Here is a 72,089-nt window from a genome sequence, read left to right as displayed (position 1 = left end):
ATAAAACACAAATAAATGTTATCAAATTATATTCTTCAGAGTTTTCATATTTTTTCATGTTTGATTTCTTCATAAATAGTTAATTTTAGCTTTTACGAATTATTTTAATCCAGAAATAACTACATATATATTTGTGACTTGTAATTTAGACAAAAAAATCGATAGACGTAAAAATTCCGAATGCACCGTAACAATTAAACGTTTATCGAGTATTTTATTCTTTGCAAATTACGTTGTTTTTTTTTAGACTGAACCATCAAAATGTTTTTGCGTGCTTCGATTTTACATTTATGAGAGTGTATTTGCTCGTTTAAATCGTTGAAATTGGATGCTGAAGCGCTGTCAAATTTTCGCAAATCACCCCGTATAATCGCACGAATAAGGTTAATTATCGACTCGGGGGAGTGCAACAACTCGTGCGACACTCGTGGTCAGCAATTAACGGGCCGAGTGTTTACAATCTAACGCTTAGCGACGGCAAGTGGCAATCAAGCCAGCCAATTAATCGGCGGTCAGGCCCGACCGACGTTCTGCTGCTTAAATTCTTTAATTTGCGACAATTATGTGAAACCGGGTAATTAAGCCCGCACGCAGTACGTCTTTACGATGCTGAAGGTGTCCCTACGGCGAAATATATCGGATACGTTCTCCCGCAATGTGCCGCAAGCGTGAGGATATCGCGATTGCGAGATACCGCGCCGGGCTGAACGCCTTTTAATTGATGGGAGGAAGGGGACTTAATTCGACGTGGACCAAACGATCGCGATGTAAACGGCCCGTTTACCTGTCCACCCTTCTTTTTGATAATAACGACATTAACAGGCCTGAAGAGATACGTATAAATGCCGTTTCATGAGATGTTGCTTCGTATAATATTTATTTAATATTAGGGGAATCACGTCTCTAAATATGCAAATTCTCGCGTTAATTCACTGTGGCGGGTATTTTCGAGCAGCCGTTTTATGACTTGCTCTTTTCTATAATGTTGATGACATTAACGAATATGATATATATGAAAGATATTTTTATGCTTTTTTGAATCTTATTGTTAACTGCGTGCTTTAATTCGGGAACGCATTTTTCGACTAAAGGAATATACAGATCTTTGGGTTTCACTAAAATTTTTGTTATTAGTTTTATTCTTTTATAGAATTTTATTAGTTTAAAACTAAAAAAAATAAGGTTATGCAACATAAAATTATTCCAAATCATTATTATTTAAAAATTAAGAAAAAAATTCTAAAATCTCTCACCAAGGCCCCATAAATTCTCATCTGTTAAGTGTTAAAGGATCAAATTTAAGTCAATTCTTTAAATAATATTTTGTTATGTTTAACTTCCAAGTTAAAGTATATTATTTTAATACAAAATGCATGATTTAAAAAACCACACGTAATCAATCCATTCTCGTGGTTGATTTGTTGCTTAGTTTAAAAGTAAACAGCAATCATATTAATGTACCTATATTTGTAAATAGTAAATATGAATCAAATTTAATACATTTTTTGGGTTAAATTGTTTAAATTAGTTTGTTTTAATTGAATCAATGACATGTTGAGTTGCAGCAGTGCAGACGATTTATAAGAAATAATTAAAAATAAGTTAAATTATAGGTTTAGTAGATATCACGAATTTAACAGTGCAGTTAATGATATTCGGGTTAACAAGATTCGAAATAACTTTTTTCTTTGTACTGTTTTATTCTTGGCTAGTCTTAAAACCTGAGTTTTAACTGTCTACAAACTATTCCTTTAATTTTCTATAATGATAGAGAGAGCTTCAACAGACCTGTCTTAGCGAATATATTCTTATAACACACATATACGTTTATTAAGCATGAATAAGACGGCAATAGCTGCGATAAATTATTCCTTAGCGATAGCGCGTTATAGTATCACTTTCGAGATCGTTTCTGTATAGGCCGGGTCGGCCCGCAGTTATATAGGTTTTTAATCTACACCGTGTCTCGAGCAAGTCATCAGCCGATCGCATTAACCTTCGAGAGCGGAGGAGTCAAACATTACCAGGCTAAGAACACGTTCTTATCCTCATTGTTCCAACGCCGAGGCTCCGTGCTCGGAGCAACGGGGCAAGAGTAATTGAACATCAGATTCAACTGGCAAGTGTACGTCATTAATTGGTCGTTTTTGATCCGGCCTCCTATTATTATGGTTACGGCCATCGTAGATCACGTGCGAAGGGGATACGGTATCGGTGTGTAGCGCGCGCGAAGGAATACGTGCACCGCAAATTACGGAGTGCTCTTGCGAGAAAGTTTATCAACTTAGATTAAACCCCTCTCAATCCTGAAATCCGGGATTCAAGATTCCACGGCTTTACATTCCGTTTCGCGATCCCACTTCGTAAGTTCGTGAAATTCGTATTGACGACTCACTAGACGCTAAACGCTGTTAAGTTTTAATCTTGAACAGTCGTTAACTGTTTCTTGTACATGCAAGGGCAATTTCATCTTTTGGACTTTATTCTTTTTCTACTCTTGAGAAAAGAATTAATCATGTTCTTATTACAATTCTATGTATAAAAATTTAATATTGTGCATTTACGCTATAATTACATCTATAAGATCTTTGAAAGTAAATCGTCTAATATTTTAGATCTTAAACTCATTGGATTGAAAAATCAGTTTTTTATATTATGTGATAAGATATTATATTTAAGATATTATCACACTGAAATCCTACATTGAGAGAAAAAAATGTTGCACACACAATTACCATAATTTAATTATAATTTATACCTAATAATTTTCGAAGTCAACTATATATTTAATATAGAATTATAAATATAATTATTATTACTAATATTACAGCAGTAATAAATATAAAAATGGAGCTTTTCTAATCTGTAATTATAATTATTTTGATATGTAATTATAATCACACAAATGCCAAACACTTCTCTCAGTGTAGATTTTAGATTATGAATTCTTAAGAATTATCCGCGCACCTAACGTCCAGAAAAGGATTAAAAAACGGGACTAACAATTAAAAAAAAAAAATTATGCGTTACAGGAGAGAGAAAGAGAATGAACAAAGTGTCGCTCGAGACAGCCGGATGCACGCTGCTCGTCTGGGCAATTAATAATTAATAGCCCACGGCGTCGAGGGGTGGGGACGGGTGGGACATTCCTTTAATTAATCGAGGCTACGTGGCCGCGCGCGAACGCTAATTACAATTTATAATTAAGCAGCTTAACTTCGCGAGGACCCGAACGGCGGCTGGACCCGGCTATACGTGTGCAATTAATATGATTAATCGTTCCGCGAATTGTCGGGGCCCGGGCCCCCGACACCGGCTCTCTCGCCTCGGCACACACAGCATTCGCATTTAAAATCGCCCGTTGCGATCTTCAGCTTCCCTCGACATTGCCACGATATCAGCTTTTTAAACGTCGCAGAAAAAATCAAGGCGAGTAGCCTACGAGAGACACTGTCGAAAAAGAACGTTTTCAAAGATTTTGTTTTGAGTAGAGATTAATTAGATTTCTAAACTAATTGTAAGTTCGGCAACCTTTGATTGCGCTAAGTTCTTCGTAAAGCTTCTCTCAATTATAAACTTTTGCAATTGTCGAATTTTAAGAACCTTAAATCTTTTCGTTATTTTATTAACCTGTTTTTAGCGATGTGTGAGTTCTCGCTTTTTCCGATATGATACATATTTCATTAAAGTAAATAAAGTTATTTAAAATGGTAATTTCATTATCATTAAGAAAAAAAACTTAATAACAAATGCTACCAAATGTATTTTGTTTAGCATAAATACAATATTTAGCAAGTATGTCTGCCTTGAGTATACGAGATAGATGCAATGGAGATAGTAAATATATCTATCATAATTAAAAATCACACAGGATAGAATAACAGACAGCATTATGAAATTCTTCTCCCATAAATTGAGTTAAAAAATTAAAGTTAATGAGAGATTTCGGCAGAAGTTCTTAATTTTGTTTTTACTTCTCGAAACATACATGCGCAAAAATTAGATATGTACCTATTAATATTTAGTGATACCTGAAATATTATCAGAAACATCGAAACTTGTGAATTATATGTGCACGTTGGCCAATCGTTTCAACGATTAGAGCTTGGTCATCAAGAAGATTAACGAGAAATTCTGGTATATTTAACAGAGAGGAAAGAATTAATCATGCACATCTGGTAATTCCTACAAGAATTTTGATTTGTTCATTTTCAACAGACATATTGATTGAATCTATCTGATTTCTAATTAATGCAAGAGATTTTTTTTCGGTGTAGGCTTGATTATTATTACCAATCTTTTTTCTCTCTCACACTTTTTATTTTGCGAACCTATGAGCAGGCCAATAATTGCACGGACGTTACGTCACGATTGCTTTCGCAGCGGGTTCTTCCTTGATTTAACATCGCATTCTTCGAGGGCCGCGAATGCCTAATTTTTTGGTCGGGATATATATATATATATATATATATGGGCGTCTCTGATTTAGGAAACTTTCTCCTCCACTTGTGCAACGAGGTGAAGTACCGACGCGCGTTTTATGACGCGGACTGGCGCGCGAGAGATTTACGATGTTTCCAGATACTTTATTATTTACTTTGAGAGATTCATTTACAGATTGCATTGAGACATTTTCTACGACACGAATTCCTTCCGGCATAACATATCATGTTGCGCGCGTGTTTGTCCATGACGTTGTTGGTATTTTATGCCACGATCGTGAGTAATTCTAGTCATGGAATAGATAAACGTGACTTTAGATTGTTGTTAACTATTGATACTTGCAAACGGCAATTAAATTTTCCAGAAGCATATAGGCACATGGAATTGCTAACGTCATTGATAAAGCCGTGCAATGAGTAATATTATTCGAATATGAAAATGATATTTTGCCAAGATATGCATAGAAAGACATCTTATACGCTGCGAAGAATATATTGCCGGTAACCGCAACAGGAGAAACATCAATTACAGCAATCTGATATATGAAAATATCTCTGATCTCCGTGCCGGTTAATTAATCGCGGCGGTCGAATGATAGTATTAATTTCTTATAACACCACGCTTATACTTCACCAAATTACTTGCGATGCGCAAAAAAGCATCTTTATGTACGATCGTATTATACCTTCAATTATCAACCTGCAATCCACATCCGGTTACGTCCGCACGGTCATGAAGCCGTCACGAATCTCGTTTCAACAGATAAAACAACATTATTTCACGAAGAACATAAACTTCTGCACCAATAAACGCAAGCTTGCGCGATACATTATCATACTTTAAGAAACACAGAACCGTGAGGCATTAAGGATGTCTGAAACGTTATCGTAAATCGCAACCGGTATGTCGTTTTTCTATTTCATTGTACTGCAAAATCGCTGATCCAAGCTCGACGAGCTAAGTATCAAACGATGAATCTCTACGAAGTATCGTGGAAAATAAGAAGGGACATTAGTGTGTAAATGAGGGGTTATACGTGGGATAGAGTGAGGGGGAGGAGATCGGCGAAAAACAACCTTCGCTCGATATTAATAAGAAATCGTTCGTTTCTGCTGTCTAATGAAGGTACGTAGAGCAGAGATTGCGCGTGTGCGTGCGTACGTGCTCACGAAATAACGCACACATACACGAGGTACACGCAGCCACAATGGTCGGACAGGGGTGAGTCTATAACGGCGGAGGAAGAGGGTCCGAGGCTGATTGTGTTTCTTCGAATCAATATCATTAATGTAATACAGCAGAGTGTGCTTGATGAAGGCGCGACTACGCCGTTCGGAAAAATCCACCGCACTTCTCTAATCGGAGCTGCCATCGATCGGGCGCATAGTAGAGATCCGCGTTCCGCTTCCGGTGTTTCGCTTCTGCCACAGGTTTTCTGTATTCTCGAGTTCTCGAGAATTCTCGATAACAGCCGGCAAAAGACGTGGGCGACTTACACGAAGCGAAAATATTATTTGATGAAGAGGAAAGCGTTAAGTTGTCTTCGTTGTATTTTTATACATACTTTCGACGAACTTTCCATTTCGTCGTGCAAGCTTTCCATTTTGAAAAGAATTTAAGAATATTGATTTTTTTTTGTGCCGTAATTTTAATGTATCGAACACATTAAATTTAATTACAGTTATTATCCACTTTTAGCTCATGTTTGGTTATTTTTATTATTAAAATTTATATTGTACTTTCAATAAAACGAGCAGATTATAATTTATTTTGCTTTTTAATTTTTGTTTCATCTTTATTTAAACATATTCTAGTACATTTAACAAAAATATAACTCATACGTATATTTCTTCTCCGGATTGTTTTTTATAAATTAAAACTTTTGACATTAGAACTACAGTTGCACCATTTTGTATTCATTTCAAAGTTCTTTCTTTTTTAGTTAATTTGTATTTGTACGTGGAGCTTGACCTTTCATAAATAATGATCATAATTTATTATAAGCAATTTCACTTTTATAGTGACAATCCTTCTTCGATTTACCTTGAATCGAGATTAGGTTAATTATGTAACGGGATTCTGTTATTAATGCAAATTTTCTAATTTTGATTCAAATTAAGATAAATTGAGTAATCCTATTTAACAAATGTCTCTTACTTTCCTATTCAAACGAATACGTTGTCGTAAGAGTGGAAAATCTATATTGCGTAGTGAAGGTACTTTTTGATCTTATAATATTTCACGGTATAATGTATTATAATTTATTCATAACAGGCATATATTGTTTTAGGTGTACCAATTATTAATTATAGATCTCTACGATTACTACTTACAATAATTACGTTCTATCGTTTTTAGTTCGGTTGCAACACCTTGTAAATGAATCGGCTTTGTGATTAAGCCGTGACTCAGTATTCATAATCGTATTCCGTGTCGAATGCTTGACACACCGATAAGCCGGTTGTCAATGGCCGACAAAAAAGTTCGATTTTAGATAACTACGCGCTTTGTTCATCACGGTCGTGATTAGAGTGCAGATTAGAATCGAGCGTATGCTAGCGGCGGTTTAATGTTGATACTCATAACGTATGTAAAACACGACGGCACGATGACAGCCACGTTGTCAATGACCTCTCTCTTTCTCTCTCTCTCTCTGTGCAAAAGTCTTTCAAGTGCTATTGTGCTTAAAAGAAATGAATTTGCTCAAGGAAAACGCAGTTAAATATGCTTCTAACTTCTTTTCATAATGACACTTATTCTAGCAATAATATTTACGTTGAGCAGCTAGTAAGTTTTTAAATTGTTTCGCGATTTTTTAACGTCATATTTCATTTACTATAATAAAGTCATCAGAAAATATATAAATTTGATTGTTTTGAATCATTAAAATTTTGGAATATTAATCTTAAAATGTAATTTTAATATAATAACTTTATTGTATAGAAATAAAAATATGTTCTTTCTTCACGTTTTTTTTATTTTTTTACGATTAGTTAAAAAATGATAATTTTTGTTTGTGTCATTGTTATAACAAATGAAAGTGATATATAGAACAGAAAAATTATGATATAAAAGGAAGAAAAACACTCGTATTATTAATAGATCAAATAATATATAGCTTATTTTTTGATAATGTAAAATATGTAGAAATTTAGATTTGATACATGTAGTATTGTGTATACATGATATTGATTACCTTTTATTAGATAAATGATGATACAGATGTCGCGTTTTCATTTATGGCTTCGTTCACCCCCGCTCGTGATTAGAGTGCAAATACATATTAGCGCGGTCACTCGTATCTTGTGTTCTCGTCACGCTTTATCGTGACGGAGGCGCGAGGACGTTTCTTAGGTATGTAATTCATGAAAAGAATATTCAATGGAAATGCTCGGGCATTGGCAATGGATATGTCCGACGTGCACCACATTGCAATTTACGGCGATCTAATCGCGGCTAAAGTTCAGGGTCGTGCAGCCTCGGGTGGACTCTCATATAGCGTTTGAATCATGCGTTGATCAATATCAAAAGAAAGTAAATTTTTATCTCTGACCCTCGCATCTTCTGGCCGCATCTTCAGTTTATCATTGCCTCTGCAAAGATTATTTTCATAATACAATGTGCTATTTTCTGAGTAATCGAATATAGAGTTTAATATTTGCTATTTTCTGAGTAATCGAATATAGAGTTTAATATTTTTCGGATTGTATTTTGAGACAACCTTTTCTCTGGGTGTATTGAGATCTATTTTTTAAACTCAATCTTATTAGTCCTACGAGTTAAATACTTTTTGCCACGACCAGAATCAATCACTAACTCCCACACTCGAATAGTTATAATAGGTGCTTTCCATTTGGTAACGCAAGTTGACACATGTGTTGTTCTATTTTTGTTGCTCACTGAATACCAGCAAAGACAGAATAATGCTTGTGTCGATTTTTTTTAAATATATTAACTTTTTATTGATAATATAAATTGACACAAAAAATTCAGTTTTTTCTATTTTTACTTTTGTTCCTTTAATTTTTTTTATGATCTTTTTTTCTTGCCCTACTAACTTAACTATATTAAGCTACACTGAAAGAAAAGATTACACTGAAGAATAGGCTGCTACAGCAAATTAGATAGTAAAATATGGCATAGCATTTTTAATTGGTTGCAACGACCAATTTTTGGTTGCTGCAGCCAATTAAAAATGCTATGCCATATTTAACCATCTAATTTGGTGCAGCAACCAATCTTTTCTTTCAGTGTAGTAGCTTAATATAGCCATGCTACGTTTTTTTAATGAAATGGCACAGAGTGCAAAATTTTTATTGGTAGTACAAATTGGTACAAAATGAGTACTAAAAAATTGAATCGGTTTGATTTGATTTTGTTTATTTGTTGGTTTGCATATGTTATTTACTCGTATACTACCGCAGTGTTTGTATACATCATCGATGTATTAAATTGTGAAAAACATAATCCGATGTTATTTGGACCTTAGCAGGTCCACAAAGCTCATCGGATTACTTACAAAATCAATTCACGCGTCTGACTCGATTTTTATTTTCAATCAAGCGTCCGTATCTCATATCCTCGTATCTCGTATTCCATTCTAGAGCGACCGTCGCGATAGATTCCGCTAGGTATACATAGCACGCGGGCACAGTTTGTACGCTCTTCAGAATCGGCCGATCGATATCTCACGCGTCTTTGAAAAAAAACGGAGCAAAAGATAGAAAGAAGTATATTATCAAGAGAATATTTGCAAGGGGACGTTACAGCGTGTTTAAGATCCTTTTAAAAACTTGTATTTAAACAACTGTCAGTGAATCGTGAATTCATCATACGAAATAATTTAGAATTTTTTATCTTAATTTTAATGACAGGTTCATTAATGACGTTTATATCCATTTTTCCTTAAGTAACATTATCTCAAAGGAACATTTTTATTTTTATCACGATTTTTAAATATTTTTTAGACAACAGATGCGTGCTATTTAACTTCTACGCAATATTATATATTAACCTCTGTGAAGCTGGCCCCACTTTTTTTCTTTTTTCAAAAATTGAAAAAAAAAGTAGGGGTCTGTTTGCCCCCCCCCCCCCCAAGAGTTCTAGAGTTCTCTATCAATTTTAGAAATAGTTCCGTCGATTAAAGGGGTGAAAACACCATTTGAAATGGGTACTGGGCCATCAGTACTGGGCCAGTAATAGCGACTAGTACTGAGCCAGTGCTGGGCCAATATTGGGCTAGTAACGGCCCAGTACTAGTCGCTAGTATGACGAGTTCAGTATCGACTTGTCATCTGATGTTTGTGTTGTCTAAGCCTAAAGATTTTTTCACTAAAAAATAATTCCAAGCTATCCAGAAAGTTTACCATGCAGCGCGAGCTCTGCTACTTTATAATTTACGTTTCAATTTTTGGGAAAAAGCCTTTCCAGATGAATGATATAATCAACAAATGGAAGCAAAAATGTAGAAGCAAAAGTAGAGCTAAAGTGATCTCTAGTTAACACAACCATGTTCAATAGGTCAAGTTTATTGAGAAGGATTTTTTAACTTTTCTCCGCGATATATTAATTTCCGCCGTTGAAGCTGTTGGCGCTACAGTGAAATTTTCCAGGGGATTATTAGCAGAGAACTCGCGCTGCATCGACCGTGCGTAGAACGTCGCGGGTGCGACCTTCGTGATATCCCTGTCTCCTTTCTACGAGGGACAGTGTGGCACCTTCAACCAGGTCGGTGTGAGTTAATTAGAAGCCACTGTGTATATGTACGTCGCTCCTGTCCTCTTTCACCCTTATCGTTCACCTTTTTCAGCGAGGTAGTCCTCGGCCGAGCATAGCACGAGAACGAAGGAACCCTCGTAAGAGCTTCGCCCTGGTGGGGGTGTCGCGGTAATATCCAGTACGTGCTACAGGTCGACCGCTTATTAAAAACATCGAGCCTCGACTAAGCGCGTCCCTTTCTACCCTTAGGGCACGAACACAATACGCGAGCTCACGAACGATCGCGAACGCGCCCGCGTACGGACACAATCACGTATGACACACGTATGCAGCACACATACACACACACACGCACGCACACATACACACACACACGCACGCACACGCGGCAAGTGTGCTGTACCCGAAAGAATGTTGCCGCTACTTGCCCTTGCACATGGGCTAAACGCGTAGCTTATTACGTCCCTGGCAGCCGGGGATTATTAACTTTCGCAATTTTACGCACGGGCCTCCGATATTGTAGACCCGCAATCCTTGTCTATTTAAATTTGCACGATCCTCCCGCCCGACGTTGCACGGAGCGGTTTCTTTGCGGAATTGTTGCGTCCTGGTGCAATCTCATAGCCGGGGCTAATATAGGTATGTACGACGCCTCACGTGACTCGCATTGGTGGTATTTACCAGAAGCTATGAGAGTAGAGTTAATCCGCGAGTTATAACTTTTATATTTAATCAAGCTTTACACATTGACAATGTTATTTCAGAAGTTGTATCTATATTTCGTTATTTCAATTTTTAAATCTAAACTTAAAGAAATTATTTAATTTATATTTATTGCGTGTTATTTAATTATAGCTTTAAGACTTTTAATCTACATAAATTAATTTATAGCATTATTAATTATAACGTTAAATTTTTTATTTAAAATGAAATCTAATTTTAATTAAGTCGGAATCGAAAATAATGAACAAATTCTGCTTGAAAAATGTATGCTGTTTCAGGAATATATTGCATAGTATTTATATCTTCTTAGGATATAAATATTCAACCTGTTATAGATATCAGATCCCTGTAATTTTTAATCGAACAAGCTATAAATCAACCAGTCTGATATTTATGCATCTATCGATACGGGTTGAGGGAGAGAGGGAGGAACGCGATAAATCGCTATAATGATCGCCGGGTAGAGCTTGATGTGTCGCGCAGTTACCCTTCTATTGCGGTAAATACCTGTACTGCAGGAAATTGTTGCAGTGTAGCATGTCACGGTTGCAGGTGCAATTACTGCTATCTGCGTTTGTAATCGTACGTACGCCACACCGGCGCGGCGCTTTTCACAGAACAATAGAAACGCGGCCGCGGGACTTATTTATCACGCACCACGCTGTAAATTTGCGCCTACTGAGATCAATTTGTTCGACGAAACGAACCTCTAACCGATTGCCTCCCTCGCATCCATTTCGCAGATTACTTTTGCCCCTTTCTTCGTCTGCAACGACGTTTCTGCCTAGCGCAAACAATCGGCTTCCCGGTATTACGTGGTAGACGCAAAATTACAGCCTGTAATTGTGCCATTCGAGTTGATAATTGTCCGGCTTCGTACCGACTTCAGCACTAACAACAGAGAGGCTCGATAGTTATAGTCGAGTAATGTTCTCTCGAAATACATAGTTTATATTTGTAATAAAATATACATTTGTCAGTTAATATATGGTAAAATTCGTGTAAAACTCGATATAATCAAGATACGAGTATTGATAATAACTCATTGTTTTGTAGACAGATAAAACATTTTCCGTTGTCCCTCAAGACTTCATACTCTAATAAAAACTTACAATAGTAGAAATTTACGTTGAACTGCATTTTATTGACAGCATTTACAGAAATTGTCGACTCGCGTCGAGATCATTTATTAGTAAAACAATATTTGTTGGACATCTGGATAATGATTATTAACGATTTTCTACGAAGATTTCGAGTTTTTGGAATGCGTTAGCGTTGAGTTACCACAGATCAAAACTTGATAAAACCTTGTTCATCTGTTTATCTAAATCTTTTGTCTAGAGACTTCTCATATTAGCTTTCGACTATTTATATGAAATAAACTTGGAATTCAAACAAAATATTCGAACATATTTCATGTATATAGATATAAGTTCGAGCTTAAAAAATGATCGGTCTAAAATGTCAATTCGTTGTGTCGGAAGTTCGGATTCGGAAAAATATAGAAGAAAATATAGAAATAATATGGTTATGAAAAAGTAAAAATTGTTTTCTCTTTAGAATTAAGAGCGTAATAGCGTAAGAAAATATAGAAATAATATGGTTATGAAAAAGTAAAAATTGTTTTCTCTTTAGAATTAAGAGTGTAATAGCACTGATACATACCAATAAAATGCACTGATACATACCAATAAAATTTTTGCATAAAGCTATAGGATTTGCTTTGAAAAATAAAAATCTTGTTGAATTTTGGGAAGTTACAAGTTTGGCGACTCACGTTTTTCCATCGTAACAACACTTTCTATAATGTGTGTTTCCGCGCAAGATTGGTAGAGTTAACGAGTAGTCATAAGGACCGAAGTATAATTGCGTATAACGGGAGTAATCGTACGCCATAGTCGACTGCAACGAGCTTCACGGAATGGAACGAAGAAGCATAGACGAATCATCGCTAGTGGAAGAGAAGGAGAGACGTAGGCCGAGGCGGAGTGCGTCTCATAGGGGAATGAAACGGAATTAAGGAGAGAAATAGTACGACGGGAGAAACTGCCCCCGTCACGGGGGTTCGCCTCGACGATGGTTGTACACACACAGCTACGCGACACGTGGAGGAAAAGCCATGGTACACGCGTTGATGACCGAGAGTCGTCCCTAATTGCGCCTGATGACACCGTGTCCTCGGGGGTGGAACCGCAGAGCACCCTCCAGACTTCCTTCCCTGGTTGTCGCGACGCTGACCCAACGACGAACCCTCCGACCACGACACGACCAGGGAAAAGTCTGTTCGGCCGGGACATGTGTCGTGTTCAAGCATCCGGAAAAGCACACCGGGTTATCTAGGATCCGGACCAAAATACACGGCACACACCGGAGTTTCTCGCGCTTCTCTTTCGCTCATCTTCCTTTTTTTTTTTCCTTTTTATCGATGAGTTTGCAAAGGTGATGATCTCGTCGCCTTTATCTGGAAAAGCTCCTACGCCGTGGCTGATGAAATTAAGTCTTTTTTACAAGAATCTTTTATTATTAGGCATTTATCTTGCCGGTATTTATTAATATTAAAATTTATTAATTTGAACTTACATTACATTATATTCATACGATACGAAAACTGACGATTTATGAATAAATACGATATTATTTAAATGTAATACTAAGACTTGGCGACGTTAGGTTACTAAGTACAGAGTCTCTAATAAAAGATTCCGTTTGACGAACGCGTGCTGTACCTAATGACTGGCAGGTATCATTATTCTCTTCCAAGAGAAATATTATTGAAAAGGAATATTCAAGTTCCTAACGCTACTAACTTTGAACAAAACCAAGTGAAAGACTTATGATATAATGGAAAATAATTGTAATCGAGGATATTTGTCACGAATAAAGGGACAAGATTTTTATTTAAACATATGCTACATCTTTGTGAATTTTACTTTGATCGCGTTTTCTCTGAAACTTATTACTTCACAGAATACACAAAGCATCTGCTGTTTTCCCTTCATTTTTATATACGAAGAAAATAAATGTTAAACTTGATTGTTACTTATCGATAGCATTCGCACGACATTTAGACATTGGATGTCAATTTTTCTCTAGATGCGACTGTGAAATGCATAATTCGCCACCGTAATGAAATGGAATTTTTTAGAAAAGATAGTTGACGCACATTATGTACAAGAAACATAGATTGCATATAGAGAATAAAATTATAACAGATCTGTTTCATTCCCTAAAGACTCTTGCACACAGGACGCGGAAACGCTTGCCGCTCAGTAGAAAATTATCCCGTCTGGTCCAATCAATGTACCACTTTTCTGTAGGAACGACTGATGGCTATCGTTTAGCTTCTTGCCACATGGCAAACATTTCTACGTTCCGTGTGCAAGAGCTAGAACAGATCGATTAACTGGCGGTCAGTCTTAGCATTGAATTGAAATGAGTTTTGCAGAGGAGCAATGCACCGAAACGGAGATAGAACGTCGACCAGGCCACGTTATGAATATATTATATCTCCAGCTCCAAGGGATGCTGGCACATGCGCCGACTGGGTGGCTCCACCCTGTCCCCCGTCGGGACACTGTCTTCCTCTCACTCCACCTTTGCCCTCACTCCCTCCCGGAACCCTCCCGTTTCTGCTTGCACTAATTATACATGCGCTAACCAACCCACCTCCAATGAGGCCCGACCTGTCGCCCTCTCTGCAGAGAGGGTTGAACCACTCTTGTCCTCTCCGCACGGAGGCTGGGTGGAGCGTGGACCTGCTCTCAGTGTCTACCACGATCCTCACTTTGCTTAATTACGCGGAGGCGTTAACTAACTTTCGCCCACCCATGCTTTACAACCCTTTGCTCGCCCAGGAAAGGGAATCGCCGTTGATTGGCTCCAGCATCCCGGTAACGCAATTTCACCGAAGAATGGCTGTGTTGAATAGTTAATTGTGTAAATTACTTTACTCGGGATGATTTGAATATTTAAACTTAGTACGCTTATCTTCACATCTTTAATCGTGATGACACAACTTTACTTAAAATCGTTCGAAAATATATTCTATAGAATAGTTTTTTCTTTATTACATTAGTTTAATATTCTTAACATATAAAAATATTAAATAGCTTATATCTATTCTAATTTAACATTAATTAATATCTATTATTTGTGCAAGACTAGCATTTAGTGATTAAAAAAATTTTTAATCGTAATTATATTGAATGAATTCTCACAAGCAAGTGTGCAAAGTAAGTTTTCGTGGATCCTTAAGTGATAAAGTTTTACTATTACTAACGTCTCTTGTCATATATGTACGATGCATTATTCTCGTAGTTTCCGTTTGGAATCGCTATTGTACTCGAATATCTTACATCTGAAATCCATCTGCCAATTGGCTGCCTTCTCAGCCAATTTCTCGAAGTTTGTCTGGAAAAAGCGGACGCCGCTCTTATTATAATTTTAACTACTAGTTTACATCATTCTCGTCACGTTTGCTTCGTCGCATCGACCTAATTCTTGACCACGAATGAGCCCCGCAATTTCTACGAATTCGAGAGAAACTCGTAAGTCAGTACTCGGAACCGACATACGTAATCGCACTCAATGTGAAATGGTTAAACGCAGTTTATAGTCATGACATGATCAAAGAAGGCCAAAAATAGATATCGTGTCTTCGACATTTATAATGTATAATATCTATATCGAGATAAAACAAAAAGAAAAAATCTCAGTCATCTCGATTGGAAATACGAATATTTCGGAAACATGATAAAGTTAATGGAAATAAGGTGTTGTTTTTTAAGTATTAAGCCGCTGTATCTGTAACTTTTAAAAAAATATTTGTTACGATACATTAATTGCCCATAAATATCGCTTCTATTACTTGTGTCACCCCCTCCTTCATCTTAATATTTTATATTCGCAGAATAGATATTTATCGTTGGGAGTATTCTTAATAGGCATTTCACAAGTAACGCAACGTTCAATTTACGACAGTACCACGCTGCCGAGATAGAAGATTTTCCCGTTCTAGCTCGCCTCTTGTTTCCATGGTGGAAATGACCGAGACGAAGCCGCGCAACATCGGGGCAACGGGAATAAATAAAAAGCGATTGAAGAGAGCGAGTACGCGCAAACATACGACATAAGAAAGAAAGACAAAGGGAAATGCGATGACGGAGAGGGTGGGCAGGCGGAGAAGGTTGAAACGGAGGGCGAGGGATCGAACCTCTTTTCCCTTCGCGGAAGAGGCCAGGAGAGAGCCGCGAAACGCGGATTCGACAAATCGAAGTGTGTGCCCCTCGAAGTGTACGCGGGCGGGGAAGTAGCGAAGGGGATGGGCGGCTAGCGGGGCAAAACGAGGGTCCGCGGGAGACGCGACTGTGCGGGATGAAATAAGAGAGAGAGAAAGAGGTAGAGAAAGGGAGAGATAGCGTGGGTGGCGGTGTGTATGCCGCCTTCGACGCGCAGGCCCTATGCAAAATAGCGGGGCTGGTGGGGTGGCGGAGCCGTTGGAGACCCCCCGGAGCCGTGCGACGGGGCAAACAACCCCTTAGTTCTGCCGTAGTAGCGGCCGCAGACGCCCCCACCACGTGTGCGTGTCGCGCGAGACGCCTTTCGTCGTCGTCGTCGTCGCCGTCGCCGTCGTCCTCGTTGCCGTCGACGTTGTCGATGGTAGCGCCACTTCCGACCGGAAGTCCGTTCGGGCCCTCGGTTTGTTTGCCTTCCCTTTGACGAGGACATCCCCTCCGCCTAGCACCATTGGGCCTTGTACCCATTGGGCTGATTTTCCTCGAGTTGCGCGAATGATCGATCGGTGGGGTTCGCAATTCTCGAAATCTCAAGTGAAGACTAGTGTGAACGTGTGATACCGGAAGCGGTACGTGCGCGAACGAAGGGACATCCTTGACGAAGGATGCGGCGTGATGGGTAACTGGTGTTGTCGGCGGAATCGACTCGCTCCAACCGAAAATGAGGTAAAATCGAAGTCAATTTAAACGAATTCGAATTTAAATGAATTTAATCATTAATCTTTGGAGATCGCGGCTCGATTCGGAGGGAATTATCAGTCCGCTTGTAAATCCTCTGGCAGCCCTCGAGTTCGCTCGAGACTTGCGCTGGCGCAATTCAAGTTCATTGCGAGAATCAGTTTGATTGGAAATCGATGAATGTCGAGTCTACAAGTCAGTCCTTACCTTGTCTAAGCAAAGCTATAAGGGAGTGATTTGTCGTAATGTACTTCTGCGATGAATATTGCAGCGCTTTGCATGTAAAGAGCATCGAATTCACGATCGTGAGGAATGTGGAATACCGTATTGAGATTAACGATAACGCAAATGACCGCCAGAACGGCGATCTGAATTGCTAGTTTGATATCGTGACGGCATCTGCTACAGGATTTCGCTACCAACGAGGAAAAATATTGTGAGATTACGTCGACGGGCGACTTGAGATGAGCTCAGAAGTCTCCACGTAGCGCGTGCAATTTTTCATTTTTTTAATTGTTCGTAAACTGTGCGCACTCATGCATGCACGTGCAACATATTTGCGAAAGAGAATAGAATCGCCACGTCGCTCAGGATAAGCAATTAGTTGCGCGGCGTAATTAATACGCTCGGCAGCGCTCGTAAATTCTACCACTCGAAAAGAACGGTTTTGCTGAAGAATCTGAAAAATGTAGCTAGATATACAAATCTGAAAATAATTTTAAGTTTTCAAAATAATTATATAGATCACTGAAGCTTATTGTTATATAATGACAAATTTCTTTGCAGCATTGCTCATGCTTCAGTTTCCCATGTAATTATTTTGTTGATTCAACAATATTATTTTTAAATCTATATCTAGTTAAAGTAAAAATCCAGCTAGATATAAATAATAAATTTTCGACTATCAAAATAATTATGTAGGATAGTTAGTTGCTTTAGTTGGTTGCTATAATAAATCTTTTTGTAGTATTATTTTATTTGAGTGTTTTATATAATTATTTTAATAATCGAAAAAAATTATTTTTAGATCTATATCTAGCTAAATTTTTAAATACTTGAACAAAATCGTTCTTTCTGTACGGAAACACTATTATCATATCCATTCTCGATAATCGACGGTTCCGAGATTCTCGCAATTGGCGGTTGACAGAAGACTGTGGGATACGTACCTAAGGTATAGAGGATTCGAGGAAGGAAAAGGAACGAATGAATGACGGCACGCGCAGGAGGAAGGGAAACGGTTAAAAATAGGTAGAGTCGTTGATTAATCGCCGATCAATTAACAGTCGGCGGCGGCGGCGATCCGGAGGCGGCTGGCGTTACGTCACCCGGCTCGTAGCCTAGCAAGGCTCTCTCATTAATTAGTTATTAACGGCGCGCCGTGGTAATTACAGATGCAAATTGGCCTCAGTCTACGATCTACGCCCGTCATTATTTCCACGGCGATTTCGCAATCCCGTTGCCGTACTGCGCTATCCCGTCGCCCAACTCGGCGCGAGAACGCCGCCGCGCCGCGACGTTTTGAAAAAGTGCGCGAAGGTGGAAGGTCGAGGTAAAGACGAATCGTCTTGGAACGGATCGGATGAGTCGGAGTCGCGGATTCGAGCGTCGAGCGCATCTTCAGGAGAAAGAGATACCCGGTTTTCTTTTTCTCTGTCTCTCTCCCCCTTTCTCTCCAACCATCTGGTGTAACGAGCGCGTGCGAACAATTCAATGGACATTTCGGGAAATTATTTACGACGCGAAAATGTGCACGAGGTGAAACGTGCGTCGATAAAACCCGACGCGCGTCTCTTTATCGCGCTTATGTAAACTATATACAGTAATACGCGTATATCTTTCCCTCCTGGCATTTAATATTTTAGCGAAGTAAAGGAGAGACCTCCTCGATGTTTACTGCTGAATCTTCTTCATGGGGAAAGAGTATAAATTAAATGGAAATTCCAGGTGTAGGAGAGACGAATCGCTTTCGCGCAACATATTTGCCACTTAACACGAAGTCGCGTTTCGGAACGCGCCACGCCGATGCGTGCGCTTGTTCGAGAAATTATCCGCTGCCCAGGATTATTTAAGGCCGCGCGCGCTTTCTTGAATAATGTGTAACTCGATGAGCCGAAACCGCGGTATGGTTCGAGGCGGGATCCATATCTTACGCTTATTGGCAAAATGCCAAAAAACAGACGCGTGATGATGGGGGACCACAGTAAAAGACGTATCGCGGATCCGCCGACGCGTTTATTTTGAGACACGCGGCTTTTGTTCCCTCCGCGTAACACATCGATGATTCGCGTTTCCACATTCCGATTCCGATAAAGATGACCGCCGCCTCTCTCCACTCACAGCTGATTACCATAAAAAAATAATAACGAATAGCAAGATTTTCGGAAAAAATTTTTTATGTAAAAACGTTGAATAAATATGTATAATTTTATACAAAATCAATATATGTTTCCTTCTGTTGCATAATATCCGTTTGTATATACAGGGAAAATAATTAAAAGAGTATGTATAATTTTCGCATTACTTCTTTTATAGAAAGTGAAGTTTGATGAAGTGAGAAAAAAATTGTCCATATCTAATGATACATTATTTGTATGCAGCTCGTAAGGGTCATTTCAAGGTCATGCCGTCTATGCCACATAATACATCTTTTCATACCATAAAAATTATGTCTAAGACATTTTGTCGAAAAATGAATAGTTTCGGAAATAATTGTTTGCTTCCATACTTTTTCCCCACCCTGTATACATACAATTATTTATAGAATGTTGTACAATGCAATTTTACTTATTCTCTAAATTTCTTGGATCGAGTAAAACCTCGCGCCAAAAGAGTTAAAATATTGCTATTATTGGAAAAAATTACTCTTGAATAAAAGTGGCAGATTTTCACTCTTTTGGAGTAAGATTTCACTCCAAGAAATTTAGAGGGTAAGGAAAAACAAAATAAAAGAAGTTTTTAAATATGTTTCCATATGTATATGTATGTATATACATAGACAGAGATTATCCAAAGGAATGAACATATAGATATTTCAAATATAATTATACATATTCATATATATTTTTATATGAAAAATGTTTTACCTAGTTGAATTTAAGATGAATCGCCCAATGACATCGAGTGTTGACGTACGATTTAGCGTTTGACCTTTTGAAACAAGATTCTTCCCTTAATGTCGTAATCACTTCTGCAAACACTCGTACATTTATCTTGAGCTAACAGAGCTCTCTCTTTCTCTTTAACTAATTATTTTTCTATTAATTACTTTAACGGTTCGAAGATGTGATGCAAGATATAATATGGTGCATAATTCTATAATATTTTTAAGCATTCATAATTTCTTTTATTATACACGATAAAATTAAATAAGATATGTACGAACATTATAATTATTTAATATTATTCTAAAAACCTGTATACACAATTTGAGCATTTCTAAATCCGTCTCGATACACACATGAGATCTTATAGCAAACGCGGTGGGAATGTAAAGCTTACTCGCCTCGCTTTCCATTCCTTCGTCGTTTCGTTCTCTCGATCGCGTTCGTCGATCATCTTTCTACGATCTACGATTGGCCGCGGCGCCGCTGCCTGGCGGGAACGAGTAGAGTCGCGCGATAATTACGATAAAACCGACGACGGCGCTGAAGTTAATTATTCAACGCCACGCGTGCGCGCCCACGTCATGTCCCACAAAGGGAAGTGCCTCGAGGCGATAGCCCTTCGACGGTGGAATTTCGATGAAATGCACGTCGGCTAATAGAGAACGCTGTGACACAACACTTGCGCGATCGAAGTTTCATGATGGAAAGCGGCGCCGAGATCGATCTGGGTCGATCGGATGTTATTGTAGCTTTCGATGATCGAAAGAGAATTCGTTCTACGAGAATGGAAAGTTTAATTATTATTCACTCTGTACCAAAACCTTTTGTAGTTTACCGTGGCTGTGTATTGTTATCTTTTTCTTTTAAATTTAGATTCACGCACTGAGAAAAATTTCTGATTAAAAATGATCGAATTAGAATTTTCTGATTGTCTATTATAATTCTAGCTGAGATAACCCAAATGTTCAATTATGATGACTGAAATTCTGATTGATATGATGAGTCTTATTGATTATTTTCAACCAGAAATTTTTCTTATCACAGACCCAATATTTTCAAAATATTAAAAATCACATAATATTAAATCTTATAATTTTTATATTTAATGCAGCTGAAAGAGAATTATTTTTTTATTAATACATGAAAAGAATAATTTTGCTAAACTATTTAAAAATTTAGCTAGTTGGAGATCTGGAAATAATTTTGTTGGATCATTAAAATAATTGAAAGCGTCAAACATAATTAATACTACCACAAAAAGTTTCGACATTTTAGCAATAGTTTGAACGTCTCATATAATTATTTTTATGGTCCAACAAAATTATTTTCAGATCTGTATCGTATAGATAAACTTTTAAACACTTCAGCGAAATTGTTCTTTCCGTGTAAAAAGCATAAGTTTTCTTTGTTTCATCAACATAACGTATTTAAAAAGGCCAACGATTTCTACTTTCGCTATTATATATGACAAGTCGTTTCGAAGTCAATGCGAGATCAAGAATTATTTCTTTGCATACATACACGTATTTTGAAGGAAACTCGCGAAACTGTCTGCAGGCATACAGAGTTCGTTCCACTTTCCAAAAAAATCGCTCACGACGCAATAAAAACCATCTTGGCCTGAACTTTTTTTATACCGTGCGCGGAAAGCAATGTCTCCGTGTTTTCTACCACGACCCGCCGCGAGTTTACGACATTTTGGCAAAATCGAAGGGCCATCACTGGGGCAAAGATCGGTAACGATCGCCATCCCGTTGATTCGCGAGGGATTTAGAAGCCTCCAGCGAGGATCACCGCGGGCGGTCCACGATCGCTCGTGGATTCGAGGGTGGGCGCAGAGGGGGAGGGTGAAATCCCCTGCCGAGGAGGAAAGGGGCCAGGAAGCTGTCCTTTACCATCGGATCGACTACCAGCACGCTGAAATCAGCGGAATGGTCAGAGAAAGGGGCGGATGTAGGCGGTTATTCGTTGCTGTTTATATTAATTCGAGGCGAGGCGAGATGCGTCCACTTTGTGCGGTTCGGTTGCTCGTTTCGCCCACGTGCCTCGTCACTGTGTTTCCATCCGACATGCACGCGAACGCACACACGGGTGCGCGACACTAATGCAGGACATCGCGAATAAAATACGCCCGAAAAACGAGAGAAAGAGAGTGAGGGGAAGGGAGAGAGGCGAGATCGAAATTGCCGAATGAAGATTTTTGAGAAACGCCTATAATGGCGTGAGGGGATGGGGGTGCACGAACACACGAAGGGGGTATCGTAAAGACGACGATAAAAATGTCGCTACTAGACTGCCATCGGCACTATTTTCTGGAGACACGGGCATCCGCGATGTTACTTTATTGTCGACAATCGTAATTAGGCATCTGCCCACTAATCATGTTACGGTATTCCAGATCGTTAATAACAACGATTTTACTTAAGAGACGTGAATTATTGCTCATAAGAAAACATGATTAATGATGTTTGGTGGATGCATGTATTATCCGGTGATATCATCCATAAATGTAGGAAATTAATTTTGTCGAACGTATTACGCGACAGTGAAGAATAATATCGTCGGTATTCAGGCATAAGTCACAAAGTTCGAAAGCGGCAGGCTTGTCTTAGCGAGTTATACACGGTGACGCTAATTAAGAAACTTATTCTTTCCTGTTTACGTAGGACTCATTAAATCCGACATACATTAATCGCCGCATCTTGGAGGCCAGAAATTTTCGCTAAATTTATTCTACGTAGTCACGTAGCTACAATTTGGGACAGCCAATAATTCGTTCGTTATATCACTCGCAAAAATAGCGGGCATGACAATTCCAGAGAGCTCGGTAGCATTTATTAGGTGCCATACCTGACTTTTACAACGGCTGTAAAGTTATAATTACATTTGTGTCCCAAAATCGTGTTTTTAGACTCGTTAATGGATTCTTGCCAGAATGCCGACATAATGTGGATACTGTTTGAAGGATCAGGTATATAAAGAGATAATGTCACTCATACCTACTGGTATCTTAAATCGAAGAACTCTGCTGTATCGATCTCTTTTACAAAACCGATGAAGCGGATTGCTGCGGTTTTACAGACGGAAAAATTCATGCGGTCTGTCTCACTACGCGTTTATAACGGCTACGATGCATTCCTCTTTTCGGGCGCTAGAGGACATTAAAAATAACTTATCTAAAGGCACTCGTGCGCCGAACCACCCACGGCCCGTCTCACGTTACGATCGCATATCTCTTTTAACGGAGCGAGAAATAACGAGGCCGATACTCGGACGTCGTTATACAAAGCTTTTTTTCGGATTTCAAGAACGTATCGTATCGTCGGAAATAGCCAGCCTCGGTAAGCGAAACAACTGGCAGCCGAGCAAATCGCATTTATTACACGAAAAATAGACCGCATTTCTTCGTCATCTAAAATTAAGACCGAGGAGTCCTGTCTAGCTTGCGAATTATGTTAAGAATGCTTTTACATTACTACAAAGTGTGCGTGTCATTTTTCTACTCTTCCTGGCTCTGCGCCACAAGTTCCTCTTATCATAATGGTGACGACATTAATTACTATTTTAAAAAAAAAAAAAAGATAAAAGGACATCAAGTATAGGCGCTACTTTCTCGAACAAAAATCTGTTTTATCATAAATTAAAAAATATGAATTTACACTGTTTTTTAAATGTTATAATTGTAATCTTTCAATTTCTGTTTCACATGGTTCAAATTATTTACAATTACTTTTAATTTATTAATTTTTTTATTATCGTTACTCTTAGATTACTAAAATTGTTCAAGTTCACTCAACAATCCAACCGATCGTGACAGACACTCATCTAATAAAGATTTAAGATCATGTTTAATATGTTTGGTGGAGATTATTCGATAATTACTATATCTGTAAAGATTAGTCATATTTTAATTTCACGTATTTATATTGCTTTTTATTTTGAAAAAATAAGATTTACTTCTCTTTTCTATAATTGTAAAAAAATAACACTTTATTATATAAAAAATTATAAAAATAATAAAGTATGAAAAACGCAACTACATATTACATTCTAAAGAACTTTAATGACAATTGGCGTTATATTCTATGAAATTAATTATATTCACAGATGATCAACAAGAAGAGTTTGTGACAAAAATTTCTACATTGCTGATACATTGTCCATAAAATCTGTAAACACATATTGTTTTTGACGCTTGATCTATTTATTAAAAACAAATTGTGTAAAAAACGTCAGTTCATATTAAGCATCTGGATTTTCAACAACTTTAAACCGCGACTTTGTGAACAAATCCCGAAAGAATAAGAATCTCATGGACCTGCATTATATGAAAGAGAGATTTCACGATTTTGTCCTAAATGAGCGAGAAATACAGTTCGGACCGTAAAGCTTAAAAAATGTTCTGATCGAAACGTGCGACGTATAACGAGGTCGAACCTCGGGGGTATCTTCCGCGCCCGGGGAGAGACATCGATGGTTATTATGGATAACACCATGGGGACTCGTGATATGGCCGTTGCATTGCTGTAGGTCCGCACACTCCACTGTCTCTCTCCCTCTTTCTCTCCTTTTCCTCCACGTGTTCCCCTAACGGCTGTAAAAAATGATTCTCGCGGCGAAGGACATGTAAATTTATGAAGGCCTGAGGCCTTACGGTCGACCGCCATTCGCGCGTACATCTCTGTGGCTAACCCGGTCGCATTGTTATGCTAACAATTAATTAATGTCGCTTTAATTGCGCCGACAGCACGTCACGCTTCCTCTCTCCGCACTCACGCTCCGTGGCATCCTATCACTTTTCCTCTCCAGCACCGGTGACGATCTTCTTCTTAACGTTTTCAAGAGATGAAAATTATGCTGATTAAGACAGTCCATTGTTTCTGCCATTCATTGTCGCGTCTTCGGATGTTTAAAGAAACGCTAAAGAGGCTCGTCGCATATTTCTTCCTGCATACATAAGGTAAACGTCCCAGTGACCGGACATTTACAGTTTACACAAAACTTTGTTTATATATTATTGATCTCAAATCCTTTTTTAAATATAATCTTTAAATACAATTATAATATTGTAATAAAAAAATATTTAAAATTAGTAACAATAAATTTGTAAGTGTCCAGACATATGTATCCGGTCTGGGACGTTTCTCTCATGAGAGGACGATTAGAAACGGGGCTCACTTTACGTGTATTGTATCTCATCGCGACGTACATTGTGGGCATCTCTGACGCGGTGACTTCACGCAACGCGAAACATTGTTGGTTTAATTAATTATTGTTTAGTTAATATTGTTATAATAATTTAGGCCGTTTAAGACACATCTTACGATGAGTTTTAATGAAAATTTGTACAGCCATTATTTGTTTTTCTTGTGACATTTTATCTATTGCACTGACAAAATTTCTTTGGTACTTGTAACTATAATTGCATATTAAACTAATTATAATTAGGAGCTATTTTTTATTACTGCTACAATGTTAGTAATAATATTTTATAATAGTTGTATAAAAAAATATGTTCATATACAGATATAATTGGCACCGAAAATGATTATAAATTATAGTTAAATTATGATAAATGCAACCTTTTTTTCTTTTATTGTCAGTGTAAAATCTTCAAATAGTAAAAACAACAAAAAAATCAAGATAAAAAGAAATAATAAGAAATAATGAAGATAATAACAAAAAATAATAAGCCAATGGTTCAAGGTACAACATCATTAGCCACATACGAAAATTAGCATATTGAATTACGTATATTGATAAATATTAATATGTTGTAATGTTGAAACATTATTAACGCTGAACACACGGATTATTTCATCTATCGTATCTTTTTTTATTACAGGGCGTGAGGAGGACCGAAGAAGCGTAGATGAGTTATACTATTCGCGTCCTCGGTAAGTGATGCAAGACGAAGCAGCGCACAGTGGGCCAGACGACCCTAAATCTTGGCCAAAATTCAAAATGTTGATGGATTGTCACAAAACTCGGTATCTAAGGGTTTTTGGGATCGCTGATTTCGAATCTGAACTCAAAATTTAGAAATTTAAAATGGCGAATCCAATATGGCATACATTTATTTAAAACGTTCGAGTTAGCTTAATAATCAATACTGAAATCGTAAAATAATGTTTAAGGGTTATCTATCGTTATTTTTTTTATTCTGTCAATATATTTATTTACATCTAAATAATTGTAAATTTAATAAAATTTAAGATCAAATTCGTTTAAATAGATCAACCGATAAATGGCAATTCACTGTGTATTGCAATTAGTATACAATTATTCTGAAATTTTATACTAAATATACAGTTTGGGAATATTTTTCTTATGCATTATTTGGGTACTTTCTTCTCATTCATTTAGAGATATCTCCGGTAAAGGGGCTAAAGGGCCTCATCCGTGATGATTCTGAAATGATATTGAAACTGAAGAAATTGACGAAGACGTTGATTTAAACAAAAGCCTTGATACAATTTACAATAATTTAGACAATGTAAATGAATACATTGATTTGGACAATACAGAATAAATAGCAATGATAGATAATTCTTGAACATCATTTTGCTATCTCAAAATTGATTATCAAGCTAATTTGAACAAATGTTTTGAATAAATGTGTGCCATATTGTATCCGCCATTTTGAATTTTGCAATTCCTATGTCAGATTTGCAATTAGTGATTTCAAAAACTTTTGTATCACTTGTATTCATTTCTCAAAAAATTGAGAATTTTAGTTAAAACAGCTATCAAAATAAATCATTATGCCAGGTAGTCTCATTATGAAATATTTATAACTCAGGTTGCTGCAGGCTGCAGCAGCTAAATCTTATCATCACTTTTCTAAAAAAAGTACCTGCTTTTCAATGAAAAAAAATGCATCAAATCAGTTTGAACTTTGAAAGTTGCGATCCATTAAAACTCAAAAAAAAAAAACTTTTATTTTTAGAAATACTGTTTCATTAATCACATTTTTACAAATGGACTTTTGGCCAAGAAAATCATCGAAATAAACCATAGTGCAGCGCGAATATAGAGATCGCGTCTCACGTCGACAGAATCACGCGACGTCGCGTAAAATGTGTCAGGCATAAACGCGCAAGGGGTTCTTCCCATTCGCATCTCCTTCTCGCCTATCTCTCGGGGGTCCGGCTAATTATACGCGTAGTACGAACAAACACCCGTAACTCCAGATACTTCGCGATGCGTCATACTGAAATGTTTAATAACTTGCCGCCCGCGCGCGAACGTTAACGACCGCGTCTTTACGGATTCCTGCAGACGTTTTATCGACTTTGCATCCTTTACTCGTCTAGGAGAACCGGTTCTATCTTTGACAGCATGCGCCATCGAGCGGAACAAATCTCGCGCTCTCGATAAAAGAGTAGATTCGAATCGATCGACTTAAAAAGATACAATCACGAAAATCATTATTCATATTGTGATCATGCTACAAACGCTTTAAATCAGACGAAGCAAGCTCCGGATCTATAAATTCAGATACACACACACACACACATATATATATATATTCACTTTTTCAGTTAGCTTGATTTAAATGTTTGATATTTATGGATTACTTTTGTTTTAACAGGACAATTTTATTTCATTATAATAAATGCAAATAGTATAATACTAGGAGAAAATTATCTGAATTAAGTTTGTTTGTAAATTGTTATATAATTGATATAGAATACATTAGAATGATTGTGTGGAGATCTTGGATTTGGATAATTAAATTGACGAAACAATGGTTGGACTAATTGTCGAAATGTACCGGTTGAATTGGTCAAAAACAGTCTTACATGAAAATCATGGACACTTGGTGCTGTGGAATGGACATCTGAATTGATTACTTATTTCGGGAAGCGAAATTGTTCATACTAGATTAGAATAGGAGCGAATTAATTTTATAAGTAAAGCGATGTTTGTTGATAACGTTATATAATATGAGGATTTACGATTTGTTTATTGTTTAATCACTAATAAAGACTTGGTAAATCGAAACGTCTGAGTTGTTTAAAAGTATACATGTGAGAAAATATATGTGATTATTATCGGTCAACTGATATTGCTCGTTATTTTAAGCCTTGAAATTGTTATTTATTGATTATAGTCATACGAGCCTTTTTCTATTATTACTAGGAGAAAAGTTTAGTATTTCTCATTATAATTGCGTTGTAAAATAATGAAGGCTAGAAGCTCCATTTTTATAGTTATTACTACTATGATGTTAAAAAACAATAACAAATAGTTGAACTAAAGACTTTTGTGATTTAGAATAATCAAAACAATAAAATTACCGCGTGGACTCTTAATTGTCTGAATTTTTTTTAATTTTATTGTTTGGTTATTCTAAATCACAAGAGTCTTTAGTTCAACTATTCGTTATTGTTTTTTATCGTTTGGATATACGCTGATTGAAGCTACAATGCGTCACACTAATGATTCATTTTTAAATTTATTCTGTTAGTTTGTGGTTTATATTGTCGGAAACTTTGTATTTTTGATTGATTACATATATGGATGTTTAATTAATTATTAATACGTTTAAATTTTATACGCACTAATTACCGCGTGGACTCTTAATTGTCTGTGAATTTTTCTTAATTTTATTGTTTTGGTTGTACTATTCAAGTATAATTATAGTCATAAATATAAAACACTTTTTTTAGGGTGGCCACTTATATAAAATAATCTTATTTTTTATAATTATTTTTTATAATTATATTTTTTATAATTGTATTAATGTATACGATGCTTAAGCTGTAAAAGTTAGTTCCTAGTATTAAATGAGTATTTTTCTGAGATGACTTGTCATTCTTAGATAATGATTTTATTATGAATATTGACACGTAGTTAAGTGCAAAACGTTTTGCATTAATCTTTAAGAACTGACTACGTTATAAAGCAATTCACGTATTTATTTGAAGCTATTCTATATCCCACTCTAAACAAGACGTATTCACATAGCGCGTAAAGACAGATATACCGTCTTTGAGACTCGATCCGTAAAATACTAGTGCTCTGATTTAAATTTCCTATTAATTATGTAAATATTATTAAAGTCGCTGAACTATGTATCTATAATCTTCTCGATGAATTTAAATTGACGAATTTATGACCCTGACTCTCGTAAACTTCGGTGAGATCATAAAATTCCAACCGCACGATTATCGCTGGACTCGTCCACGCTTTTTCTCTCTCTCGCTATTAAATCCGCATCTGCATTCGTGGCTTTAAAACTGAAACTGCACGGTTTATCTCGGCATTCGCGAAGAAATTGCCGGATCGAGAAGTAATTAGCAAACGAGCAATCTCTGACGTGTTCGTTTTGCATGTTAACCAGCTCGCACTCCGCTTTACGATATTATAATGACTGCCGCTAATATCAATCGATCGCGTGTGCGGCATACCGACCCGATACCGATCGCGATTAAATGCAGATCGCACCAAGCAACGAGTTAATTGAACGTAACTCTCTCGCGACGCCGGACGAGGCTGGCGATTGACGCGTTGTGCAACTTGTATTCGCGGAATTTGATTAATGAACCTCATGCTGATTAATGAATGCAAATGGCCCCCTAAGCGCGCTCTCGCGAGTGTGTACACGCGCAAAAATGTAAACTAGAGGCGTTTTTTCGTGCGACAAGCTCGGATCGATCAGTCGTTGAAGGCACGAGAGGGTCAGTTCTCCATTTCGATCGGTTCGTTGGTCGATGGTTTTCATTCCTTCGTTCTGCACCACGAAGAGCGTCGTAGGAACCGGAGGCGGACGAAGAAGGCGAAAGGTATATAGGAAGGAGACGAGCCGTGCCGGACTGCCTTCTCTTCCCCATAAATACGGATTTAGTCGCGCGGTTTACGACCGAAAACGTGTCGAGCCTCGCGAGCAGAGCCGCGCCTAAATTATTAAAGTCGTAAACGATTGAAATCGTCGTTAAGCGCCGCGCGAAGAAACCCATCGAGGTCTCGCTTTCTCCTCCGCGTCTCCACCCCGACAAGGATCGTTTTTCTTGAGGTTTCATTGTTAGCCCACGTTAGGCGGATTCCCTGATAGCCCGAGCGGGGCTAAGCGGGGCTCTGACACGATCTGTCGTAGGCGACAGTAAACGGGCTGATCGCCGCGATGGACTTCTGCGAAGCGTTCGTGTAGATTAGGCTCGGAGACGCGGTAAGGAGACACTTACGATGGATAATCACACGGTGACTACGCGTGCTGGAAGATCGATCTTCGACTAGTCCTATTTCCACGTCGAAGAAAAATGGTATTATATTTTTCTCGTCTCTGTTATCTACTCGCACACGTTCACACATCGGACTTTCGTAATAAGCATCTTGATCTTGTACAATGAATTTAGGGAAGATTACGGAAATTTAAGTGCGATGCATTGAAAAAGGTTCTGGTAATAAAATAATCAAACATAATAATAATATTATTATTACGTTCGATATTATTTATTAAATTTTGCATATCAATATGCTCTAAACAATATACACTTATATAATAATTAATATTACTAGACTTTATTTCAGTGTGAAATTTTTATATGTAACATTTCAAAATTAAAACTTTTTATTGATACCTACAGCTGAAGGTACTTGTTTGCTACGCAATAATTATTTACAAAGGAGATCGAAAGATAAAACAACTTTCCGAATTTATCTTATGAAAATAGGTAGTAATTATAATAATTATACGTGACGCAGTTAGAAAATAAAATAGCGCAATAATTAATGAATTGAAAATGACTTGCGATAAATTTATGCATTGTGTTGATTTAAACGTTGCGTTAATGTCGGCGATATACGAACAAAGAAGAGTGCGAATATATATAACATTAGCATATTTGCAGTTATCCGGGTTTGCTCAAGGTGTTGATCGACCATAATCGTTTACCAGATAATTACTAGACCGTCGTCATATTTATTTTTGCAGATGCGTCCATGGCAAAAAGTCCGAAACAACGCGTCACGTTTCCTCAGCGGAGCGGAGACGTTGCGCGCGGCGCAAGAAACGCGATTAAAATTTGTAATTAAAATCAGTTGTGGTATATTACCTGCAGACAATGTAGCCGACGAATTGCAACGTGCTTAGCTTACGGCAATGCAGGCGGGCAAAAGATTTAATTGCTACATAATTGCCCGTTATTATCCCGATGATTGACGTGATGTGTTTTATTGCCGTTGCATCGCCTACGATAAGCATTCAAATTGAAACGCGGTTATGTAACGCGGCCGTATATCGGCGATTCAGCAAGGAAACGCGCTACGATGTCTTAAAATAAGGACTCGGCTCCATTTAACCACGGGATATAAAATATGAACCGCTAGCACTCGCGATCGCTATAAATATCTTTCTCAAGATTTCCTTATAAATAGAACGCGAGAATAATTTAGTTGCATCTTCGCGCACTGTTTTTTCTCGCCGTGCGTTAAACGAGATACACTCTGTAATGGCGCTTAAGGAGTCTTCCTTTGTCGGGTCTCGTTACTTTGTAATTTACTGCTTCCCTTTGAGGGTCGCATTAAGGATTTCCTCGCGGCACGGGCGAGAAAGAGAATGCGGGATCGCGTGTAACGATGATACATGCAAGCGTATCGCGTCGCCGTATCAAAGCCAAGCGAAAAAAGGGGGGGTAGTGAAAAGAGATACGTGTATGCGTCGGAGGAACCGACCACCCAGTTTTTTAACAGCGATCCTTCTTTCGCGGATATTCTACAATGCAAATATAAGAAGTGTGCTTATTGCTATCCTTCTCTTATCTCCATTTATCAAATCATTTTAAGGAGTATTAGCAGCTACTCTTATTGTTTAAGCTCAAATAACAAAAAGTTCCAAATTGAGACATAAGACATCTTTAAGATCTTTTAAAAAATGCCGTTAAGACGTTTTATATCTCGTTTTTGGACATGCGTGTTGTCTGGGAGGCTTCTGAATCAATTACGTACACACTATTATAATTATAAAGACTTATAATTGATCCCAATCGGGGTATTCACGGGTCAAGTACACTTGAACATTTTCTTCAACTATACATTGCAAAAAATTGTTTATAATAATTTTTTTTACAATTTAATTTAAGCAATATTAATTGAAGTACACAAAAAAAAATTAAGGAAATTTTGAAGCGAATACTGATTAGAGTTAATAATTAATATTATTTATGTTAATATTAAATAGATTGGAATATTTATATTGAATTTTTATGTCACTTTTTGCTTTATAAATTGTTTAGTAAATATAAAACCATTTTTTTCTTATTTTTAAGAAATAGTTTAATGTAGTTTCTCTTTTTATATGAATGTTTTCACGTTTTTTAACGTCTTTTTATAATTAATAACCGTTAAATTCAAATTACTACTTATGAAAATAGGAATTTTATCTTTGACAGCAGATAATTTAACGAGAGATCGCATAAATCTGCATGTTTGATATATGATTGATATTAAATTATTTTTCCACTTCATTATACAGTAGTATATAAATAATTTAATGAACAAAAAAGGTTGTTTGTCAAAATACATTTGCGTTGTATATACAGCAATGTCCATAACATTCATTTATAATAATACATATATACTTTCTTTTTATCTGTTTTTTTTTCTCAATACTTCATTAGAGGTATGTTTTCTCGTGTCAGACAAAGTAAAATCGAATAAATACAAGCAAATAATTATTTAAATAAACCGTTAATATACAAAAGTAACGGGAGTTATGGAATGAAAAACTTTAATATGATAAAAGAAAAGACAAAGGATTTTCTTTCTCCAAATTACGAAATATTCTTTCATCAAATTTCCTCGCATATTCTTTAATCGAAATATTTCTGGATCTATTAGTGCGATAAAGAGAATTTTCAATAATAGTAAATAAATTTTTTACATTGAATAATTGTATTTTTATCGTAAACAGATTTATATCCTGATATTTTCAAAATTAATTAGTTTCTATAATTCTGTATAAATTTACGAGTCTCGCATTACTCGTCAGATGCCAATACTAATCCCATCAATGTGATTCGATGCAAAACTTCATGATGATCGATGATCTCGCTTCGCAAGAATGAAATGTCACCCGGATTCCCGGCACACCTGTCAGAACTTCAGCACGTTTGAGATTAAAACTAATTCCGGGAAGAGAGTTTGCGCGTTCAAGCTACGGGCGGCGAGATGCATGTTGGGCTACCGCGTCACGTATCGAAGATAGGTGGTACGCACTAGGTGGCTGACTACAAAGAAGCGAAATCAATTTGCAATTTAAATCCGTCGGCGTACGTGCCCGCGGGTCATCCGATTGCCGTGCCGCGCGTTTGCGGCGATCATTTCGTTGAATCTATAGGATAGGTTCGATAACGCGAGCGATGAGCTGCTCCGCGCGAGATCGAGAGTCGTTCGACTGCATTTCGAACCTCGCTTCGTTTGTCCGCGATTTGAAGTTCCTGACCCGAGAGCGCTTCATAGACGACGGCATCCCCACGGACGTGCCGCACCGAAGTGAGAACCTTTCGGTCGATATCGCCAATTTTATTAATCAACCACGTATATTCCAGCGTCGATTCTCCTTTGCGTTGCATCAACTTCAATTGTTTACTTTTTCTTTCTTTTTCTTTCTTGAAAAAGAGGTGGGATTTTATGATGATGTGTATGAAAACTTTTAAGTATCACACGTAAAAAATTTTAATCGTAACTGTAAACTCATAAGTAAATCGATTAATCACAGTCTTACGTTTTAGAATGCTCGATTAGTTACGATTTTATGATTACGATTAAAACTTTTTTATGTGTGCCTTTACACATGTTAAAGGAAGCGCAAAGTTTTCTATGTTTCAAAATAGATGATAATACAGAATTTTCTACTCATTTTATAATATTTTCGATTAATGCTTTTAACGGTTTTAATATCTTTTAATATTTGAAAAATAAACAGTTGTAAACATTATTTTAATTACTGCAAACAGAATAATATTCGAAAGTAAAATACATATATAATCGATCCACAAAATTTATTCTTGAAAAAATTTTTTCTTATAAATATCGTATATATTAAGATATTATTTTATTTTTATTTAATTTTCTACTGATATTCAAATTACAATTTACATTTTATACCGAACGCTGTGTCTTAAAAAAGATCCCTTAAAAAAATTACAACTTTTTACGCTGCTCATCTTACAAAATGGACACATTTCGAATTAAGAGGTTCTAAGGAATAGGTCTGAAGAAAGTTTGGCTTAAGATCTTTCAAGATCAGAATCTGTCCCTGTCCTCGTCACCGTCCGGTTTTCTCAGCTTTTTGCCAAGATAACGTAATCGATTTTTATCATATTAATTGACTCTGGCAAGATAACTCGCGTAATCAGTTTCTGTCATATTAATTGACTCCGACAGAGCAACATCATTGAAAACGCCTCGATTACGATAAATATCGTGTATGACGAAGAAATGATCCTACTAGCGGGACAACGTGTTTCTTTAACAAAAACTCAAGCGAAAGCTTCTTCATCCATTTCGTATCGCTCATCGGGGAAACGATCGAGGTCAGTTACACTTCAGTTTCACTTATTCACCGCGTAACATCAAAGCTCGCTCGCCCTTAACATTAAATAAAAAGCTATGAGCAACCCTCTAATTACTAAGAGCGAATAAGTGTGGTCTGAACAAGACAAAAAAACGCACGCGATACATAAATTCACGCAGCTAAAGGTAACGCGACATTTTTCGTTTCCTCGGAGACGCAAGGCGCTTCCGACGGAGACGATTCAAACAAAGAAAGGGGCGGTCACCCCTCCAGGCTCGTCTTTTCTCAAGTAATGCCATCCCTTATGCATCCCGTAGGCCTCCCCCGACGCCCGTTGTCGCCGATGTCTTTCTTTACGCTGTCTCTCTCTCTCTCTCCCTCTTTGTGCTCCCTCGTATTCTTCATCTTTCTTGGGTGCCTTTTCCCTTGTCTGCTCCTCTCTCCTCCTCCTCCTCCTCCGCCTCTCTCTCTCTCTCTCTCTCTCGTCCTGCGTGTCTCTTCTTCGCGACTCACCCCTATGTCGATATTTCCCTATCGATTGATCCGCAAGGAGGCATCCCTCCCGTCGTTCTGTACGGGCTTCTCCTTTATCTCTTTTCCTTCTATTCGATCCTTTCTTTATACGACGAGCCAACCAGCCTTCCCATCTTCCCCCGCTACTCCACTCTTGCTGTTTCTCCACTTTCCATCCGAAGCTTCCAACTTCTTCCTTACTTATTCCTCTCCATTCAACGTGGGTTATATGAAAGCATCCTATATCGTTTTTTAGACCTAGATTAGGATTAAAGTGGTTCACAGCTTTTAATTTTTAACCAATAATACATTAATAGAAATTTATGTAACAATAGGAAATGATAGTTTTATATAAATAAGGGGTTATCCCATTTTTAGAATGGTAAAATTTAAATAATATATTCTAATAAATGTATTAGTGTCATTAGATATTAATATATATTGAACAAGCATTTGTACAATACAAGATATAATAATAGATACAAATTTAACATGAAAAAGTTTAACTCGAATGATACCTACGTTATGAGAATAATAGCAGTACTATTAGACGTTATTTCGTCAAATTTCTTGGCGTCCGTTGGCTTTCGAAGACAATCGTAGAAATCGGTTGGCAGGTGGCAACTGTTCGATTCATCCTAGATCCCTCGTCCCCATTGAGAGAAATATCGAGTTCAGAAGGGTCCTTGGAAACGGTTCGATCAGTTCGATCAGGACCCCGAGCCCAGAGGTCTTGCCCCTTTACATAATGTTTCTCACGTCACACAGACAAAGAGACGCAAATTCCACGTGAAAATCCGCTCGATCCGTATTTCCGCATCGACGTGCGCGTGTCACAATGAGGCCCACATACTCACACACGTCCGTATACTCACGCACTCTCGTGTGTACGTTAGTGCGTGCGTGCGTGCATGCGTGCGAGAAGGCTGGCAACCACGCCGTGAAATCAGTTACAAAATCACGGGGTCCCATTGCCGTGGTAGCCCCCCTCGGCCCCCCCTCAGCCTCTGCGGGGTCGATCATTAATTTGTAACGAACCAGCGCCGCCTGTTATTATCCTACGGTTACGCGATCACGTGATTACACGCGCACGCATCAACGCCGTTGGTTTCTCGCGCCTGATTCCACCAAAAAACGCCAGATTTTTAGGACAGTTCGAATTTAAGGATTTACGCGATTTGTATGAGGTTCTGGTGAGGCGAGCGTGCGCCTTAGCTCGAAGATAGCGCGCATCAAATTCAGCAGTGCGACAAATTAGCATTACAATAGACATAGGAAAGTTTGATTTTAAGATCGATTTGACCATAAATCTGAACTCAACGGTGTACCTTGCCCTCTTTTTATGATATAATATATATCATGTCATTCATTTTTCTTTTTTCCATTTTGACACTTTGAAAAAACCGATGACATCTTCGATGATGTTTATTATTCTTAACAGAAAAATAATGATGCTTTTGTTATCGCTTTAATTAATGATTTAGAACAGTATTGTAATATCTAAAAAATCTGCTGTATACTATAATACGACTTGTCTCACAATTTGGTCAGCTCAAGATTTACGTGGCTTCCCAAGCAAACGACTTGAAATTGTGATCTATCGGTTTAATTGCGGTGATTATTTGGTCATAAATTTTCCCCGTTGATCAATTACCGCTCTTCTCGGGAGAATTAATTAGCTTCGAGAGGAACCGGCTTGAATCGAGCTTGAGAGACGAGGGAAGAAATTCCCGCCGGTGTGTCCGCCTCGCATAACGAGAAATGGTCAATGGAGAATGAGACCGGGCGATTAGCGAATTCGATCGGCGTGTCCCAGGTCGAGCGGGGAAGAGGCTATCGATCGGTTCTTCCCGGAAGGTAGGGGTCGCCGTGTAATCCGTCGTCGTCCGCCCTGAAATGGAGTTATTTCGACTTGAGTTTCGATCGGAAAGTCTCCACTCGACACGGCATCGTCTCGCGTCGCGGCCTGCTCGCAATCGAAAAGTTAACCGTCGGAAACGCGCCCTAACGAAGACCTCGATCCCCCTTCGACCCCCATTCTCCTGTCCCATCCCTTTTTCTTTTCCATCGCAAAATTATGGCCTACCATGTCGATCTTGTTACTTGTGCGTCTTCGTTTTAGGGTTAAACGTGTAGTCGTTTGCTTGTAGGTGTTTGCGAAATGGCGCAACATAGTGCATACACTGAAAGAATAGTTTTGCCGAAGTATTTAAAAAGTTGGAATTAGATACCGATTTGAAAATAATTTTGTTGCTTTATTAAAATAATTATGTTGGACACTTAAGCGTTGCTGACAATGAAGCAAGAAGTTTCTTATCCTGCATAATTATTTTGATGATTCAAACAGAATTGTTTTCATATCTGTATGTATAGTTAAATTGTAGGTACTTCAGCAAAATTGTTCTTTCCGTGTAATAAGAAAACATCACGAGATCTCAAATTTTGTAAAAGTTTTTTACTTAAATTAAGAACATTTTAATTAGTATAAGAACATTTTAATTAGTATAAGAACAAAAAATTGTTTTCTTTGTGAGCGAAAGACATTTACAAGAAAACTCAACTCGAAATTGAAAAACTAAATGATGCTAAATCGACTTCCATTCACTTCCGAACCGCAAGAATTGCAGTCCTAAAAGTTGCGCTTCAGCTGTTATTTGGTTTTACTTAAATAGTTTTACTTGAATGGTTTTACACTTAAATTAATCAGTTAGAAGAGTGTGCTACTGATATTCGTGCCATATTAGAGCAATCTCTTGTGTGGTAGGAATCTGTTTAAAATATCTTATAGAGATTAAATATATACGTATTATGTGTGTGTAGAAATTGTTACGCATTAGAAATCAAAAATTAAAAGTTGTAGGGTGCATATTGTTGGTATAATTAAACTGACCCTTCGGTAATTTGATTATCGCTGCCATTGTACTCCGGCCGAGTTGCAGAAAATCCTATTAGTCGTGATTGGCGCGACGTTACATTTGAGTTAGTAGGTATGTAGAAGACGGGCAAACTCGAATGAATTTGTAAGATTTGTGGCGCTCGTATTCTCAGACGATCGATGACGAATACTTCGGTCTTTACCTCGATGCTTCCTGTTAATAATAGGATTCTTCCCGGAACTACGTCTCTTTAAATCTTCTCCTTCGAAGTAGTAATAATGAAAGTTGAGAAAGTGTATCCTTAGTTTTTTTTTTTTAGAACAAATGTTTAAGAAGTCTTTTGATATATTATATTTCCTTGGAGGTATTTTTATATAGGTCAAGATTAAAAAAAAGAAGTTATACTTATAACTAACCAATTTCCTTTTTTAACGAGTACCTATTCTCTCAATGAAGAAGATTTCTCTTACGATCTGCTCACGATCATTTTTTTACGAGTCCATCAACGTGACTCCGTGGCATATACATCATCGTACGTAATCCTAACTATAGCGACGCTAGCCGGGACACGTTAGTTAAGCAATGACGTGTATTAATAGAGTTTGGAAATCCTCGCGACACGTCGTCGGTCGTAAATTCCGCCTCGCGCGGCACCGATGTTATAATTAAAGTCTTCGATATCAATCAATACGCGCTCGCCCGTCGCAACGGGCGTGCGTCGGCGTGCTGGCATAAATTGCGCGCGAAACAACGGGAACGCTACGGCTCTCTCTCATAACATATATACACACTCACACGTATACACACCTACATGCACGAAAAAAACGGTTTTGTGCTGAAGTATATAAATATTTAACTAAATAAATAGACCTGAAAATAATTTTGTGGACTGTCAAAATAATTTTAGGACGCTCAAGCTGATTGCTAAAATGAAAAAAAATTTTTACATCATTGTTCATCAAGCTTAAGTTTTCTATATATAATTATTTTGGACTTCTCATGCTTGATGACTTTTATTTTCACTCTTTATTTCAATCTTTAACTGATGCGTGGTTGGATGCTTCGTGGGTCTCAAAGTTTTATTGTAGCTCTTATTCTAATATGTACATTGAAGCACTGAAGAAAACCCAAATCTCGGTTGAAACATTTGCGATTCCGGAACATTGTCGAATGTGAACTTTAATTATTATTAATTACATAATATTTTACGAATCAATAACTGCATTAACTCTCATTGGTGGTTGTTTTATTTTTTTGTGTTATTAATTCAAAGTCTGATTTATTTTTAATTTTAATTATAAAATATTTTAATTTTCTAAAAATAATTAGTTTGATGATTAAACAAAATTATTTTCAAATCTGTGTCTTGCTAAGTTTTTAGATGCTTCAGCAAATTTGTTCTTTCCATGTACTTACAATATGTGCACGCGCGCGCCAAAAGTTTTATATTTATAGCGTACCATTAGTGGTGAGCGTGGCGCGTCGAGAAAACGGCGTGCAAACAATGTGTAATGTGGCGGTAAATTCGTTTCACGCGACAAACGGCGGGAACATTCTAGGAAACTGAGCTCAGCCGTAATAATTAACAGTTGGCGCGACGCGACGTTTAATTGCAGTAATTACGATAATTACTGGCGAACGTAGCCCGTTGCGAATGTTACTCGTCGAGGCACGACATGTTAACGGCAATTTGTTGTTAACATTTCGCTTCGTGTCATCGAGAGCGTGTCGCGTGATCGTCTCGATCGATACCAGCCGAGATAAGATCGTCGATCTCGCGAGCGGCCGCGCGACGTTGGAGATTTCGATCGGCCGTCGCACCTCGGAATTCACTTATAAATCGCTCTCCTTTAATTAGCATGGATTAACCAGGTTAATGACCAGAAATAAAAAAGGCTTTCAGCATCCCATTTTGCGCGTCAACTTTGTTCCAGATGATAAAGTCTGCAGTTTTTAATTATCCAAGAAGCAATGAAAGAGGTCGTCTTTCCATGTTAAATTAAATATTTCTACGATTATGACGTATTTTTGTCGTTGGAACTATTTATATTATCTCCTGTTTGTACCTGCATTTCTGAGATATGCAAATTTAGATCGCGATGGACTCGAACGACTGTATTCGCGCATAATTCTCCCCCAGAAAACGTTAATAATTATGTCATCTGGTTCTTGATTTTACACCCGGAAGTTTCTCGTGTAGGAATGCTCAATATTTTTGGTTATCGAACCGATTGTGTGTATTGGAATTATATATAGTAGTATCATTAATCAATTATTGATACAAAAATTACTTTTCTTTGTGAAAGTATCGATATTTTGGATACCGATGCGTTGTCGAATATTCCTACTTTTATGTAGAATTCGTGTCGATAAAACATGTTTTTCTGTACAAAAAGAAATTTTCTGAAGGGCGGCGAAGCGATAAGTTAACGTTGCGATTTGATTTTGGAAAAATCGCGGTCATCCATCTCCTCGCGACTAACGCGAAGTCGAGAAACGAGATGAGAAGGGCTCAAAGGTCTCGGCTGAAAGAAGGAAGAAAACGGACCGGCATAAAACTCGCCCCACAGAATTTTTCGTTCGCACGGTTTCATTTCAATTAACGTTCCCTCGTCCCAGGAGGGTTGCCATCGTCGTCTGTATATATGTATGTATATAGCCTATCTCGATGTCTCGCCGATAATTGCGCCGCGGTAACACGGCCGAGTTAGCGGCTCCTAAAGGGATGGATTTCCGAACCGGTTTTGCGCATTATGCGCGATTCTCACCCCGAGGCACTCGTAAAATCTTAGGCAAGAATTTGCGCCGCGGGGGCGGGGAGGAGAAAGAGGGAAGTGGTTTCGAAGACCTTACGATCGATTCTCGGTGACTGTACGACTCTCAAATTCGCACCCGTGCCGCGATTCAATTTAAAAACCTCATTGTATCTCGTTGAGTTTTGTATTGCTTCTGTTTGCTTCGCACTGGTGCAGTGGAATCGTCTGCCGTAAAAATAAATTACAGTTAAATTAAACGCTAGCTAGAATAAATTAGTAAAATGGACTGGAATAAGTTTTATGTATAAAATTAGAGAATTTATTTAATTATCAGATAATATAATAATAAAACACATTAGATGGTTTATAAAATATTACGCGCGTCTTATAAAGTATTAAGTAGACATATTAAAATGAATTATAGAGAATCAATGTTTAAGTAATAAAGGAAAAAAAAATATATATTCTAAGATAGCGATAGAAAGATGAGAGACTACTCAGAATACTTTGCCACATGAGTAAAATTAGATATAACAGAAATATTGCCATGCAATAATTCAGAGATCGACGTTACGGGATCTCATGAATCTACGCGACTGATAGACGCAATTGTCTCGAAGCGAAACGTCGAAGGAGACCGCAATCAAGGTGCTGACACAATGGAATTTTAATGCAACGGAGATGAAATTTTGATCGCGGAGCAGCAATCGAAGCTGCGAGTCTCTCGGCGGAAGTTACAATTTCGATTATTTGCACTGCACATCTGGCAACAAGTTGCAATCTATTCCTGCCCGGTGCATCAACGTGGTAACTACCGCGATGCATACCGACGCATATGCTTACTCCCCCGCGTATAACAAACTCCACGGCACACACATACATACACACACAGAGCTCACACACGTAGAAAACGTATACGGAGCGCCTGTGATATTCGGAATGATTTCTAATGTGTAAATCGCATCAAAGAAGCGACTGGCACGAATTTAGATACGTTCATCAACGGACAGTCTTTCCTTTCCGATAATATGATTTATTCGCGCCGTTTTCATCCGCTGACCCGATTCTGCAACGCCGGATGTGACACACGTCGGCCGCGCGAGTCGACAACCTCCAACACTCGTTTTTTTTACTTTACTAACACATTCCCGGCCGGCACTCGATATGAAACTTGAATGTGATTCAGAGTTCCGGCGTGGCTATTACACGATCCACCGCGCGAGTATGATTGACTGTGTGCTCATTAGCCGAGTGACTAAAAACGAGAACTGCCCAGATGCTCGTCGTTCATAATCTCGGAACAAGATGAATATTCTCTCTGCAAGATCTCAGCCTTTACTTCATCTTGCTATTTCGGAGCACATTTTAATTATTAGTCTTTTTTTTCAAAATTTAATTATTCTATATCTGTTTAATACCGAAGGGAATTTGAAACGTCTTACAATTATTGTACTAGAAACTTTCTATTTGAAATCACAGACATAATAAAACTAATTCAGGGTTTAAAATTGAACATTTTTTATATAATTTTCATATTTATATTATATCTTATATTATTTATATTGTTTTATATTTGTTTATATTTACATATTTAAAATTTCCATAATCATAATTTTTAAATCGCAATTGTATATTATTTCTTCTTTCATAAGGTCGATAATTATATACTCAATACGTAATATACAAATATTTGTCCGATCTGTTCTTAAATTAGCATCAAGTTAACAAAGTGTTACTTTATGTTATTTTAATGCTTAAGTAATGTGTATAATCACACAGCTAATTTTTTAAAATCATCTTATTGGTGTTCGAAACTTGATTTACGTTACACTATATAAGCTATCAAAACTGCAATCGGCGCGATGGATCAAGCTCGCGGTGTTAGACCCATTAAAATCGACGCTGGGAAATAATTAAGTGACCTACCCCTGACCCCACGATACTCGCCCCTATAGCGCGTACGGCGCCTTTTCTTGCCCTTTAACATCGGGCCTCATTCCACCCGGCCTCTTCCTTGTTTATCTCCTTTCTTTTTTACTGCAGTGCACGTAGGCTAAGAAACACGACTTCGCCGGAGTCGCACGCGTTGCTCGGCGGTGTAATTATGCCGCGCAGTGATTGGCGTGGTTCGTGGAACAGAGGGTGGCGGCGTGGTCTAAGCACGAGGGTGGCGGTTGCGGCCGGGACGGGCGGCCAGAGGGGGCGGCGAGGGGAAGAGTGGTTTTTAGCTCGAATTCATTAGAAGTAAAAATCGATAGGCGACGCTCTCGCGCTGCCTCCGCCGGCGGCGTTTCGCTCGGTAAAAAGAATGCGAGAGCGCCTCAGCCGCTCCCCCCTCGAGGAGATTTCTTTCTTTCTCTAACTTTCCTAGCTGCGAGCCGAGCGTCTTCCTCTGCTTCCTGAACTTTCCCCATCGCTACCATCCTGCTCCAGAAATCACCCCCAACCCGGGCTGCTATCCTTAGCCTCTCCGCGAGACGATATTCGGTGCCTGAGGGGGGAATCGCGGTTCAGAATTCAGCCGCCACTTCGCTCACTTTTTCTTTTCTTTTTTGCTTCGTTCCTTTTTCGCTCACTACATTGCATTGCCTGATACTCTTGTCGTGCAATCATTGTGCAATATTATGTAACTCCAAATTTTTTAACGCGCAAATGTCAGCGTCTCTAGCAGCACGATTAAATCGTTTATGTTGAAGCTGCATAATAAATTTTAACCACACTGTTAGAAATTTTTTAATGAATTTTAAGTAACATATAACTAAAATTTGTGTTCAAACAAGTAACTAAAAAGTAAATGATTTAACTGAAAACTATGTTACAATAGTCTTAAATGTAATGAACGTGTGCATTAAATTTCACGTAAATCTACATATAATTTTATGGAAAGTACATTAAATTTTATAAAATTTTATGAAAAGTGCACTAAATTTCATACACAAATATACTTTTTAGTCAGATACATTGAATTTTATCATATTTTTAATAACAGTGCCATGCAAGATTTAAATAGCTTTTCTTTTTCCTAAAATTTTGCTCATATTTCTACTGCACGTTTTGATAAGAGATAATTACAGACGAATCATGATAAGTATATGACAATATAAAATGCAGTTTTCTATTGTTGGACAAACAACACCTAGATTCAAGTGAGTATAAGTCTATCATTAAATTCGTCTATCTTTAAGCGAATACGAGCTTTTGCTTTCCATTAACGATCTGTTCAAATTAAGAGAAACAGAAATCCGTTCAAAGTATATACCGCGCATTGTTGGATCTCAAATATGCTTGCGTTTAAATATTCGTCTGAAAGACATTACGCCGCCGAGTCCTGCATCCGTATAAATAGCGCCGGACAAGATGGATACAATCGTGTAATGGAAGCGACGCCTCAGAGAGACAGAGGGATATCGTAGCTTTCTCGTCGGTGTCATATCTCGTTCTACAATATAGCCGCGCGAAGTGTAAATTCGTGACTACCCGCTCCACGTGCGCTTACTCGCTCGCCAATTGGATCCTCTGTAATAATGCGGCCAACTGAAGATGCCCGCGCGTATAAATATGCCGCGTCGGAAGCGATTGCCGTTGCCTACCCCGAGCATCCGCGCACGTGTAAATTGCAAGCGAACGGCCGTGCGGCTTTCCCATTGTGCTTTTCCCGTCGCGTATAAACTCACTTGATATCGATTACGCGGACGTATTTATGGCACGAGAGACAAGAATTAAGTTGTGCACGCGGTTTCTAGCGGCGTAACATGGCACTAAAGTGCTAATGCTGTTCACCAGTTAGAATGAAAGACCAAAACGAGGTTTAAAATACACTTTAAAATACGTACTTTAAGCACAACATGCTATATTTATCAGCAATCGTATCTATTTTAGTACGCGAATATCTGTTGGACAAAATGACAAGAATCGTTATCTTAGCTATTAAAAATATATAAATGACAATGATAATAAAACAAATTTTTTTTAATATTTACAGTTATTATTGAATTATATGTTGTATAAAAGTATTCTTTATGATATGTAATTTATATTACAAAATACTATTTATTTTTAATTACTTTTCATAAAACGCCATAAAGATTCCTTCACAAGATTATCGATTCTTCTTCGAAGATGATCGAGTTGGCGTTGTTTTTCTGGGTCACCCTATGAACACGATGAGGGGTCAGAGCGAGTGATGAAAAGGGAGAAGAGGAAGAGACGATAGGGAGACGATTGTACGAGGGAATGGTCGGGCTGGTCCAAATTAACGGTTACCACTTCGGCTCGGTCATTAGGGAAAAACTTTCTTTCCACTGGTGCCGACCAATCTCGATCCATAAGGATCTTGGGGACCTGAAAGAATTTTCAATCGAATCACAATCCTCGAAACGTTTTCGCCCTCGTTTTCGCGTAATGAGGACGCCACTGCCATCCCTCTATTTCGTTTCCCTCCAACAATCCCTCCAAACTGTCTCGTTCGTTTTCCCTGAATACGCGAATTCCAGAATGAAATGCGAACGACCCAAAAATATATATCGAGATATGAGAAATTGCAACGTAATCTCTACATAAAAACGTGAAATTAATTTAATTAGATTGGACAATGCACGTTATCATATATTCCTCAACAATAATACAAGTTTTAGAAGATTTTGCTTTTTATCTACCTAATTTTAGGCGAGATTGATAATTAATATATGTTAAATCATGTAAGAAATAATGTTGAATAACATATCCTATGTTTGTCTCGCTAAATTTATTATTTCTATATGTAAATCTCTGTTTCTCAATCTAAACAGAATTAGTAGTCACAAACCAAAAACACAGACAAAAAAAGAATATTGGTAACCAGAATTTTATAATAAATATTTTACGCAACATATGAATATCAATTAATAATTATCCCGCTAACAATTTATCATTCGTTTTCTTTCAAATTTAGATTTTCGCAATAATAATCGCAAAAGGAAAGTAACACGTAAAATTTAATATTCTATATTTTACATTTCTTCCAGTGGAATATTTGTAGTTGCAATGTCTCATTATTTTTAAAAGAAGTCAATAACCCACTCTTAATCGGCGAAAATGCGACAGATGTGTTGTAAATCGTCGCACAAAAAGTGGAGCAACGCGTCTGAACTCTGGATACGATACCCGTTAATAATCTACGTATCGTGGAGTGCATTGACCAGTCTGATTGTCACGCTGCGCATACGTAGTTTTTATTTTTAATACGACATGACATTTCGCGACGCGACAAAAATATGAGTTCCTGCATAAATACGAATTCGTGCGATGAACCTTCAAAGTACGTATTCGATACGGAACGTTGATCATATAAGCATCCTTATATTTGCACATGCAAATATTCGGGAAATACTCAACTTCATGTGCGCGCCGCGTTTACCGTCGATCGTGTCTCTCGTATGTAAGAAAAACTCCTAATATCATCCGTCCTTCGTACGCACCATCTTTATCCGGCTCTTAATTACAACCCAGCGATGGCGAAAGAATGGCGAGGTTAGTGGCAGCTATTAACGTCCGGCGATCGAAGGTAAGAGCGTGCCGGAAAGGTAGAAAGATCGAGAGAGAAAAAAAAGACAGTGAAACGGAAAGAAGCGTAATAAAGTTGAAGCAAGAGAATGCTAGGTACTTTTATGTATTCTATACCAACGTGTGTGGTTTTACCAATCGGTCGCGGCTACGACGCGGGAGTGTCCGGAGGGGGCGAAGGGGGTGAGTGGGAAGAGGAGAGGAAGGGTGCGGTGAAATCGACGAGGAGTTGGCGGGGATAATTAGGCGGCGAGAGTGAGAAGGAGACGTCGAGGAAAGCTGGAGGAAAAAGGAGGGAAAAGGGAGACTTCTGGGTAAAGCGGCGCCAGATAAGACTTAATATTTGATCGTGAGCCCACCCTTGGCTCGACCGTCGAGTCAACCCGCTTCCACTTGCCCACCTACCGCCTCTCTCTTTCTCTCTCTTACTCTCCCCTCTCCTTCCCCCTCTCACCCGATCGATCTCCGCTCCGTTACTTCCTCCGGACGAGGGACCTATCGGGGGCAAATCTGTTGACACTACTGTCCGGAACCTTGTTTCCGATTTCCGCGCAAACGTCCACGCGTGGGATCGACAAAACTGCTCGGTGTTACCGTCTAATGTCTTTCCGACTTCACGCTCGATTGGCCGGCACGCGAGACGGGTCTTGTCTCGTCGGAAAGTTTGATCAAACACTCGTCCCTCGTCTCTACGGAAATATGCTTAACGTAATGATATTTTCGAGAATTTTTAATTTTTTGACAGCTTCAGACTCTTTACCGGTAAATGGTATATTATTTTACTATCAACTTAAATAAAAAAAAAAAACAAATTTTCTTTGTTCAAATTATCCGATTTTAACATTGGAAAACGTTCGCTGGGATTAATTATGTAAGCTAAATTAATTTTGGCAATATTTAATTTCAATTAATTGATTCAAATGACGAATTACTTCAGTGATATCATTATCAATTGTTACACTACATGTCTGTCTGAAGTTTCGCGTTTTAATTGCAGGCTATAATATTACCTGGAAAACGTTTGATGTCTACGGGGGTTTCGTTGGTGTAACTTTAAAGGGTTGCGCGCCGCCTTGTCTTCATTTCTTCGTGCTCCCTGCGAAGTCACGAAATTCGTTATGTACAATGTAAACGGTCTTCGTGACTTTAAAAGCGTTTGTTTCATTGCGCTCATTTTAATCGGGGACAGCGCAGCTCGTGAACCTCCGCAAAGCTCGTAATGAGGTATTTAAAGCCTGAGAATAGGAAGAAGGCAGATCGATTAAGCGGCGAAGCGCTAGTTATTCTCGTAATCATACTGCTACTTTTGACAAGAAGACACTTTAAAAATTTTTCGATTGTCTTACTTCAGAAGTTTATTTCGAGGAATAATGGAAATTATTCAACGTTGAAGTAAATCGCGTATTCAGAAATATAATTTTAAAATGTGAAGAATATTACACAACATATTATTATATAATTATCTGTAATAATAAATAAGAAAAATATATACCTATGAAAATCTAACTCGTACATGCAACGCAATATATTGAGGTAAATGACCAAAAACTAGCAGCAAAATAAATATAATAAAAATATTAAATTTTACTCGACATTATAATAAATAATTAAACCGACGCGGACGTATTTTGAATTCATAGTCTTCTAAATATCAGCGATATTTAGAGTGAATATAGACAATTAACCATGTAACATAATTGAATAAATACAAAAGTACTAATTAATAATCCGTAAACATAGAGGAAAAAAGAATCTTAAGACGAATATAAGAAATTAAAGTACATATATAATACTATATGAGTACCTACTAAATACTTGTATCGAAAATCTTTTGTGGGGAAAGCTGTAGAAGGTACAGTTACGCTATGATTCACAGTTTTAAAAAGATACAACCATCTCTTCGGCCTTAGGTAAGAAAGTGTTAAGTCCTGGTGACATTTAGGCCAATACAGTTGTCAAAATAAAGTCAAGAGCATCGCTAAACATTACCGAGTTCGAAACGCGTCCGTGCCGAGTCATTTGTCATAATATTGGATAAAATTTAATATTCTTATGATATTTTTATTTTATTATCCGTTCTTGTCGTTAGTCATTTATCTCAATACATAATAAATAATATCTAATTTATTTTTACTTATTTTAATTTTTATCATATTTTTATTCTAAACAAAAAAATGATTCCTTAGTTGTTGGAAGAACGTATCCATATAAACGTAATTTGTTATATTGATACTTTTATATGTGATCGTTTTACGGTATTACCTTATAATAAAGTATGGTACCTTATAATAAAGATTATAGATATTATCCGAGGCTGTGCAGTTAAATAAGTTACTTGTGTATGTATTCTTCCTCGGGGATTAAAACTGGAAATATTAACTTGAAAGGAAAGATGATAAAATTGCGGGTATATGTTCAACATAGGGCGTTGTTAGCACGCAAATGAAGTTTAATTACGTCTTCCTGAAAGCATCAGTGCCTCGCTGGAGCCGTTTATATTGCCAACCTGTCAATTAACAGAACGGACCGGCTGATTGACATCCGCGCGAGTACGAGATCACGAAATGTCCGGATGGAACGTTAGGAGCGGTTAATCTGTACAAAACAAGTACATCATCGTTGGATCATCGAACCTGCGGGAGAGGGGGGTACCGCGAGCGCTAGGACAGACCCAGGGGGTGGGTGCAAAAGACGGGGAGAGGAGAGTAGATGAGACTCCGCGTTTTATATGTACGAGATGGTTAGGTGTTGCAGAAGAAGGGTAGCCCTGCGGGCTCCTCGAAGAAATTTCCATGTCGAGGCGGCGAATCGATTAGACGCCGGTCAACTCCGACCCTGTCGAACCGCAGACTCGATATTCCTCCATTCCTCTCGCCCATCCCTCGTCTCGCTTCGTCTCTCTCTTTCTTTCCCCTCTTCCAGGACTCGGTTCGAGCGTATAATTATCGGAGGCACGCGAGCCCACGGACTCTCCTCGAGAGGGCCTCAACGGAGTCCTCTCTTCCTCCTCATCCCCAGTCTATTCCGCGGTTTCTCCGCACTGCCCTCCGACTCTTCTATTCTAGTCCCTCCAGTTCGCTAATACTAGGAAGAAGCCTAGACTTATACCGTGGACTCGCTAGTCTCCTACACCCGAGTTCGACCCCATGCTGGAGGGGGCCACGCGGTACCCCATTACCATACGATTTTCATGTTAGCGCCTCCGGGCCCCAAAAGCCGCACGACCGCGCATTATACCTCACCTAACCCAAGCTGCAACGCACGATGTTATACTCACACACGCGTGTATGCAAGTATGCACAAGCGGGACCCGGATAGATATCGTATATGCGTATGCACGTGTACCGCCCTGCCAGGGCAAGTCGTGGCGTAGGTGTAGGTGTGGCAGGACCATGGAATCCCGGTCTAGGTAATTGTACAATACTGTAAACGTTTTACTTAAATCCAGCGGCGTAGGCGGTCATAGACACAGAATTCCTCTCCTGCTCGAAGAAAGAGAAGAGAGAAGATCGACGAAAACGTAAAATAAATCCAAGAAGGCCATCGCGTCCACACATACACGCGTACACACTCCATACCTAAGGAAATTTCTCTCTCTTTCCTCGTTTCTCTCTCGAGGACGAACGTCTTTCTACGCATCAATCAATACTTCCAAGCATTACGCGCGATTGCCTGACGACGACGTGGGGACGCTTTCAGTTGAGTGGGAAAGAAAAAGGAAGCAAAGTGTGGTCTACGCTAATGCCGCCCGTTCCCACCGGGCGTACACGTATCTGCGAGCAAGTGGCGGTCGCGCGTGATTATGCGTGGCTACAGAGTTATTTGCAACAGTCGTGGCTATGCACTGACAGGTAGCTTTATTTACCTAATTGCCGGATTTAACTGGGAAAAAAATGGCAGCGAATGATAGGCCGGCCGACGCTCGGGTTAACTGCATGCGTGCTACGTGCGTGTTCCCTTGCATGCGTACGGTGCGTGCTAAGTCGAGGAGAAGATTGAGGGCCCCCGCGCCGTTGTCGCGCTCCTTTCATCTACCGACGAAACCACTCGTTTTGTCGGGATAACATCGCGCGTCGTCCCGCAATGACGTAATGGAAACATACGTATAATTAGTTAGCTGGTCGTTACGACGCAAATTTGACACGAGACAGACGCAAATTTACTTAGCTTTCCTAGATGCACGTACATACGTATAATTAAAAGTAGGTAAAAAAAGGAACGAGAGATCGATACGAAACGCTCGGCAAAAATACAACGGATGAAAGATCGTTAGTTAGAGGGAAATTTTTTTTTAACTAACTCCTCTCTCTTGCGCCGACTCTGACGAAACTTATCCTTGTCAGGCGAATAAATATCTCTTCGCGCCACGAACAACATCGCGGGAAACAACGGAGAATTTCGTGTTTAGTATCCGTAAAGCTTCGAGAGGCCATTCGCATGGTGTAAACGACGATCACGGGAATGGAAAGGCTCGCCGTTGTTGAACGATTACCTGCTCCCCAAGGGAATACCGACTCGACGACGTAGCTACGTTGCTTCCTGTTGAAGTTCTTTTAATTCACAAAACGCGCGAGTACGCGGATCCGAGCACTCGCACGCACTGATCCGGATTTCGCAACCGGGTCTGCGCCTTGGTAGTTATTTCGGATACGCCGTGAATCCAGATAGCGATCGCCTGGATGCAAATGCGACACGCTACGCGAGGACAATGGGACATAATCAGTCAACGTTGGTGTTGAATCGCGACTATCTCGAGAGAGAAGATAAAGCTAGCTGATACGGAACCTTCAAATCGAGGTGTCTTTTATCAATCCTTTGACACACTTTAGAAATTAAAATCTCTCACTTGCGCAACTTTCTTATTACGTATGCAACTTTGAAGATATTTGATCTATATCGAAAGTTTCGTATTTTACATAACTCTGAATTATATACGCGCACATACAAAAAACTTCTTTCGTATTAAAACTGAACCTTGTTAATTTTTGTGATGAATTTTTAACACATTCTAGTTTTTTATTTAACATATTGCGATTGTGTTCTTTGAATATTTTATGTTAGATAGATTTTCAACATTTTTTGCATTAAAATAACACAATTTATGATTAAAAAAGTGAACAATATATAATATAAAATTGTATCTTAAAACGTCAGTTTGTTTTGTCATCAGATCGAAATAAATATGATCGTCGCAAGGTAGAGACTCGAAACAGAGTTGACAACGTAAAACCTGCGCTGTCCCGCTCGTTAAATATTATAACCATAAGAAAAGCGAATCCACCTCGGAACCTTGCGATTCACTGCATCTTTTTCGTCTACAGGTAAACGTACCGTGTTATACTGCCGATTCTACGAGACTCGATGGCACAAATGTCGCATTGTAGTCCGGTCAATAAAGTTGCTCCCTCTCACCCACGCCAAGAACCATCTTTCTCTTGTTCCCCCTTAAAGTCGACCGAGACTAGAAATGCCTATCAAAAGTACACGTTCCAGTAAATGTATCCACTCTTCACGATTTTTTTTTATTCCATTAAAGGTACTTCATGGCGAACGATAGACATCGACGATAACCGTAAGAAATGAACATATTAATACATGAACTCTTATAAAGCTAGTAAAACCAAATCAGTAGAATCAAATCCGACCTATCAGAATTTTTAGTACTCGTTTTGTACTAAATTGTACCATTAATGATAATTTTGTACCGTGTGGCATTTCGAAAAAAATCGTGGCGCTGCTAGTTTAATATTAAGCTGGCAGAACCAATTTAAAATAAAAGAAAAAAAAATATTAGAAATCAATACAATTGTTGAATTTGTACTATTTTGTACTGCCAAAAACAATTCTATATTATATATCATTTCCAAGAAAACAATGGCGCTGCTAATTTAAGATTTAAGCTGGCAAAACCATAAAAAAAACACAAGGGCAAAAATTAACACAACTGAATTTGTACTAATTTGTACAATTGAAAATGAGTTAATATTTTACATTTTTTCTCCTTAAAGTGACTTCATTAGTATATACTTACAATCTATAAGGCATTCCACATCAAACCAGGCACCTTTAAAACATCGCCATTTAATTTTTTTTTAATTTGCTAACATATATATCTAATATTCTACAGATAAAAATATGAGACACGCGTCGTGAAAAAAATGTGAGATTTTTTTTGTAAAGTTATTGACGCTTGTAAGTTGCAGAACAATTTACGATCCTTAAAATCGATCTCTTGCATTTTTTTATACGACTAATGGTTTCGACGATACAATAATTTAAATGTTTGCATAAGCGACATTTTTTATAAATTTATGCAACTTGCAAGCGTCAATAACTTTACAAAAAAAAATCTCATATTTTTTTCACGACACGTGCCTCATATTTTTATCTGTAGAATAGGTATGTTAGCAAATTTAAAAAAAAATAAAATAGCGATGTTTCAAAGGTGCCTGGTTTGATGTGGAATACCTTATAGATTGTAAGTATATACTAATAAAGTCACTTTAAGGAAAAAACATGTAAAATATTAACTTATTTTCAATTGTACAAATTAGTACAAATTCAGTTGTGTTAATTTATGCCCTTGTGTTGTTTTTTTTACGGTCCTGCCAGCTTAAATCTTAAATTAGCAGCGCCACTGTTTTCTTAGAAATGATACATAATATAGGATTGTTTTTGGCAGTACAAAATAGTACAAATTCAATCGTATTGATTTCTGATATTATTTTTTTTCTTTTCTTTTATTTTAAATTGGTCCTGCCAGTTTAAATTAAGCTAGCACCGCCACGATTTTTTTTCGAAATGGCACAAAATTATCATTAATGGTACAATTTAATACAAAATGAACTAAAAATTCCGATAAGTCTGATTTACTGCTGATTTGGTCTTGCTTACTTTATAGAGCTTAATACACACATATTTCCAATTACCAATGTCAGTGACAGCATTTTATTGACGATTATTTAATATTGCAATTTTGTCGGAGAAATTTATTTATCATTATTCATTTACCGTGAAAAATTATCTAACTTTTACACATTATCAGTTTCTTATTTTACATATATGATCTCCAGATATGTCTTATTTTAAAAACAAAAAATTTTAAATAAAAGTAGAAGTATTTTTGTAACGAAGTATTATATGAACAAATTGATACTGTCATAGGAAAAATCAGCTTTCATATTACCACTTTGACTTGATTTGATTTCATCTGATTTAAAAAAATTGTGGATAGACGAAAATAGCCTTTTTTATTGATTATATCGAGCTTCGTTGTGCGCTCGGTGATGGACATTTGATTAAACAGATTTACGGACTTACGGACAGATATTTTCTAATAAATATTTATGAGGCGTGCCACCGCGCCGCACACGATCGTAAACTAGAAACATAATTCGAAATTCGTCACGGACGCGCAGACCATTTGCATCGATTTCAACCGTCATCGTCGCTGTTCTCGTCATCATCGTCGTTGTCGTTGACGTTGAGGGTCCAATGTGTTGCTCAGTACATACAATAATAAAGTTATGTATCCAATATAGTCTACCTAAGCATTGCAATTTTTGCTGAGTCCAATATTGAAAATTGGAGATTAGGTTTAAAATAGGAAACATTTTTTAATGCTAATTGAAAATTGAAACATTTCCTCAATATTTATATAAGTGTAATAAATTTAAGATTTGACTATCCATCATGTGACCTGCAAACAGCAAATAGATCATACTGAGTGCAGTTATCTTTTTCTTAATAAGGGAGACTCCTTGATCGAGGATGCAACAGTATTTCACTTTATTAATTAGGATACATAATCGAACATCCAACCAACCTGATGATTCTTGATGAAGACACGGGAACTGTCCCTAATTTTGTTATCTCGCGTAGCAGAAAGTCGTGCCTTCCACATAAATCCTACCGTCTTCAGCGACACGCGACCATTCGGAATTTGAATATCAGTCGAGTTCCACATGCTGAATTGCGCCACGCCGATCGCATTTGCATCATTTTGATTTTTTACTCCCGGTCTGTTTTGCATGATCTTCTACACTCTCTCGCCCTTCTGATCCGGGAGCGTACCTTCGAGCAGATGAAATCATAACAATCTATTATGCGTCAGCACAGCGTGCCACGTAGATATGAATGTCTCGTGTGTCTCGATTTTACTTTCTGAGGTACTGCGAAACTCTAAACAAAATTACAATATCGAAATTATGAAAAACATATGTTCAAAAATTAGGAAATAAATTAATTTTTGAAAAAAAGGCTGTTAACTTAACTTAAATTAAGTTAGTTTGCCTTTATTCCTTTTATTAAAGAATATACATCATGTATACTCAAATCAAATATAAAATTAGAAATATATTAGATTTGACGATATATTTTATATTTGACTTTTTTATTAATAAGAAAGTATATTTGACTTAAATACATACATTCTTGAACGAAAAAAATTAAGAATTAAACTAATTTAATCAAGTTGATAACTTTTTTTTAGTGTGCCTACAAGAGGAATTTTAGATCTTAATTACTTATTTGTGTTATCGTTTGATATACGAAAATACGAATATTAATAAATAGGAAAAAATCATTTTATATTAAAACGAAACAATATTTATTTTTCTGAGATTTTTATATTCGCCGCTCATAAACGAAGAGCTCGTAAACAAACATCCCTTCCGGAAGAAAATGATTTCACATCACTACTATATATTTCTGCGCAACTGTCGTATTATATATAAATTACAACATGTCACCGATGAATGTCGCGGATCGACACGTCTGTTGTAAAGCTAAAATCGTTATTGTCACCCACGAATCTCATGCCAGGACAGCCTTTCCTCAACAAAAATCGGCGAACGTAACCGGCGCGCTGGGCTCTCAATAGTCATTCAGCGGCTCCATTCGGATGCAGGTATGGCGGTACAATTATTATCATTGTCACCCACGGATTTCCATACTCGTCACGAGACAGCTAAGTCCGTGGTCCGGACCGCGCGGCCGTTAAAGCCGGCTTCGTGGAATATCGCGAAGGCGACCTCGAGGAGGGAAACGCCGAACGGCCGATCGATCGACTATACGCGCGACAATTATTACTATCGTCATCCGGCGATCTTCTGCGCCGGTTGTAAAACGGGACGGGAACTTCGTTAACGCGATAAAAATCACCGCGAGAAAAAAAGAACGGGCTAGCTGAGGCGAGCAGGGAGTCAGAGCGGGGACGCGAAATCGCGCGATTGATCGACAGTTATTGCTATCGATGAGTCCCCCGCGAAAAGGTGCGCTCTGCCCACAAGAGGGACAGAAGGAGAGTCCGGGATATTCACTACTGTTTGTAACTCGGGCCGTTGGTCGCGGTAAATTTTTGTAGCGCATCTGTGCGTCTTACGCGAGCTGGCTGCGCGCGCGCGTTTTTCCTTTTTCTCCTTTCCCATTCGCACGGAAATGAATTCCCGAGGGACGTCGACGGACGCGATTAAAATCGGAGAGAAGGGCCGAACATTTCGTTTACGACTTTCTACACTCTTGATAGCACGGGCATGGATTTGAATCGAGACGTTTTACGACCTTATCGAGATCCATAGAAATATTCTATCTTGCCTTTTAATAAGATACATAATAATTAACGGTTTAAAATATTTGTTTGTTATAAATAAATATATTCGTCGTTTGAATTACGGAAATATATAAAGAATATATGAAATTAGATAAATAATAATAGGTACATTACAAGAATTGACGTCTAAGATGTGGACATACTTAACTCTTACCGTATGTACAATTTGGTGCCTTATCCATACTATCAAGGGTCACTAGAATCTCTTCGTCTTTTCACCTCTTCAAAATAATTCAAAAAATCTCTAAAAATTCACCAACGTACTTTCAACTTTCTAGAATAAATATTGATTCTTCATTTTGGAAAATAATAAAATGTAGTATAATTTATAATTACCGAAAGACTCAAAGAAACTTGCACGAACAGGAATCGCTCGGTCATTAGTTACCCATATTAGTACGGCAATGGTTAAACATGGATATAAAAAATGAAAAAAAAAATTTAAAGAAAACAATATTTTAATTTTAGTATGATCAATTAGCAGTTTCTGTAAATAGATATCTCCTGCCTTTAACATTTTTCATCCCGTCCTTTATATCAATATCTCTTTTAACTTCTGTACATCGTACAAATTTCCATTTTTTCATGCTTAGGATGCAGGTACTTATGCAGCATCTCCCTATATGCGCGGCAGATTCGAGATCCGAATAGAAAGGACTCGTGCCTCTGAGAAGTGAGCCAAATCATGCAAAGTAGCGCGCTGTATTCTAAGAGTGGAAATCAGAAGCGATGCAAATCGCCGGTGGGCCCATGGCGGAATTCGAATGTGATTCAAATGCGGTCGCGTGTCCTCGGTTATATCCTGGACGCGCGACAGGACCGCGCCGCGTCAGGAGGAAGGAAGTATTCAAATCTGTCGCGCGCGCGCAGAGATTAGAATTAGAATCGACGTTTCATCGGACACGTGTCTGCGCATCGAAAATCGCTACGCGGCAGAAGGTGCGCAGCTCGCGTGGACGGGGAAAAAATATTTAAATTTCAGCACGAGCCGGATGTGACGAGAGCCGCCTTTGTCGCACGGCGTTTGAACGGAATGATTTATTTACGGTGCGCACGGGTGAATGCGCGGGCACTAGATATGAGATGATTAGACAAACGTTTTACATAACGCCCTCGTTTTACATGAGAGACTCGATTTATCTGATCGTTACCTCGAGATTCAATTTACAAAAATAGATTTTCGACAATTTGTAATTCAGAAACTGTCTACGCCTCGATCCTTTAATAAAAAATCGAGAACAAAGATAATAAAAAAATTTAAATTTTTTAAAATTTTATCATAGATTACTTTAAGATTATTGTATAGTGTATTCATGTATCATTTACAAAACAAGATCATTTGCAGAATCGCGAAACGCAATTTTTGAGAAATCTAGGAATCCTATTAAGGTGCAAGCACAAAAGTTACATCCTTCCTCCGATCAGAATAACCGTCGTGCACACGAGACAAAGCTTCTGCATCGGCGATCTATGTCCTCGAGATTCAGCACACCAGAGGCATGCCGCCGTTCACAAGGGGCGCTCCACTTCGTCATCCCCTTTCACGTACTCGGTCGTATGCAAATTCCGGGATCCGTGACCGCACGCGACCGACCGCGATCGGGATTCAAATTCAAATTTCCCACTGCGAAGATACCCGCGCCCGTTACAGGTCGTCTTACCTTTCCGCGTCGCTCACTAAGATTCATACACTTGTCACCCTTTTCGGGCAGTGAGAATACCTGTTTTTTTTTTTCAAGAAGAAGAGAGAGAAAAAATGATACGAAGAGAAGCACAATAATAGCCTGGGAAGGGAGGGAGGATGATCTATATCAGGAGTCGTCATTGAAAAATTCGAAATCGAAGATCAGGCCATAAAAGCCAACTGTCAACCATGAACTATCGTTAAATACGTACCTAACTATTGATTTTGCCGAACCATGGGAAGATTATAATTCACACAAATTCTCCCACCCATCTTTTCTGTCAACTCGCATTCTTAATTTTGCTATGGTTTTTACTTGAAATAATACTATGGTGAAAAAGCGGAGCATTAACATGCATACCTGCGAGGATCGGCGCACACCACTTTGTGTTTCTGTGTTCCATCCGAGATGTTCCCACACTCGGGAAATACCCTTAATTCTGAGCATTGTCATATTTGGGGCTTTAGATTATTTCTCAGGAGCGAATTCTGTCACTTGGTGTCGTTCAACTCTGTAGTGGGGTTTACACTGAAGCTGAATCCTCTCGGTTCTTCTGTATTATGCTGAATTAAATGGTAGACAAGGGCGGAGATTTCATAGGGATCTATGGAATAGAAAGGAGGGAAGGGGACGACCCTTTTGAGACAATAATAGAAACAGTACCGGTGCCCCTCACCGGCACGACCGAAATACCTTAAAATATATAATACACGATGAGCCCCTCTTTCCCCTGAGCTCTCATCTCTGCTCTACCTTTTCACCCTACTGATACAATTAAAGTACGTTGCGGTCTTTAAAAGATCGCACCACCTTCATTTGCCTGCTTATTTGTGCATGCCGAAAGAGTGAAAAGAGAATTCTGGAACAGTGTTCTGTATTCTACCTGTTCTCTCTACCTGATCCTACCTCCTAAGCCCAGGTGTCCAATCGGACCCTCTCTTTCATCATAATAACCGAATTTTCGAAGCCTTCCTCCCTCTCTCTCTCTCTCTCTTCTCTTCAACCAATGAATCGAAAGGGCTCTATGTATAGATTCTTTGATTCATCAGATATCATGGAGCCCCTTGGCAGACTATAGATTTTGTTAGAAGGGACGCGTATTTGATCTCTCGGGTCTACCGGAAGTTGTCGTTTTCTCAAACAGCAACATTAGATGAGCTCGTAGTTTGCACACCATAAATTCCGAGCGTCAGCAATAATAACGACTCAACAGTCGGAAATTAATAAAGAGCTTTTGTTCATTTGTTTTTATAGGATAAATATCAGGGTTGGTAAAGACTAATGTTTTTTTTTTTTTAAGAATAAAACATATTGTGTTTCTTCTTGAATATGTTTTTAATGCTTCAAATATGCTTTAAACAGTACTATAAAAAAAACATATTTAAAACATATTAAAAACATCAATTAAGCATGTTTTAAACTGTTTAAAACACGTTTAAAACATGTTTTTTACCAACCCTGATAAATATCAAATAAAAATAAATCTAAATTTTCCAATTGAAAAATAATATTTATATATAAATAAAGTATATTTTAGTTATTATATATCTATATTTAAATGCTAACAAATTTTACGTCATTAATTTATTTATCCAATAGCCTTCCACAAACTGGGAAGTTTTTATACTAAACTAATTAAATGGAGAAAATAATGACTTAGCATTACTAATGAAGATTATTGTTGCTGTTATTATTATTGATGTGCAGTTATTTTTTTGTTAATTTTATTGTTAATACATATTTATATTGTATGATTATTATATACAATAATGCGAGAATTCGTATATCGCTTAATGACTTAAAAATGTAAACTAATTTTGTTATATTAAAGTATTTGTTTTCGCAACACAGAAAAATTGAAATTTACGGTTTATGTCAAAAGTGCGAAAGTATGCGAATTATTAATCAGCGAAGTCACGTATTCCACGCTACGCGACGACACACGTCCATTTTGGACGTAACATCCGGCGCAGATGCAAGCAGTATTTTCAAATGTACGTTTATTTATTTGATAATTGAATATTGTTGCGCCAGTCCCCGCACGGTTATCCCTGAGATAATCAATAATAGAGAACTCTTTATTTTCACCGAGACGTCAAGTTAACACCGCGTGCCATTTTCGTTACGAATAACAGCATACGATATTTACAGGCGCGTTCAGTAGGGAGAACCAGACCAGAAAAAGAAAATTGGGCGACTATTGACGAAAATTATACACGTCGGGAGTAGAAAGTTATTTTTTATTTAGGTGTCGATCGAGTAGTCAGCTGTGCTTACACGTGCTAATTATGTTACATAACGACAGGCATTAGGACGCTAATTGTGGACTGAGTTTTCTTGGAAACCGATCGATTCTGCTAAAGTAACCGATAATAATGTTAGAAATTACCAAAGACTGTTCACCTGTCGCATTAATCGCCTGTCGCGCTCTTGCCAGAATATTCTCTTATATTATCCCGAGTATCTCGTATGCCATGTCAATTGGTGAACTATTCACACAGTATCGTTACATTCTTACCAGTAAATTAATTTACAGTGATCGCTGATGCATCGAGTATTAGCAGTTTCCTGCCAGATGTTCTGTTTTTAAACTTTTCATTGCTAGAAAGTATTTTAAGCGTGTGTTATAATATTATTAAAGTGAACATTGACTATTTTTTTCAATCACAATAACTTACCAGAGTCCAAACTTACATGACTTTACGGAAAATTGAGCTTATTTCGAGAATACTCGGAAAAACGTTATAATTAAAGAAATTGCATTTCGCTAAAATCAGATTGAGAAAGATTCTAATAAGCTCGCAATGTGTTCTTCTATTAGATTTTTATTTATTTTTAAACATTATAAACGTACAGTTATATTGTTTTTAATACCATCTTGATATGACCGTCTAATTCGTTATGGCTCGAAATTTTCATCGAAATCTTCGAAGAGATTCCCATAGTTTTCTCCTCACGACCGAATAATTTCTCACTTCACGCAGCAATGAACGTTACAAGATTCAGCTGCGCACTGAAACACGGTCGAGCGAACTCTCGTCTTACATTTTTACTTTTTCCTTTTTTTTTTGTCGAAATTGCATACCAATCGTTACGAAGCCACGACGGAAGTCGCCTCTCGGAGTAGTGGCCGTGGGAAAATGCGTGAGCAAATCGAGGCGCGGAGCATTTTTCGACGCATTCCTCCATAATTCATCTTCGCCCTTCGCCGCGTTCGTTCCTCTCCTATTCCTCCCTCGACTTTTGCGCCTATTTGCGATTCGTGCCTATTCATTCGAATTCCAGGCGTTTCCTCGCTGGATCCGGAGATGCAACGCAGCGTAGGACTCTGTCTCGTGCGCGCGCGGTATATTCGACGTGTACTCCTATATCGAATCTAGACGCGTATCCGCGTCCGTGTATTACACGTACGCACGCACGTGTTCACGCACGTATAAGCGTACCGTACGCACCGACCAGTTGGCGAGATCCGAACGTGGGCGTGGCACTACCGCGAGTGTAATATTAAATTAAAATAACACATTGCCGAGTCGTATCGCTACTATCTTATCCCGCTTTAATTCACTGTAATAATCGTTAAACATATCACGCGGAATTCTACGCGCGAATCGCTCGCTTCGACCGTGATATATTAATTCAAATAAAAATTTGCAGTTGAAGTAGATACTAACTTCTAATCCACATTTCCGCCGTTATCTGAATAGCGGAAAAACATACGGGGTGTATCCGCGAAAGACCTCTTTTATTACCGCGATAATTAATGAATAGCCAAAAGGGAACGCGATATGTAACGAAATATGCTTAAACTGTTATCTAAAGTAGCAGAATATAAAAAGCATATAAGATAAAATGACCTACAAAATGTCACATCATTTAATTTATATATGGCACACTTATTTTTACAAAATTAGTACAGAAATGATATAGAAATAATTATCAAGATTTGAAAACTGGATAATTAAATGGTATGACATTTGTGTGCTATTTGTAGCATGGATATAACATTTTGTATTTTTGTTGAATGCAGTATTTTTACTTTTTCCACGCTGAAAAAAAATAGGTTGAATTAATCTGAAATACGTGTATATATAGAAAGGATGATTTTACTGTAATATTAAAAAATTTAGCTAGATAACAGATTTGAAAATAATTTTGTTGCACCATCAAAATAATTATATAGGACGCTCAAACTGGTTATTAGCATGATTAAGAATCCCACATGTGCCCTTGCGCATACACATTTATAATTATCCAATAAGAATTAATATCGAATACATCTTGCCGCGATGATTTGAATCGGCATCACATTATTCTTTTGCTTACGTATTTTCGTGTTTTTACTTAATTATTTGTGTTTTACGTTATCAATGAATTTAAATTCTATATGGAAGCTACATCAAGTTTTAATCCTCGACTTTTTAGCAGTATATATGATCTAAATATGTCTATTTGTCAAATAGTATTTAAATATTATCATATCTGGTATTTGCGAAGAACCATACGAATTTTGTTTCGAAAACGAGCACACCTGACTTTCTTCCATCACCATAATTGCTAGAATATCAACATTTTTTGCAGTATTCCTTATCATACTTGAGATTCCTACGTAATTATTTTGCTGGTTCAATAATATTATTTTCTGATCTGTATCTACCTACATTTTTAAATATTTCAACAAAATCGTCCCTTCAGTATAACCAAATAAATTTAGTTGAATACATATATTTTGGATACGGTAATTAAATACATTTAGACGTATGAATTTTGGTAAAATAACAAAACATTCGATCGAAATATCAAGTTATTTAATTGTGATAGTTATACCAGAAATTCCGTTTAGTACCAATATTCCTTTAACTACACGTGCCACGTTAATCTACCATCCTCTTTTCATCTCGTAATTATAATAAATCAGATAGATACTTAGATGTTATTATTATGTGCACACTAACCAAACTCTAGCTGGTACTATATAAATGTTCTGGTTGTGTTTATGTTGTGTGTGTTGCATATCAAAATATTTGATTTTAAAAACTAGAAATTCTGTTTATTTCTATCAAAATTAGCTTAAACATATCTCTTGTTAATTCAACTATGATTATTTTTTCCATGCATGATCTTCGATTTTTTTCATCAAGTGATATAATCCAGATTTGAAAATGACACCCTATATAGTCGTTGTTACGTGCGTAGACACGCATAGAACTATTGCCAGTGAGCGACTAGATACGCATCGCTGCTTTTTTCCCATCGTGCCGGGCGATCATCGACGCGATCGCCAATTCAAATTTGAGTCTATCACCGGAGGCTAGAGAGAGAAAGAGAAAGAGAGAGATGGTTCTTTTACTGCGACCCATAACGCTTCCGTCAAACCGAAGCGAGAGAACGGCTGCGCGCACGTGGATTCTTCGAAATTAATGAGCCGCGAGATTCGAGGCTATTTGCGAAGAGGCGCATCCGAGCCTGAGCGATCGAGCCCGCGGTAACTGCTAATTATCTGCCCGGCTGAACTACGTGGCGGAAAATACGAACGCTCTATCCACAACGTCGAATAATTTCTCGATCGGTAGGAGCTGAGAGAGATAATGTCGTATACATTATTGTGTGGCAGGTGTAAGTACGTAAGCTCCCTCGTTATGCGACCGTTTCGCGAATGTAGCGGATGAAAATGAATGCCGATGATCTTGAGTATTACGTTCTGCTTCATCAACGGGATTTTTTACGCGATTAGAAATCTCAACAGAAATCTCTTTTAGCGCTTGCCACAATTCGATTACCTTTATATTATACAGATAATAATACTGATGTATAAAGTTTCCGCTATTCAACACTTGAATGGTGATTTTTACGTATTTTTATAGCTACTGAAAAAATATATAACGTTAAAAATATAATATTCCATCACCTACAGATTTTGAGAAATCAAGGGCCTTATTTTTGTGAAAACTTCATAAATTTAAACAAAGTACAACTTTTTTTATTTTACGGAATAAAATACACAAATGTTACAATATTGACTTCAAGTCTCTGGAGTTAAAATTTGTTATTTAATAATGAAAGAGAGTGAATTATTAACCCAGTGTCATTATGGCTGGGCCATAATGACATTTTTAAACATCTGTATTTTCTTACATACTTCGTAGATTTTAACTAACCGCCCTGTATCATAGCTGGAGATAAGACTTTATAAAATTGTTGACATTGCGAGAATAGACCAAAAAAATATTTGGGTTATCATGATCCACCTCAACATCCGTGTAACATTTTAGCATCACAATGACGCCCGGTTAAGAATGACAATATTATTCATACATAAAAATCTGTTTTCATAAATAATTAAAATATTTCAGACAAAAGCGTCAAACTACATTTCAGATCGCGATTGGAAAGAGATTCTAATATCTTAAGTTTGTCTTTTTGTAATCACTTTAATCGGTAATATCTTATAAATTGAGAGCGAATAAGAGTTTAAAATTCTTACTGATTGAATAGCACGATTATTATGTTTAAATTCTATTATTATTAATAAGTGTTCAAGCGCAGAGCCGAATTATGGTAGTTGATCAGCCCCTTCCAAAACAAAGGCCACGGACGCACAGGTGCGTGGCCGGCACATCCGCGCCGGGAGAATACCGCAAGTTCCCAATAAGTACAAACGAAACTTCGATTATTCGAACGGCTTTTCTCCGCGGGCGTGCATTTGCGCCCGTCAGATCGGTATCGCGGTAGAAGCGATCGTAGGATGTGACCGCTTCGGGCTTCTCGTGAGCGCATACGCGCGTCAGATGGATTTTCTAGGTGTAGCTTCCTGCCTGACGTCACAATTAGTCCGATTATAATTAGAAAGACGGAGAGACGACACGTGGTATGTGCCAGAGCACGAAGCAGAGAGTGAGAGAGAGAGAGAGAGAGACATACACACGCATTAACGGCGTAGCGAACGGCAGTAGAGGGATAATTAGACGGGACAGGACGTGCGTATTAATTAATTAGCCCAATCTAAACCTACTTCGCTTATTGTGTGCGCACGAACTGGCCGCGACCTCAAAACCCATCCACCACGATTTCGAAAGCGATATAACGTTCTCGCGGTCGCGCTAATGTGGCATTACAACCGATCGCTGTATCACGAAGCACTGAAACCATTAATTTGGCGAGAATGTTACCGAAGTTTGTATGTCATCATCATTGTATAAAATTATCGGCGGATTTCAAATTAAGATACAAAATCATGTTAATATACCAAAGTTCTGCACAACAGAATGATGACATAATGTTGTAATCAAAATACTATTTATCACAATTCGATTTGTTTTTAAATTTAATTAAAAAATATTTTGACTTTCTCTTAATTTTCAGTCATACTTCTTACAAAATCTCTTTCTTCAGTTCATCAGCAGATTTAACTTGAACAATGTTTGAATTTGAATCTTAATTATTAAAATTATATTTAATATTGACACAGGTTGGTGATCGAAAAGCAGGCGTTGCCTGCAATCAAAAACGTGTAACAAAAAGAATCTATTTATCCGGCGTGGCGGCTGCAGATACGCTCCCCAGTTTTATTTAATGGGCCTTAACGTCCTAGCGGAGGACAATCAACCGTGAGGTCCGCAATGCGGCGTCTCGATTTCCGCGCGCGAGCAACAAGCCATCGAGCAACGAACGTTCGGGGGATCAAGGGTCTTTAGCGAGGTCAGACCGCCCCTGGCTACAATTCCCCTTTCTCCGCTGCGCGCGTCCCTGAAAAATAATTAATTTATGCTAACGAATGAGAAGCATAACGGCTGGCGCTCTTAAATTCGCGCCATTGAGCGGCCAAGTGTCCGTAAGTCCCTCCTGCGAGCGAGAGTGTGCTCTCTCTCCTCGCTTCTCCTCTCTTTCCGCTCTCTTCCTCTCGCTCGACTGGTTTCCGTCGAACTGTTCGAAACTGGTTGCAGCGAGGGACGTGGTCGCTCTCCTGAGACTTGAGCATAGCGTAACAGAAAAGAGTAGGAACGAGCGAAGGATCGGAATCAGGCCGAGTCCTACAGGGGAAGTATTTCTCCATAATTAATTCTATTATCAGAAATTAAAGCGGTCGCGCAACTTACGACTCACCAGTTCTGTCTGTTCCTTGAACAATGGCTCTCACGATTATTTGCTAGAATTGCGATGCAGTCGTAAAACCAAAGCTCGCCTCTCCAAAGTGGCTTCCGAGAGCTTTGAGTAATTATATTATTCTTACACAGTGACGTATTTTAAAAACATCACAATTTATCGCACACAAGTGTCAGGACTTTTTAATTAATTATTGGAAATAATATAAATCGATTATGATAAATGTGTAATTTTTATGTATACAAAAAAAAACTCATGGTTAAATTAATAAGATATATTTCGTTAAGCAAATTTTAATAAAAGTAAATTTATTACATGAAGAGAATTCATTATATGGAACTTATCATATAATACGAATATGGCATTTTTCACTCAGATGTGACATATTTTGTTTATATAACAAAAAATTAGTTGTTCTTTTAATAATCAATAATTATCGTTATCATAATTGAATAATCCGATATTTTAATTACAAATTTTGTTATTTCCACTGGCATTTAAATGACCCACACACACACACACAAACACGTATTTAGACTTTTACCCGAATGCTAACCATTTTATCGTTGTTTAACATTCGGTGAACAATAAAGATAAATAATACCTGAGTGACATTCGGGTACAAATCTGAAGCCCGAATGTGCGTTTCGTAACCAGAATATATGCAACCAAATTTGTCTAATTATTTTAATTATAATTATAAATAATTCACATACTTCACCAAACAGTCTGGTTATTATGTAACTATTTGGGGTTAATTCATTTAATTTTTTTTTCAGTGGAGATCTTTAGGTCTTCGCGAATTCTGCATTCCTCGATCCCGTATTCCTTATATTTCAAAAGAATTTCAAAAGAAGACTAAACACATATGTGGAAAGTTTTCAAGGATTTCATTCTGCATGCATTTATATTAGTTGTGACAATAGTGGTGAATATTTGAAAAGAGAAAGAACTTTTCAGAAAAATACACACGCGCGCGTGCGTTCGACACATTCATCACCAGTCATTTTCGCTTAAATCTCTTTTCTCAAGAAAATTAAGTCTAATTCAGACGCATTCGTTCGAATATAATACTATAACAATGCGATAATAGTGAGAAGGACCTAGTCGTCGAACCTTCCCATTTTCGGCTCCCCTGGATATAAGACCATCTTCTTTACTAAAAGAAATCCGAATCCGCACCATTCACAGAATCTGTGTGAGCTCGTACTTCCTGTTAACAAGTTTTTTTTTAATATAAACTATCTTCTTACAAAGCAAAACATCTTTTTCTCAATTACGAATTACGTGTGCATGTTAATCCAGATATTGTTTTATTATTATAAATAATAATTTTCATTGTGACATATAATTGACGATAGTTCGACTTTGATTAAAGCTGCAACAATCGGAGTCTGTAAGTACAAATAAACTCGGAACCCTCTTCTCTCGTCCCTGGATAAGTCTCTACGATATTTAGAGAGTCCTTTCGCCAGATTAGATCGCGCAAAAAGGAAGCTTACACCGCGAACGACGTACACGTCGCGACGCTATTATGAACGTTACAGAGATTGAAGGGCGGCACGGCGAAAGTTCCTCCACCCTCGACTTCGCGAAATTTTGCAGGGCGCATCCGAAAGGGAGGGAAACGGCCCAGTGCGACAGCAGGTTGGGAGAAGGAGGGGGGGGGAGGTGGGGTACGCACGATAGCAATTTTATAACGAATAAAATTTTAAGCGCCTTATAAAACCCGGCAAGTGTGCACTAGCAGTCTGTAATATGGGCCGTATATCCGTATATCCGGTGCACCGTCTCGTGTACATAAAGTCCGTCTCACTTCGCGTCTATCGTTCCCTCTTGATCTTCTCTTTTCGCTGCTTGTTCCCTCACCCTGTTCCCTCCAGCCCCCCTACGGCACATCCTCTTTGTGCGTTCTCTGGACGCGGCAATATTTATTATTTCGTACTCGCCTTCTTTATATTATTTCGCTGCGACGCGTCCTGCGACACGACGTACGGTCTGCCCGCACATGACGTTTTAACGAGCCGAGCATTATGGCGGACATTCCTCGCGTATTCGCGAGATTTTAACAATAGCACGTAATGACTCGTATGGAATAATAAATGTTGTAATAGTCGATGTTTCACACGCTGCGGATTATGGGTACAATTGGATGGAAGATGAGAGAACAGGTTTTATCACCAATTTCGAAAATCTAACAATTTGACGGGATCAGAAGTCAACGTTTTCGTAGTATTTATGGGCTGCACCAGGACTTTTTTTTATAATCACGGTAAATAATAATATCGAACGCGTAGAACGCAACCGATTTTAAATCCAACTTTCCAACGCCACCTGGCAAGCAGTTAGAATCAAATTATAAGAGCCTCGTGTGCAGCATACTTTTCATATACGAACGCTGCCGCTTTAATGATATTTCGGAATGTAAAAATACCCGAGCCTAGCTAGACTCTAATTGGCCGGCCGGCTATCTCTCTTAGAAGAGACTGGGAACTTCGGTGGCGAGAGTAACCTGCATACGTGTTATCCGTCTTTCCTTTAGGCTACGTTCCCAAGCAAATAAGTCCAGGTACCCTTATTTACTCGCTATATCCTGCGTTTGCCACGCACAGCCACGTATATACTCACAATATGCGTCTATCGAGACATGGAATAGCCAAAGGATATAGTAATCTCTCGTACGACGAAGATACAACGTCGAGATAACGCGCTGCTTGTAATTATATCCGTATCAACATCAACTTTTAATGCAAGAAAATTAGTTTGATGCATCAGGAAAATATAATTTAGCGCGCAAAGCTTGTTACGAATTACGTATTACAAATCATATAGACAAATAATATCGCTTTATTGGTTACAAAAATTGTTAATTTTAGTTGCTTATAGAAATAGAACTGAAATAAAGAAAAACAAAAGAACGTACGTTAAATGATTTCTGTTCATAGCTATTCGTGTACACGATATTTTTTTCTATATATATAGAAATTAACAGAGAATTTATAATTCTAATAATTCTTGTCTAATTAATAAATAGATTTTATTATCCAGTATTATCTGTATATAGTTATTCTAGTTTATTATATAATTAATAATCGATATTATTTTCAATTATATAATTATAACAATAATCGATAAACACAAACTTTGTTATGTGTAATTAGTATATGTAACAAATAAATCAACTGTTGATACACTATTAAATTTTATAGGGTCAAATTAACTCAATTTTTAGAATTGTGACAAAAATAATTAAATATTATGTACATAAGTGATGTCTCTCTTATCCTACACTGTTAAATTTTATAGGGGCAAATTAACTCAATGTGAGTCGCCACTGCTCCTACTCAATCATTATTTTTTACTAAAGCAATGGTTATATTTGACACTATATAGTATTAATTTAACATTATATAGTGTCAAATTTAATTATCATTTTAGTAAAAAATACGATATATTTAGTAGGAGCAGTGGCGACTCACATTGAGTTAACTTGGCCCTATAAAATTTAACAGTGTAGGATAAGAGAGACATCACTTATGTACATAATACTTAATTATTCTTGTCACAATTCTAAAAATTCCGGTCCCTCTCTCTCTCGATATTTTTATTTTAGTATAATCTTATCAACAATTCTTTTTTAAGACTTTATTTATTATGTCCATTTCTTTGTGTTTAATCAAGTTAAATCCTTGTGTTTAAACTTCACTGTTTATCAAAAAGTACATAAGAGGGAAAGAAAATGCTAGACATATTAAACGAACGTGATAACTGTGGTCTCCGACTTGGACATTTTAATGATTAATTATCTTATCATTTCCTTCATCCGGCGTCTTTCAATCAATCTTAATACCGATAATAAATGCAGATGTATATAATATATATATAATGTTTTATTTGTCGTGAAAGTGTTAATTCCCGCGATAAAACTCACGAGTGCGATGACACTATCTCACGATCGAGAATCAGCGTGATACTTTTTAATGATCAGCGAAATGATGTGTCGTTAATAGTTAATACATTCCCTCGCATTCCTCTCGGGGGAATGCACGTAGCCGACATGCCGGCGTTAATACTTCCGCAAGACAAGATAATAAATTCTTCCGCGATGTGTATAAAAATTGCGGCATACATAACGCACCTGCGTGAAAACACCTGCCAAGAAATAAAGGCACGATCTTCTATAAGCGGCGTAAAATCTAGATGCTGCGTCCGCGAGTCGTCCGCACCGGGCAAACGCAGAGCAAACGCGCCGTGAAATATTTATCGCTCGCCAGTAGATTACGTTTATTTATGATTTTCACCGTGTTCCATATACTTGAGAGAAAGATCATTCAATCGGACACAGCGATAATCCGTGTCCCTTTCAGCTAAGTTTTTATATTCGTCATCAAACGCGACTCGCGTTCAGGGTCTTCCGCGAAGAGAGAAAAGACCTCTCCGAGAATAGTCTCCGACCAAAATCAGTTTCAAAAGGATAGTCCGGTGCAGAGCACGGGCAAGGTGGATCCATATTCCCCAGGCCCGGTGTTATAAAACTCAGTTATGAGGGCCTGGTCGATAAATTCCAATCGGCCTACCGGAATCTCGAATTCGTATCCCATCGGCCACCGGCGCGGTGCGGTGTCCCCCCCGCAGATACGCGGGGCATTATGCCCCGTGGGCATACCTCGCCTATCATTAATTCTTGGAAAAACCGGACCGAATCTCCTCCTCCCCCTTACGTTCGCTGGCTAACGTATATGAGCTCCTACGAATAGTAGCTAATGTATGGATACATTCCGAACCTGAGCGTGTCACCGGGGTCAGCCATGGTTAGCTCTCCCTTTTTCGTCGCACCAGTAAATCTGTTTCACAAGAAATCAGTTTCGACTCGTTTTGACACGTCTGCCTATGGCTTTTATTTTGCGTTACCCCATTTTACCTCCTCTCTCTCCCTTGTCCTATATCTCCTTCCATCAGCGCGGTCTCCTTTCAAAGATACCTGGTCAAATCTATTCAGATACACAAGGGTTTTTCTTTCTTTTACGTTGCCAACCGTCATTTTACTCATTTTGTAACTGCATGCCTACCGGTCGGCGTTGTTCACCAATTATGTCATTTTGCGTTTATAACGACGTTGCGGACCAATCTTGTGCGAATACTACGACTGAGTATTGCCAAAGATATTTAAGGAGCAATAATTACGATGAATATTGATTTGTAGGAAAATCACTTCCTTACTTGACAAATGAAACGATTTAAAAAATATGAATTTCGAATATTATTACGAATAAGTTAAATAAACATTACCCTAGTAATTAATACATTTATCAATGTAATTAATACATTTAATCAATTATCAAAAGTATATACTAAAAAAAAAGTCGTACTAGTAACTATAAATTTGTTAAATAGCGCCTCAACTATGTGTTATAAAATTCTAATTAGAACACTAAATTATATAAACCAAGAAAAAATAGTAATGATAACCATATAGTAATATTAACCAACTATAAATGATTAACATTACTATATTTTCGTAGTTCATTTAAATGATTTGCCATTTTATTGATAAAATTATTAAAAATTCTAATTTTTGTACACCGAATTATGTCGCGACAGAATGAATAATTTGACAAATTAAAATTATGTGAAAATATAACAAAAATTTCTATTATGTTTCAAAATAATTTTAATTTATTAATAAAAATCGTAATTTTTTTTAGACAATTATTCTTTAAGAGTTTTTCATTATATACAAAATTTTTTTTTATTAAAAAATAGCGATAATTTTTGTGAGTTATTCGTTATTATTATAAAATAGATTTCTTTAGTTCGCCGGAACAAAAACGAGAAACTATTATGCTTCGACGATTTCTTTGCTGTAATCTTACTCACCATAGTCAAATCCCAAGATATGAGGGTGACAATCTTCACCTGGCCGATTCCTGTCAAAAGAAAAGTGACGCTTCTTGTTTACACACCTGGATGCCGTGTGTGAATGGTCCACCATAATGGCTAGTTTACACGTGCGTGCACGCGTTAGAGCGGCTGCTTTTACATTTCCTGGAAAAATAGCGTGCGATCCAGAAACACGAACGAAATATACAGTTTTCTTACACAGCTTGTCGATTAGAAACGCATCTAAAGAACGGTTATTTTATTTTTAGACCGATTATTTTTAATTAACCAAGTACGTATCTCTCTTTTTCTTATGTCGTACAATAGTTTAAACGAGCCTCGATAGGACTCTCATACAATTATCCTATGTACTTAGCAAACGCACGTAGTTGTAATGCATTAAAGAGAAAGTTCGTATGCAACATTCGCGTAATTATTTTGAATCTTCCTGCGAGATTAGAAAATCGCTTCGTTCCTGCGAGGTGAACGGACGTATTGAAATCAAATGTTAACGCTTCGCAGATGCGAAAATCAGGTCATTAAGCTAACATCACTAATCAATTTATCGTCACGATATTGCGTAGCGCAAAAACGCTAATTAATTGTGTTGTTTCGTACATTATAATAGGTACATATTACCCCTT

This window comes from Trachymyrmex cornetzi, unplaced genomic scaffold, assembly GCF_001594075.2.
Source record: "Trachymyrmex cornetzi isolate Tcor2-1 unplaced genomic scaffold, Tcor1.1 scaffold434, whole genome shotgun sequence".
In the NCBI taxonomy this organism is placed as follows: Eukaryota; Metazoa; Arthropoda; class Insecta; order Hymenoptera; family Formicidae; genus Trachymyrmex; species Trachymyrmex cornetzi.
The sequence above is the reverse complement of the archived record's forward strand: the minus strand, read 5'-3'. Positions refer to the sequence as shown.